This window comes from Triticum aestivum, chromosome 6D (genome assembly GCF_018294505.1).
Source record: "Triticum aestivum cultivar Chinese Spring chromosome 6D, IWGSC CS RefSeq v2.1, whole genome shotgun sequence".
Taxonomy (NCBI): Eukaryota; Viridiplantae; Streptophyta; class Magnoliopsida; order Poales; family Poaceae; genus Triticum; species Triticum aestivum.
In genome coordinates this window covers 493,690,573-493,761,319 of record NC_057811.1, presented here as the reverse complement: position 1 = coordinate 493,761,319, position 70,747 = coordinate 493,690,573, and the positions used below count along the sequence as shown (strand labels likewise).

The following is a 70,747-nucleotide window of genomic DNA, read 5'->3' as shown; positions in this document are numbered from 1 at the left end:
ACGCTTCTCACTTTCACTATAAGATCATCAAATCTTGGACTTGTGTCAAAAACCATAGCCTCTTCCCCTTCATCGTCATTTCCATTCATAAATGTCGTCTTGTCCAAATAATGAACATTTATGAGCTTATGCATCTAACAATAATGAAAACAATATAGTCATCCATATATGTCATCCAACCAATTTAACCAATTCAACTGGACAAATAAACTAAATTATCCACAAATTGGACAAATAACTAATATTCATAGTCAATTTAACCTTAACATTAACCCTAACCCTAACCCTAAGCATAGCCATAACTATAACCCTAACACTAACCCCTAATTTAACCACTATAACCCTAAGCCTAACCCTAACAATAATTGTAGGAACGAAGTATGTCTACCAGAGGGGGGGTGAATGGTAGTTTTAAATTTTCTTTTGAAACTTCAAAACTTCGAACACTTAGCAGCGGAAATAAACTAGAGCGAAGGAAAACAAGCAACAAGATATATCATGCATATCGAAGGAAATGAGCAGGGAAGGAATACATAACCAAAATGCTCGGAGGAGACGAGGGATTTGTTCGACCAGTTTGTTCTTCTGCAAAAGAACTATGTCTGGTTGGAGGGGCTATGACTTAACACCGAAGATAAACTCTCTTCACCCTATTCTCGTCGACAATTGGTTCGTCAACCAATGTCGATTACTCGTGGTGGATACTTGAGGAGATCTCCAAACCTTCACAGACTTCTTCTTCGAGAACCACAATTACTCTTGGTCTCTGAGGAAATTGACACCTATCCGTCTAGAGAGTCTGCAGCTCTCAAGAGTAACAGGCGGAGCGTACTAAACTTAGATTCCAGTGATGCTCAACCACTATCTAATTCTTCGGCTCTAGGGGTTTTCTCTCGATTGGATTTTAAACTCAAATCACTCTTGGAGAGGGGGTTGCTCACACAGTCTTCTCTCACATCAAACAGAGCAGCCACCGACAAAAGCCGGTGCGGGGTGGCTATTTATAGCCGCAGCCTTCCCATAAGGGAAATGACCGAAATGGACATGGGTTCCAGCCAATGGTGAAATGCCACGACTCCAACGGTCGGAAAAACGAGCAACGGTAATATTACTTGTGGACCAAGTAATACTAACTCTTCGGTCCGAGGCAAATCTCTTGCAAAACAGAAGATCACAGTCTCTTGTTGGCAAGTATCCGCTCGGAGCACAAAGAGATTTCTCTCACAGCTTTCATAGGAATGGGTTAAGCATCAGAGAATCAAAGCTTCGAAAACTGTACCCCTCTTAATAGTACGGGTGTCCTATGACTCAAGATAACCAAAGAAAAGCAACGAAACAAATGCTACATCTTCGCTCCGTCTTCAGTTCTTCAGTAGCCTTCATATCCTTCGGACACGCACCGAACAGATTGCTTTTCGACAGTAATTTTGAGTGGTCACTCTTCTCAGCATAATCTTCGATAATAATCAACGTCACAGGACAGGTGATTATCCTTCGGAGTTGTAAGCAAACTCCTCGATACTTCAGGGACTTTTTACTCTGTGTGCACTAGCAAACACATTAGTCCCACAACTATTTATGTCAACAATCTTCAAAACTATAAGGGAGCATTATTGCACCAACAATCTCCCCCTTTTTGAACGATTGTTGACAAAATAGATAGACATCGAGGTGAAGGTAAATATTATGAAATATGAGAACTGACAAGTGTTACTTTGCTTGAAGATGAAATATACTCCCCCTAGATGTATGCAGGGTTATGAAGGATAGTTCAAGGTAATATCCTGCAGAAGTAATTCATTCGGGGAAATTTCATCCATTCACTGATTTACACTGAGAGAAGATATCCATCGAGAAAATCATTTCAGTGTTAATCAGATATGACATCTGATAATAAGTCCACCTGCAAAATAGATACTTCGAGAGAATATAGTGCAGCAGGGGGTTATTAACATTATATCGCAGATGTCATAGAGTTTTACAACGCATCATAAAGTGGAGAAACACCAGAAGTTTTGAGCAACCGTGAAGAAACTGAAAAACAGGTAAACTCGATGTAATTCTCCCCCTTTCTGTCAACAAGTATCAAAAAGGTGAGGAATAACAGGAGTTCTCGAAGAAATATGCATTAGTCAGTGGCATCTCCAGCAGAGCTATCGGAGGTATCATCGTCGTCAGAGCTTTCTGGAGCCACATTTTCTTCGGGATTGGCCTGAGAATCTCCTCGGGTGACTGGAACTTGAGGTTGTGCTAAAGTCGAAGGAACAGTAGCAGATTCATTCGGAAGAATGGGCTTCCATGACTTGTCAGCAGCAGGCTTTTCAGGCGGTGAGGTTGCTTCAGATTCATCAAGAATACGCCTAAGCTTTAGTCGAAGGGTATCAGTAAGTGGTTCATGAGAGGGAAGTGAAAATGAGCAATCTTGAAGATCCTCAGCAGTGAACCCTTTGTCCAGATAGTCATACAGCTCCGAAAGGTTTGCATTGCTCAATTGCTTGTTAGAGAAAAACTTCCGAAGCAGCTTCCAGGGTCTCTTCTTGTTTTTGTCATGATCAGATGCACAAGACGTGTGCGATTGTTAATAGCATTCAGTTGAGAGGCAAGCAGTTCTTTTTCACACCGGTCCTCAGCAATATGTTGTAGGAGAAGTTGTTGTGTCCGAAGACTAATTTCCAGCTGTGAAGGCGGTTGAATAGTCGACAGAAATGTATCGCACTGAGGCAGACGAGGACCATCAAACTTGTTATGATAATTGGACGGGCTAGAATCAGATGCTTTGCCCGAAGAGAAATCTTCCAGAGCTTGAATGGTGTCTCGAACTGGTGGGATAAAGCTCTTGTGTGCTACCTTGGCCAGATAGGTAGTCTTCAGAGAATGATCAATGACTTGTTGGATCCAAGGAGCAAAGAATTTCAGGCACATTGGGTGATGAGCAGAATCCTTCAGAATGCGGAGGAATAAGTCTTCGACATCGAAGACAAATCGATGAGAAATAGCATATATTGTGTTCCAAAGAACATCCGAGATTGATCCATCAGTATTCATACCGTCCAGAGGACAAATAGTATATGTGAGCAGATGATTCGAAGGTCAAATGCTCAGGCATCGGAGGCCCATCATAATCCTTAATCTTCTCAGGGTCCATAGTGCACTTGAATTCTTCATCGGATATGGCATCGATAGAGTGCACGCGAATTTCCCGATCACCATGCTCAAAGCGAGGGAATTTGAAGTGCCAGACAAAATCAGTGGCGGAGCACTTGACGCGTTTTCCTTCGGTCATCCACTCCATGATCCAAGTAGCGGTGTTTGATTCATCTCCTGTGATATACAAGGTTGCATAGAACTGGAGAATGACTTCACGATTCCAGGGATGCTCGAAGGCAAACACTCTGGTCAGATAGGCATCATCAAGAACATCGAGCACTTTGCGAAAGCATTCCAGGCCTCTCATAGCAAGAATATCAGGGTACTCATGAGGGAAAATCTTTTTGCTCTCATAGAGTACACGAGTGTAGTAGATAGCCTGTTCTTTAGTCCAGAACCAAGGGGAATCAGAAGTCCGAGGACTATTATATGGACTGGACTGGAAGAACTTTGGATGCGTGTTCCGATTAAAAATGGGACCTCTTGCACCAGCACCAGCAGGAAAAATGGGAATACATTCTCGAGGATATGGCATCTTCAATTCTTCTTCGACTGTGAGATATTCATCGCCATATACCACAGAAGGAGGTTCACGTTCAGAAATGGTTCTGCCAGCAGATGGTTCAGCCACATCTTGATGATCGATGGTTTTCTCAGACACGGGCTGAGGAATCACAGCAGGAGGAGAAGGGCTTCTAACAGGTGGTGTAGCAATTCTTTCAGGAGGAGGGGTTGGAACCCTTTCGGCAGGAGGGGTTGGAACCCTAACAGGAGTAGGAGCCCTTGGGGGTGTTGCAACTCTTTCAGAAGAAACAATCGGGTCTTGGACACTAGTTGCTTCAGGTTGATGCTTGGGCAGACTGACATTTTGTTCGACGCTAGGGCTAGCAGTCGTCTCAGATGGTTCAGCCGATGGCACTGCTGTATTGTCAGGTACAGACTGTTGAATTTCACCTTCTTCAGAAACAGGAGCGGGATCGCGAGGAATATTTGCCTCAGGCACTGATTCAGTTGGCCGAGGAGAATTAACTGGTGAGGGATTTGTAGCAGATTCATCATGAACAGGTGGAGGAGCATTTTCCTTCAGCGAGACATTTGCTTGTGGCATAGTAACAGGAGATTTTGGTTTCGGGGCCAAAGAATTTTTGATGGCGGCCTTCTTCTGAATCTTGAGCTTTTTGCAAGTAACTTGATCAATATGGTATGGCCCTTGACCAAATCAGTGTATCCAGTCATTTTTTGCTTGATGATCCAAGCAAGTTTTTCGAACGAAAGTCTCCAGCTGTGCATGAAGATCCAATCGCCTACTGCACAGAAGAGACAAAGAGACTTCATAGAGTCCAGCATAGAATTCTCAATTTCAGAGATAACAAATTTTGATCGAGCACCATCCAGCTGTTTCTTCAATTCTTCGAGCTGATTGTTGATAAAGGAGATATCAATCGAATCATTTCGCAGATCTTCAACAATTAATTGTTGACGCTTGAGTTCTGATCTCCGAGGGAATAGGCAAATCTTCCACATTCCCATCGAAAGGATTTTCAAAGAATCGATCTAACTGCTCCATGATGAAATTGATGTCAAACACATGTAGACTAGGGTCTGGGATTTCCTTCGGAGTAGGAACAGGATCAGCAGCAACAGAGGTTGAGGGAGCAACTTGCTCGGCAACACCAGGAATTTCTTCGCCCGGCTTGAGTGAACACAGAGGAGGAACCACCACGTGTTGCTTCATCGTAACTGTAGTGGCAGGAGTCTTGCAAGCTTTCTTGAGAGGTAATTTGACTTGAGGGGCTCGGAGATCAGGCAAGACCGTGGAGGTTGTGATATTTATTGCTCACTGACTTGAGCTTGAAGTTCCTCGTGAGTCAGAGGAGGATCATCTTGATCGGAACTGTCTTCTTCATCGGAGCGGCGCCTTTTGTTTATTCTTTTCTGTTTCCGAGATGAAGAGGACACATTGGGATCATGAACCCTTTTTGATCGACCTTCAGCCTTTCGCTTTTCTAAGTCTCCCTTCAACAAACGAACATTTTCTTCTTCCTTGGACTGCTTCTTAGCAGCCTGCCTATCTTGCGCGCCTCTCATCGGCCTTTTGGTGTTTGATAACTTCCTGAGGAAAATCCGAGGGTTTTATCGTAGATGTGGGATGAGGATTCTCAGGTGGAGGAGGGCAAACAGCTTCTGCGCCTTGAGGAACGAGGGGAATTTCACGAACATCTCCCAAAGGAGGATGGAACGCAAACAGCTTTGCATAATGGGGATGGAGCTCCTGATAGTTAAACCACTTTGTGACCCAGTGACGTCGAATCCGTTGATGTCGCCACGCCTTCTGAGTCTTGGTTTCATTTGGCTTGGTGTCATACTCACTGTGGGAAATCATCTCAGCAGCATTTTCGATCGGTTTTCGATCGGCCACCTTTTCTTCTCTTGGGAGGATCAGGATTGTTTTGGCTCGGCTCACCATCACGTTTTCTCTTCGAAGGCCCTACCGTTGGGGCCTGTGCATTAGGAGCTTTGGATTCATCTGCAGTGCCTAGACCAAGATCATCACCGGCGGCATGAACTGTTGGATGAGCTGAGTCTGCCATTGACTGCATATACCTGTAAACAAGAAAACCAACGCGAGGAAAAACAAACTTGCGTTATAAATGCACACAGCGTCTTTTGCAAGAGAGCGAGTTTTCCATCGGAAGGGGATCTGTGAATGGGAGAGATGCGAGGAACAACTACAAACCGCATCCGTAATGGTTACTAAACCTAATAGATCTAAAAATACAGCGGTAATTCATCCGAAATACTACTGCGGTAGAACTCGAACCGAGTGGATGGAGGGTTGAGTTCGAGCTGCGCATACCCTAGCTTGGTGACATGCAGCGACTATGGCGATGCGGTGAAAGAGATGAGCCGCGGCGGCGTTGGGTGACTCCGGCGTCCACTCTCCGGCAGCGAAGCGGCGGAGTAGGCGACGGCGTCGAGGCACTCAGCGGCAAGTGGTATGGAGAAACTATTCGGGAGGAGCGAGCAGGAAGAGGAGATGATGGCGTCGATGGGGACGAGACGGGGTTAATATAGGAGAAGGGCGGATCAGATCGGACGGCTGAGACAGCCAGACGGTTCCCATTCAACGGCTAGCGATGGGGACCAGTTGAGCAAATGCACGTGGCAACCGTCAAAAGAAAGTGGTCCTTATCTAGGCGGGAAAACCTAAAATTTTGGACGGCATAAGCCAAAGTAGACAAAGTTTGGTCCGATCTTTTTCCGTGAACAAGGACATCAGGAAAACGATTGAGACCAGATCAAGTTGTGCATTTAGAACGAGAAACGAAAGAAAATAGTAATGAAGAGAATCACTCAAAGCACATTAAAAAAACAAGTTCGAGGAAAAATATGTGGTGGCGTTACCCACTGTATAAGAACTGTATGACCCCGAGCGTCGCACAATTATCATGGCACCCGGTTAGTCTAGTTCTTTGTTAATATATTCACTCTTCGAAAGAAAATTTCACTTTGTTGAAATTTCAGACTCGTAGAGTGTTGTGCACCCATCCCTTCAAAGATGTGGAAGTGATGGCCTGGGTGCCGAGTCCAGTCTACTGCACGTTTGCGGAATCCAGGATATTTAGCTCACACCGTAACGCATAGAATCTTTTCTCATCGAGAGGCTTGGTGAAAATATCTGCAAGATTATCTTCGGTCTTGACGTGCTCAATAATAATATCCTCTCAAGCAACATGATCACGAAGGAAATGATGTCTGATCTGAATGTGCTTGGTGCGAGAATGCTGAACTGGATTCTTCGCAATTTTGATCGCACTCTCATTATCACATAGGAGAGGGATATTCTTGAGCTTGATTCCATAATCCTTCAGTGTCTGCTTCATCCACAATAACTGAGTACAGCAAGCACCAGCAGCAATATATTCAGCCTCAGCCATAGATAATGAAACACAGTTTTGCTTCCTTGAAGACCAGCATACCAAGGATCTACCGAGGAAATGGCATGTCCCCGAAGTAGATTTCCTGTCAACACGGTCACCTGCATAATCTGAGTCTGAATAGCCAATGAGATCAAACTGTGCTCCCTTAGGATACCATAAACCTAAGGTGGGGGTGTGAGCCAAATATCTCAGAATACGCTTAACCGCTTTGTGATGCGATTCCTTCGGTGCAGCTTGGAAACGAGCACACAAGCATACACTCAACATGATATCAAGTCTGGATGCACATAAGTAAAGCAAAGATCCAATCATCGAGCGATAAGTTTTCTGATCATAATCTTTACCAAACACATCGGAGTCCAGTTGACCATTTGTGGGCATTGGAGTCTTGTAGCCCTTCTGATTCCAGTCTTGCATTTTGAACTTCTTCAGGCAATCGCGAAGATATTTCTCCTGAGAAATGAATATGCCATTTGCCTGTTGACGAATCTATAGTCCGAGGAAAAACTTGAGTTCCCCCATCATGGACATCTGATATTTTTCGGACATCATTCGTCCAAACTCCATCCTGCAAGCATTGTTAGTACAACCAAATATGATATCATCCACATATATTTGACACACGAATAATACACCATCAACAGCGCGTGTGAATAGAGTGGAATCAGTGGATCCTGCCTTGAACCCATTGTCGATCAAGAACTTCTTTAAGGTGTCATACCAAGCACGAGGGGCTTGTTTGAGACCATAAAGAGCTTTCTTCAACCTGAAAACTTTGTTAGGAAACTGAGGGTTTTCAAAGCCAGGTGGCTGCTTAACATAAACTTCCTCATCAATAACACTATTGAGGAAAGCACTTTTCACATCCATCTGATAGAGCTTGATATTGTTGTAGTTTGCATAACCGAGCAAAATATGGATTGCCTCAAGGCGTGCAATAGGAGCATATGTTTCGCCAAAGTCAATACCTTCTACCTGTGTGTACCCTTGGGCAACGAGTCGAGCTTTATTCCTTACCACAATACCATCTTCATCCTGCTTGTTGCGGAAGATCCACTTGGTGCCGATGATATTGTGTTTCTTGGGATTGGGTCGATCCACCAATTCCCACACATCATTAAGCTTGAATTGCACCAACTCTTCTTGCATGGCATTCATCCAATCTGGATCATTCATGGCCTCCTCGTATTTTCTAGGTTCTGAAAGAGATACGAAGGAGAAACTGCCACAATAGTTAGCTAAACGAGTGCGAGAACGAGTTGTTGGTCGATGACCTGGATTTTCAAGATCTTCAAGGATAAGTGCTGGATCAACTCGATTTGCCACCCGTGGATGAACATTTCCATTTTCATCAGATTCTTCATTTTCCTCGGGTTCTTCATCAGCATTGGCATTTCGTTCGCCATCTGCATTTTGTGTCGGAGGAGTACTTGTAGTAGAATTCTCTTGAGGAGCTCTTCATCCAAACACAGGTGCGTCATCATCGGAGGAGTCATGAGCATTTCCTTCGACTGGTCTGACATCTCCGATTGCCATCTGACGAATTGCTTCCGATATGGATGGTTCATCTATCACATTAGGCAGGTACTCCTTTTGAGAGCCGTTAGATTCATCGAACCGCACATTTACCATTTCCATAACTTTCCCATGGTGAGAGTTATAGACCCGATAAGTATGCGAATTCGAGCCATAACCAAGAAGAAAACCTTCATGTGCTTTTGGTGAAAACTTAGAACTGTGATTCATATCACGAATATAGCATGGTGCACCAAAAACACGCATATAAGAAACATTCGGTTTCTTGCCAGTGATAAGCTCATAAGAAGTTTTCTTCAAGAACTTGTGAAGATAAACACAATTGATAACATGGCAAGCAGTATTGATGGCTTCAGCCCAAAAGCGAATGGGAGTTTTGTACTCACTGAGCATTGTTCGAGCCATTTCGATGAGAGTTCTATTCTTTCGTTCAACAACTCCATTCTGTTGGGGAGTATAAGCAGCAGAGAACTCATGAGTAATGCCATGTTCATCAAAAAAATCCTCAATATTAGTATTCTTGAACTCAGTGCCGTTATCACTCCAGACATGCTTTATGCGCACATCATATTCATTCTGGGCCTTCTTGGCGAATCTTTTGAAGATGTCTTGGGTACAAGTTTTGTCTTCGAGAAAGAATACCCAAGTATACCGAGAGAAATCATCAACAATAACCAGACCATAATGACTGCCACCAAAGCTGGAATAATTTTGTGGCCCAAATATATCCATATGAAGAATTTCCAGAGGCCTTGTAGTAGTCATGACAGTTTTTGATGAGTGATGCTTCTTTGCCAATTTTCCTGCTTCACAAGCACCACATAGACGATCCTTGTCGAATTTTACTTCGGGAATGCCACGCAGATGATTTTTCCTCACCAGAGTCTGCAAATTTCTCATACCTGCATGACCAAGTCTGCGATGCCACAGCCAACCCCCAGTTGCTTTAGCTAGCTAGCAAGTTTGGACTGTGGGACCTTTAGAGAAATCCACAATATAAAGATCACCTTTTCTAATTCCCTCGAAGACGAAGGAATTATCAGAGGCCATAAACACAATGCACTTGGAGATGGAAAATAGTACAAGCATGCCAAGATCAAACAGTTTACCAACGGACATAAGATTGAATCCAAGAGACTGAACAAGTAGAACATCATCGATGCTCTTGTCTTTGGCTATAGCAATTTTACCTAGTCCCAATATCTTTCCTTTGTTGTTGTCGCCGAAAGTAATATACTTCTGAGAAGATGCAGTAAGGTTGGGGTCGAAAAACTACGACTTGTCTCCGGTCATATGACTAGTGCATCCACTATCCATGATCCATTCAGTACACCCGGAGACATAGTCCTGAAAGAAAATTATTTTTTCTTAACCACCCACATCTTTGCAGGCGGCTTCGAAACATATGAGCGAGCAGGATATGAATTCTTTCGAAAAACATGTGAGTTGTTTCTAGTACGAAATAATCAAATGAGTAGGCATTGAAATCTCTTCCAGATGAATGAGAATAATGATTAGACGAGGTATGTATGTAATCATTCTGTCGAAGCTTTTCACGAGCATATCGAGCATTTTCTTCCTGCATGGTTAGAAGAGTTTTCATAGGTAATGCCTCGATGGCTTTCTTTTCCACCCAGATGGACTTCTTGGGAGATCCATTCCTGCAGTTAGGTCCAACAGAGCGAGTAATAACCTCACCACATTGGTTTTTGAACAACTTATAGTTGTCCAGAGAGTCATCATAAGAATATTCAGGAATGGGACAGTTGTATCCCGACATCAATGCAGGTTCGAGCGTTTTGCTCTTAGCAGGCACCCACACAGTGCGAGGATATTGATCGGGTTGTGCCGTTCTCATTTAGTTTCCTTTCGAAACCAACTCCTTCCTTCCTGGGATTTTTGTGAAGAATGGATTTCTTCAGGACATCACATAGCGTTTGATGTCCCTTGAGGGATTTGAGTAGTCCTGTCCGAAGTAGATCCTTTAACCTGTCATTTTCATCAGAGACAGATCCATTTTCCTCGACCGAGGGGTTAGCACTCACAGAAGATTCAGCATTGTTTTCTGCATTGCTACGTTCAAGACATTTCAAGCAAGGAGGGATGAAAACATCAGATTTCTCTTTGAGTTGTTGGGTGAGAAGAGAATTCTCTTTTATCAAACCCTCATGAGCTTCTCTCAGCGATAGGAGTTCATGTTTCCTTTTCAGATATTCATTGGTTAATCTCTCATGATCAGCCGAGAGAAATTCATGACGATCTGCGAGTTCAATCAACCGAGTCTCAAGAGTGGAATACTCTTCAGGCAATGATTGATTTTTCTCCATCTCCTCAACCAACAACCCTTCAGATTTTCTGAGAGTTTTCTCAAGTTTTTCAAGCGAGTTCTGTTGCTTCTTGGCAATTTTAATGAGCTTAGCTCGATCATCTTCATCAGAAGAAAACTGATCACTGGAGTGAATCGTGTTGTTCCTGGAAGATACCTTTTCTTTCGAAGCCTTGGCCATGAAGCAGAAAGCAAGAGTTTCGTCGTCACTTGAGTTTTCCTTGAAGGTTTTTGATGTAGGTCTTGCAGCACATGCTATGCCAGCCATCCCAGAGTCAGAATCTTCCTCGGAATCCTCAGTTTCTTCAGATTCAGATGATTCTTCCTTGTCAGAGTCCATTTCCTTCCCGATATACTCCTCGGCCTTGCGAGAAGTGCGTTTTCGGTTCGAAGAAGATTTCGATGGATTCTTCGAGGACCTTGAGGAGGACCTGGAGGAAGAGCTCTCCTTTTTATTGAAGGACTTCTTGGATTTCTTCTCGTCGTCGGAGTCGTAGTACTTGCTCTTCACTTTTCCTTTTGACGGAGGAGGAGTGTCGTAGCGTCCACTAGCTCGAATTTCAGCTTCCCAGAGCAGACAGTCAGAAATGAAGTGTCCCGGTTTCTTGCACTTGAAGCAGGTGTATTCTCCACTTGGTTTAGACTTTGAACTGTTCGAGCTGCTTGAACCTTTCTTCTAGAACTGATTTTTCTGTCGGAAACGCTGAAAACGCTTGGTGATGAGAGTGAGGTCTTTGCTAATTCTTTCAGGGTCATCAGAGTCTTCTTCGCCAATTTCTTCGGGAGAAGATTCAGCAGCAGCATTTAAAGCATGATTCTTCTTGTTTGAGCCATACAGATCTCTCTTTTCTTCTTCCTGTTCCTCATGAGTGTTGAGCCTTTCCATGATATCAGCAGAGTCGAGGGTTTTGAAGTCAGGGCATTCGCGGATCATGAGAACAAGAGTATCGAAGGAACTGTCAAGAGAACGAAGCAATTTCTTCACCACTTCATGATTAGTGATATCCTTTGCACCCAGTCCTTGCAGTTCATTCGCTATGTCACTGAGATGATCAAAATTTTACTGACATGATTCATTCCCAATCCTTCGGAACCGATTGAATTTGGCACGGAGGGTGTCGACGCGAGCTTCTTTCTGTGAGGAGACACCTTCGTTGATTTTCTCAAGGATGTCCCATAGATCTTTAGCAGTTTCACACCGGCGGTAGCGAAGGAATTGAGTCCGAGAGAGATGGCCACCGATTTCATCCTTAGCCTGCGCATCCAACTGAATGAGCCTCCTTTCTTGATTGTTGGGAACATGGGCAATCTCAAAGTTGAGTCCATTTGAGACCACGTTCCACATTTCTTCATCGATAGCTCGGAGGCGGATCTTCGTCTTCTCCTTCCACAAGGGATAATCCGTCCCATCGAAGATGGGGATCTTCAGACGCGACTTGTAGCTAACTGAAGACATACTTAAACTCCAAGGTTGTTAGACCAAAATGAGCAGAGACAGGGAGTACCTGCTCTGATGCCAATTGTAGGAATGAAGTATGTCTACCAGAGGGGGGAGGGTGAATGGTAGTTTAAATTTTCTTTCGAAAATTCAAAACTCCAAACACTTAGCAGCGGAAATAAACTAGAGCGAAGGAAAACAAGCAACAAGATATATCATGCATATCGAAGGAAATGAGCAGGGAAGGAATACATAACCAAAATGCTCGGAGGAGACGAGGGATTTGTTCGACCAGTTTGTTCTTCTGCAAAAGAACTACGTCTGGTTGGAGGGGCTATGACTTAACACCGAAGATAAACTCTCTTCACCCTATTCTCCTCGACAATTGGTTCGTCAACCAATGTCGATTACTCGTGGTGGATACTTGAGGCGATCTCCAAACCTTCATAGACTTCTTCTTCGAGAACCACAATTACTCTTGGTCTCTGAGGAAATTGACACCTATCCGTCTAGAGAGTCTGCAGCTATCAAGAGTAACAGGCGGAGCGTACTAAACTTAGATTCCAGTGATGCTCAACCACTATCTAATTCTTCGGCTCTAGGGGTTTTCTCTCGATTGGATTTTAAACTCAAATCACTCTTGGAGAGGGGGTTGCTCACACAGTCTTCTCTCAAATCAAACAGAGCAGCCACCGACAAAAGCCGGTGCGGGGTGGCTATTTATAGCCGCAGCCTTCCCATAAGGGAAATGGCCGAAATGGACATGGGTTCCAGCCAATGGTGAAATGCCACGACTCCAACGGTCGGAAAAACGAGCAACGGTAATATTACTTGCGGACCAAGTAATACTAACTCTTTGGTCCGAGGCAAATCTCTTGCAACACAGAAGATCACAGTCTCTTGTTGGCAAGTATCCACTCGGAGCACAAAGAGATTTCTCTCACAGCTTTCATAGGAATGGGTTAAGCATCAGAGAATCAAAGCTTCGAACACTGTACCCCTCTTAATAGTACGGTTGTCCTATGACTCAAGATAACCAAAGAAAAGCAACGAAACAAATGCTACGTCTTCGCTCCGTCTTCAGTTCTTCAGTAGCCTTCATATCCTTCGGACACGCACCGAACAGATTGCTTTTCGACAGCAATTTTGAGGGGTCACTCTTCTCAGCATAATCTTCGGTGATAATCAACGTCACAGGACAGGTGATTATCCTTCGGAGTTGTAAGCAAACTCCTCGATACTTCAGGGACGTTTTACTCTGTGTGCACTAGCAAACACATTAGTCCCACAACTATTTATGTCAACAATCTTCAAAACTATAAGGGAGCATTATTGCACCAACAATAACCCCTAACATACCCCTAACCCTAGCCATAAATGAGCCATAAATGCATCATAAATGAGCCATAAATGCGTCATAAATGCACACAACAAGATCAACACTTAGGGTTTGCAGTAAATTGACCAAATCCACACAAAACAAAGATATCAACCAATCAAAATGAGGGGAAATGAGAGAGGTACCTTAGGTGATGAAAATGCTCCGGATCCACCAGTGAAATCTCAAGGAAATGGAGGGGATCAAGGGGGTGTTTGTGAGGGGGAGAGAGAGGGAAGAGGAGCTGACCACGGGGAAAGAGATGAATGGGGAAGAAGAGTGGTGGTGGGGCCCACAAAGTAGCCACTTATCCACCCCCCAGGACCCTACCGCCAGGGGTGATGGCTGTAGGCCTCTGTATCCTACCGCCAGGACCTCTCGCGGTACGCCCTTTTCCACGTCAGCAGTGGCTGACGGCCGTCAGTCGCCGTCTAGGTACCTACCGCCAGGGGGTGTGGCGGTAGGACGTGCAACCTTACCGCCACATCCCCTGGCGGTAGGAAAAGGGTTAGATCCCGAAATTTTTCCACCGGAGGGTCAGATCCTGAATTTGTATGCAAAAAGGGTCAAAACACGAAATTCGGCCCCCCCCCTCTGCTTCCAGCATGCCTCCTCCAAAGCATAAAGCTGCGACAATTGCTCCTTGGTAAGATATCGATGCATCCACTCCCCCGAGAGAGCACCGGGTAGCCTCGATCGTCCTACTCTTTAAGTTCACAGAGTAAGTTATCCTTGCTCTAACGAAAATCATCTGGAAGTTGGATCCCCAGCCTGTCATAGATTTCCTGAACTCCCTCGTCGCAGCCTCCAATCGTGTACACACCTCCATAAACAGGTCTTGATTCTCCACTCGCTGTAGAGAGGACCATAAACGAAGCGTCCCGGTACATCTGTAGATAACCTGCATAAGGGAAGTACTTATATCATTAAAAACCTTATCACTTCTACATAGCCAAAGCGACCAAATCACGGCAAGCGCTCCCACCCTGAGAAGAATTCTAAACCTGTGATCAATCTCATGTAACCGGTTGCCAAATATATTAGCAACACTACACGGAGGATACAAGCCAGAAGCTATCTGGATGACTGACCATATAGAATGAGCCAATTTATAGTGGAAGAACAAATGTTTTATTGTCTCATAATGCAGACAAAATACACATTGCGTACTTCCATGCCAATTCCTCTTAATAAGGTTATCTTTAGTAAGAATGACTCCGCGACGAAGATATCATGCAAAGATTTTATTCTTGAGAGGTATCTTCATCTTCCAGATCTTCTTATTATTATCAACTGGCACATCTGACTCGATCAAAGCTCTATACATAGACTCCACTGAGAACTGGCCTTTCTCATGTAGGTTCCAACGAAAGACATCGGACCCTTGTGACAACTGTACCGTGGTTAACCGTTGGAGCAGTATGTTCCACGATTGGAGTCTAGGTCCAATTAAATCCCTTTTGAACGTCACATTTGGCGGAAATGATTCCAAAACCTTGGCAATAGTATCGCCCTTGTGATGCACAATATTGTACAAAGCTGGATATTGTTCCCGGAGAGTAGCATTACCTAGGCACTTATCCTTCCAGAATCTAATTTTTGAGCCATCCTTAATTGAGAAGGAACCATAGTGGAAGAAATATTTCTTCGTTGCCATTAGTCTGGCCCAAAAATGAGAGTCCCCAGGCTTCCAGTATACTTGGGATACCGCCTTAGAACTCACATATTTTCTCCTTAGGAGGGTTTGCCATACACCATCTTCCGTCAACAACTTAAACAACCATTTGCCGAGGAGGGCCCTATTCTTAACCTCAAGGTCATGAATGCCCAAACCGCCTTGGTCCTTGGGACGGCAAACCACACTCCATTTAGCCAGCCGATATTTTTTTTCTCTCGCTATATCCTTGCCAAAAGAATCTCGATCAGAAGTAATCCAATCTATGTAATACTCCTTTCGGCAATTGGAAGAAGGAAATCATATATAGTACCATGTTACTTAGTACTGAATTTATGAGGACCAACCTTCCACCCAGAGATAACAATTTACCTTTCCAACTGCTAAGTATTTTTTGTAGTCTCTCCTCGACGTGTTTCCATTCAGCATTTGTGAGTCTCCGATAATGTATCGGTATCCCCAAATAAGTGATCAGAAACTGGCCCAATCCTCATCCGAATAGCTTAGCATACAGATGGGACTCGTCTTGAGCCTCGCCAAAACAAAACAATTCAGTTTTATGAAAATTGGTCTTAAACCCCGAGAGTTGCTCGAATGCTGATAAAACTAATTTCAGATTTCTTGCTTTCTCGAGGTCATGATCCATAAAGAGAATCGTATCGTCAGCATATTGGAGGATAAATAGGCCACCATCCACTAGATGATTCACTACCCCATCAATTTGGCCATCAACCTTAGCACGCTCAATCATGACAGCTAACATATCAGCCACTATATTGAATAGCATGGGCGATATTGAGTCACCTTGTCGCAATCCTTTCTTCGTTTGGAAATAGTTGCCAACGTCATCATTGCCTTTAATGGAAACACTACCTCCAGTCACGAAACTATGGATCATTGCGCGCCACTCTGCAGAAAAACATTTCATTCTGAGAGTCTGTTGAACAAAAGACCACTTGACTTTGTCATAAGCCTTTTCAAAGTCGATTTTAAGAACCACCCCTTCATTTTTTTGGATGCAATTCATGAACTGTTTCACGAAGGACAACAACCCCATCTAGGATGTTTCTGCCTTGCATGAAAGTAGTTTGAGAAGGACAAACCACATGTTCAGCAACCGAATTTAGCCTAATCGTCGCTACATTAGTGAATATTTTAAAACTAACATTAAGGAGGCAAATTGGATGATACTGTCGTATCCTTTCAGCCTCATTAACCTTAGGTAATAAAATAATTTCACCGAAGTTTAAGCGAAACAACTCTAGTTGGCCAACGTGAAGGCATCCAAACAAGAGTAGGAAATCTTGTTTGATGACCTCCCAAAAATTATGTAGAACTCAGCGGGAAAACCATCAGCACCCGGTGCTTTGTTATGTTCCATTAGGAAAACCACCTTTCTAACTTCCTCCTCGGAAAATGGAGATGTTAGAAGGCTATTTTTCGCATCAGAAACCTGGGGGATGTCATCTGTTCGAGACTCATCCATCGAGAAGTTTCCTTCCTCAGGGGTTCCGAACATATTTTTATAATAACTAGTGATATAAGACTTAAGTTGCTCATGCCCTTCAATCGTGCCCTCCTCCTGTTGCAGGGAATGAATAAGTTTCTTCCGATGTCTACCATAGGCGACACCATGGAAAAATCTCGTATTCGAATCACCTTTTAGGATAAACTGAGAGTTTGAATGTTGGTACCACTTGAGTTCCTCCTCGCGCAGCATGTGAGCTAACTGGGCATTTGATTGACTCTTAATCTCTATTTCGATGTCAGAGAGAGGTCTAATCTCTGCCAGAGCTTCTAAATCATCAATAATAGATGAAAGACGAAGCTTCTCCTTTTTTAGGATACCCGCAGTGTGCCTAGACCATCCACAAAGGAACTTACGTAATGCACGCGTTTTGTTGTTCCATATGTGTATTGGGGTAAGCCCGGCAACTGGTTTATCCCACACCTCCTTGACCATTTCATGGAATCCATCCCGATGCAACCAACCCAGTTCAAACTTGAACCTGCGTCGGTGCTGTGATCGAGGTAATCCATTGGTTAAGAGAATGGGTGCATGGTCTGAAATAGTCTCTATACGAGGAAGAGCGCGAACAGAAAGCATTGGGAATTTGCATTCCCAGTTGGTATCCATTAAAACGTGGTCTAGTTTCTCATATGTCGGCTCCGGAAGACTATTCGCCCAGGTGAACTGTCTTCCAATCATGGAAACCTCTCGCAAATCCCGACTGTCAATGACAGCGTTGAAAAAGGAAAGGCCAATGATTATCAAACCTACCTCGGCTTTTCTCATTTGGAAATCGTAGCAAGTTAAAATCCCCACCAATAAGAATGGGGTAGGGATTATCTTTCGCCAGATTAACCTGTTCACGGAGAAAAACGGCCTTGAGCTCATCCTGGGCTGCCCCATACACGACGGCGAGGGTCCATGTGAAGTTGTCAGCTTTGTTTCGAATATGGAGTTTAATATGAAACTCTCCATCCGAACTAGCCAGAACATCCAAAGTCCCTGTGTTAATGCCAAGTAAAATGCCCCCAGAACGACCTCGAGGTGGCCTTGAAATCCAATTATAGTCTATCCCGCCAGACAGGCGGTCAAGCAGACTTGCTGAGAAATCACGTCTCCCCATTTCAGATAAAGCCAGAAAGTCTAAATTGTACTCCCTATTACATTCCGCTATGAATAGATGTTTAGCCAAGTCACCAAGACCTCTACTATTAAAGAACATGCCATTCATGAGGAAACAATAGGAGATTTAGAAAATTTCATCCTCTTAGAGGGTTTACGACCTTTTTTCGAACGGTCAGACTTGGATTTACGACCGGAAGTTGTAAGCTCAATCAATGAACTAAGCCCGGGTTCCTCCAAGCCCACGTCTGAAACCTCCCCTACTACATGAGCGAGTAGCTGACCATCTGATGTGGCATGCAGCTCCTCCTCATCTAGATGAGAGCTAAAATATTTGCTAGAAACTCGTGGAGTGACCTTTAATCGATCATATTCCAAATGTCTCAATGTGTTTGCGGAAACAGAAATATCATTCTCATTACTTCCTAGACTAACACCCACATTATTCAACTTAGCAACGATGGATGTAGTAGAAAAAGGATAAAAACGATTTGGATGATGACAAGGTACTTTGGTTGTCGAGGTTCTGTACAGCTTTACGCCGCATAGCCTTGGCCAAAGAGTTTCGTCAGTGTCCGTCGTTCCATCGTCAGCCACCGCATGGCGGGCACTGCGACGTGTGGGCGTCACCCCCGATGAAGAAAGTCGTGTAGGAACATCCGCCGGAGGAGGGGATGAGGGTGTAGTAGCAACCCCCTCCCCGGCAGTCACAACCACCGGTACACTCAACGCCACCGCCGAAGATGGCGTGTCTGGAGGCGGGACCACGGGTGGTGCGTGCATGGGTGAGACGTACACGTTCGGCTTCATTGAAATTGTTGAGCAGCCGCGGACGCGTCCGGCTCCGATGGAGATCGAATAACAGTTGAATGTGCAGTACTGCATGGCTGCACACCCGAGGCCAGCCCTTTGTTTCCTAGCACACTCGAAACATGCATGCACAGCTCCAACTGAGATGCGTGCTGGGTTGGCCCTACCCGAGCCGCTGGATGCCAGGGGCGGCGCTAGGGGTATGCTTGGGTCTTCATGTGAATACCCATGATTTTTACAAAACAGTGTTGATTTTGGCAAAACAGTGACTATTTTCGAAAAACAACAATGATTTTGGCAAAATGAATACACATGAATACCCGGTTGCAAATTTCTGAAGCCGCCACTGCTGGATGCCCGCTAAATAAAGGCACTACAGGGCGCCCCCTGAAACTCCGGCTGCCTGCACCGGCTTGGAGACAGCCGGTTGCGACGGCGCCATCCGTGTCGACGGCGGGGGCTGCTGCGCCAGCTCAGCAGATGGAGAGTCCGGGCATCCCGCCGAGCCGCCGGTGACCTGCACCAACTGGAGGGCAGCGGGTGACGACGTTGCAGTCCGAGAAGGCGACGAAGGCTACGACACAACCACAGCCCGTGGCGTAGAAGGCGAGGCAAACTCCTGCACTAAAATCACTGAACCACGTCCTGTCACACCTCCAGAGCCAACACTCGACAGTACACGTCGTTGAACTTGAGTCTCATGAATTTTATTCGCCGGAGCAGAACTAGAAGACGGGTAGTTGGAAGGGTTCCCGGTGTGCTCTGAGGTGTCCATCACATCATCCTTCTCCTTGGTGCCGCTCTCATTGTCAGCATCATCACCCTTGCGTCTCCAAATAAATGGGACAAAGTCAGGGTCCGGAATGTATCCAGCCGGCTCCTTCCTGAACGTGAATGCATAGCCCTTGAGCTTAACCAGCACATCTGTTGCAACAAAAGGCCCCGCGTCATCCTTGTCCTTAGACAAAATCTGAGAGTTGGTCATAGCCACGAGAATCCGAACTACACCCCGGCGTCGCAGGCTAATGAGATCCACATCTAAGGTCTTGCCCATCAAAGTACCAACGGCCCATAGACCCCAAAAATGACGCACCGTATGAGGAACACCCTCGACATGGAGCCAAATCTGTTGAAGCTCGAGCTTATGTGGGACCTCCTGCGACCTCCATGCGGTGACAGTCATCTGGGCATTAACCGACGGCACGTTCATCTGAATTCCGTCAACCCTGTCCAAGTCCTCGAAAGAAGGAAAGCTAACAAGGTAAGCATCAGACCCGTGTTGAATAGCCTCCCACTTCCACTGATCATGTACCGGACATCTCCTAGCAATCTGACTCTCGACAACGCTCGCCGGTACCATCAACCCACTCACATGAACACGGGCGATCGGTGTCTGTGTCGGCGCCAAATGATCCTTCACCACACTATGTGGCAGCAGGGCAAAGTAAGTCTCCTCAACACGAACTCCCGGGACAAAATCATTGGGCTTGGGGAGTTTCAGAACCGGGCACTGCAACGTTGGATAAGCGATTTTGTCACAAATATAACAATAATGCTGCACTGTGCAATCCTTTGCGGCATGCTTATACACCGCACACTTCCAGCGTCGGACCCCTTTCATAGCCTTGTTCTTAGGCACTGTAGGATTCACTTGCACATCAGACACGGGAACTCCCAGAGAAGGCACATCGACAGTAGTAGGCCCCTGTGGCACCTGAGTGTTCTGCTGCTGCACAAATTGCTGATATTGCCCCTGCTGAAAAGACTGCACATGTTGTTGTTGTATAGGTTGATGCGGTATATGTTGCTGAACCTGCATGTGTTGAGCCGGTGGGTGAAAACCATGTTGCAAAGCTCCCCCAGCAAACTGTTGTTGATGCAGCTTCTTCTTCTTCTTCTTACGTTTCTGGACTGGTTGTGCCACAATCCCTCCTGGATGGAACTGTGAAGGAACGGACATCCCGGCCGGCGAAGTCCTATACGTAGAGCCTGGCGCACCGGCGACGGCCGGACCGTATGGCGGGGCGTAGTGCCTGGCCTGGCCATAGCTAGGGGGTTGGTTCCCACCGTAGTTGTAGACCGGCGCCGGTCCTCGCTGGAGAAGAGGTGAACTGGAGAAGCCCGGCGTCTGAGCCGGAGGGCGCGAGGGAGTGGAAGTCACCCCCATGACTGGAGCTGGATGAGGGTTCGTCCCTCCCGAGACGGAGGCACCACGCACCGAAGGAGGCACGCCCGCCATGGGGCGCTGATGCGCCGCCGCGACGGGCAACCCCGACGCCGGGAGATTGTACTGGAGCCGTATGCGTCGGCGAGGGGAGTGAGATCTTGGCGGCGACGATGGAATCACGCGAGACAGCAGACAAGGACGACGGCGCTGAAGTCGAAGGCCTGGAGTTGATTGATCGCTCGTGCGTAGGGTTATTCCAGAGAGCCCACATACGTCTTCGAAGAAAAGCCCAAGAAAACTCCAGGCCTGGATCCAACGTTGCATGCATGGGCCCGATCCCCGAGGACGCAATTGTAGTTTGAACGTCCGTAGAAATCGGGGAGCTCCTAACCAGCGCTTTAGGCCTCGGCCCACCAACCGAGTCAACAAAGTAGACGTGAAGAAGAAAAAGGAAAAAAAAACAATTGTAACTGAAAATATGGGATGTCTAGGATTCGAACCCTGCAGCACATCAATTGATTACCTTGTTAGCTGCACCAGGACTTGATGCTTTGACCACTGCACCGAACTAGTTCTTTTATACACTCCTAGAAAAACTGTCGTGGTTACCATTTCCTTTAGTAAAACCAATACGTATAAATTATTTTTTAGAAAGAAAAAGAAACTTTGAAAATGAGATCATCGATTTTTAGAAAATTTCATAGGTTTATCTAAAAAGTTCAATGATTTTGAAAAAAGTCCATCCATTTTGAAAAAAAGTTCATGGGTTTTGAAAAAAGAGTTCATCGGTTTTGAAAAAAGTTCATCGAATTGAAAAAATGTTCATCGATTTTGAAAAGAGTTCATCAATTTTGAAAAGAGTTCATTGATTCTGAACAAGAGTGCATTGAATTGAAAAAGTTCATTGGTTTTGAAAAAGAGTTCATCGGTTTTGAAAAGAGTTCATCAATTCGAAAAATAGTTCATTGATTTTGAACAAGATTTTATCAATTTGAAAAAACGTTCATCGGTTTTGAAAAAGAGTTCATCGGTTTTGAAAAAAGTTGCTCAATTTTAAAATAGTTCATTGATTTTGAAAAAGGAGTTCATCTATTTTGAAAAGATTTCGTTGATTTTGAAAATAAGTTCATTGATTTTGAAAAACAGTTCACAAATTTGAAAAGGTTCATCGAATTTTGATAAAAAAAAAGTTCACGCATTTAACAAAGAAAAATAAAAATAAAAAATGAACAAAACCGTTCCAACAAAGGAGAAAAAGGAAAAAGGAAAAATAAAGAAGAAAACAATGAAGAAGATGTGCATGAACACATCCGATGTGGTTGGAAGGTTGGTTATTGCTGCTTACATACAACGAAGAAGTGTTGGGTTCGAGTTCCGGGAGCTCCTAACCGGCGCCCTAAGCGCCGGTTCAGGCAGCTGGCGCTCACACTCCGCACCCCATGGGCCGGCCCACCGCACACAGTGAAGGAAAAAAAAAAAGGTCTCGCGTAAATAACACACAAAAAGAGCGGATACAGCGACTCGAACTCACGCTTTACGGCTACAACACGAGAACCGTTTTGCTAACCACTACAACCTGTGAACACCAGCGACTACAAGGAACACGAGCTATTTAAGACCAACGCGTCAGCGCTATTTATTAGATTTGCGAATTATTTGAAAACAATTTGGAAAAGTTATTTTTTTTATAAAAAAGAATTCATCAGATTTTGAATTTGTTTAAGAATTTTAAAAAATAGTTCATCAATTTTGAAAAAGGCTCATCGAATTTGAAAAAGAGTTCGTCGATTTTGGAAAAGTTTGTCAAATTTTAAAAAAGTTCATCAAATTTGAAAAATTGTTCATCGATTTTCAAAAAAAAGTTCATCCATTTTGCAAAAATTCATTAAATTTGAGAAAAATCATAGAATTTAAAAAAAATGTAGTTTTTGTTTTTTGTTCGTGATTTCAAAACGTGTTCATAGTTTTCAAATTTATTCACTTTTTCAAATTTTCTTCACAATTTTAAATTTTTCAGTGTACATGAAAAATGTTCAATGGGTATTGAAATGGTTTTTCAGTGCATATCACAAAATTGTTCACTGTGTAGTTCAAAATTGTTCAGATTATATTACAAAAATGTTCAATGTATAAAATTTGTTCATCTTATATCAAAAACATGTTCAGTGTATATTTGAAAATCTCTCGTCGTATATAAATTTTTGTTCATGTTCTCAATATTTGTTCACGTTTTAAAAAGGTCATGGAATTTTATTTTTTTAATGTATTTTTCGTTTTTTGTTCGTGATTTCAAAACGTGTTCATAGTTTTCAAATTTATTCACTTTTTCAAATGTTTGTTCATCGATTTTTCAAAACGTGAAAAAATGAAAAAGTCCATCGATTTTTGTTCGTGATTTCAAAACATGATTTTTTAATGTACATCGATTTTGAAAAAGTCCATCGATTTTTCTAAAAAGTTCATTGATTTAGAAACAACAATTTTGAAAAAAGTTCAACAATTTTGAAAAAATGAAAAAGAGTTCATCAAATTGAAAAAAAGTTCATCGATTTTGAAAAAGAGTTCATTGGTTTTGAAAAAGAGTTCATCCATTTTGAAAAGAGTCCATCAATTTTGAAAAGAGTTCATCGCTTTTGAAAAAGAGTTCATGGATTTTGAAAAGAGTTCATTAGTATTGAAAAAGATTTCATCGATTTTGAAAAGAGTTCATCGATTTTGAAAAGAGTTCACCGATTTTGAAAAAAAGTTCATCGATTTGAATTTTTTTTGTCAATTTTGAAAAAAGGTTCATTGGTTTTGAAAAAGAGTTCATCCGTTTTGAAAAGAGTTCATCGATTTTGAAAATAGTTCATCGCTTTTGAAAAAATGTTCATGGATTTTGAAAAGAGTTCATCGGTTTTGAAAAAGATTTCATCAATTTTGAAAAGAGTTCATCGAATTTGAAAAGAGTTCACTGATTTTGAAAAAAAAATCATTGATTTGGAAAAAAATTGATTTTGAAAAAGAATTCAGTGATTTTAAAAACAGTTCATGAATTTGAAAAGGTTCATCGGATTTTGATAAAAAAAAGGTTCACGCATTTAACAAAGAAAATGACTAAGGAAAAAAATGTACAAAATCGCTCCAACATAGGAGAAAAGGGAACAGGAAAAAGGAAAAGAAGGAAAAATTAAAAAAGAAGAAGAAGAAAAGTAGAAAGAAGATGTATTAGAACACACCTGGACTGGTTGGCCTGTTGGTTACAGTAGCTTGCTTAGAGTGAAGACGTTTTGGGTTCGATTACCACCCATGCGCATCTTTTTTTGCGGGATAAACTGAGAAAAGTATGCGCCCGTTAACGAAAACAACTAAAACGGACGCAGCGGGCGCCGTTTAGGATTTGCCTAGAAATCGCTCCTGACTGCGTCTCCGGCTCAGTTTCAGATCTCGACGATCGGCAATGTCATGCTTCCAATGCTAGTTTGATGCATTGAACTGATGCATTTTCAGCACTGTTCAAGAAGGCGCTCGCCTAGGCGCGCATAAGCACTGGGCGTTTGCATAACGCCTCGCTTTGGCCCTAGGCGCTCAAAAAAGCAGCCGGCGAGGTTCTCCGGCGAGAAAGCAGCCTCTCCGGCGAGGAATCATGTTTCTCAGGCGAGAAATCAATCTCCCCGGCGAGGATTCGACCTCCCCTGCGAGGATTCATCCTCCCCGACGACAAATAGATACACGACGGGGCAATGTGTTGAGCCAGGCACCGCGCGCCCAAGGCGCGTTTCCTAACTAGTGGATTACATTGCCTGCTCAACCATGCCATGCTACGGGTGTTCAACTAGTTTGACTAATAAGCCGAGCTTTCTGCGACCCTGTGAGATATGGATTACATTGCCTACTCAACCATGCCATGCACAGAACAAAGTGCTGGTAAAAATCTGACATAGTAGCCCAAGTATGTTGTTATAACCCTTGCTGTATCTAATTCCTAGAGAGATAGAAAGTGTAGTACATAGCTATTGGTAGTATGTACTTCCTCCATCCAGTTCCGTGACAAGTAATTCGGGACGAACGAAGTAAATCTAGGAAGCCATGTGTGGAGTTTGCCATATGCCACCAACAGCACAACAAAAGAAATTAGTTTTGCAATACTAGAACAAAAACTCTACAGCAAGTGATGATGCTTCTAAAGGGTTGCAGCAAGACATTATTTCAAAAAAAACAATCAAGGGTTTGCGTCGGCTAACATTTGACCATCTAGTCCCTTGAGCAAAGAAATATACTTTCTTTATTTGCCAAAAGTAAAATAAGATAGATCTAGACAAACGGCAAGGTACTACTACTTAGAGAGACAAAATTTAGAACAGATTTGCATCAACTTGGTCCCAAACCAGAACAAACAATCCACACACTACCTGCAATATGTTGGCCAAAATGAAATAGGAGTTCAGGCAGGCAGATTAAGCATCAATCAAATGTTCAGCATCGATCGGACAATTGACTTATAGGAGGAGTATAAAGGTTCTAGATGGAATAAAATATGGCGACACAGGTTACTAATAGACGGTGGTTTTTCATCAGATGGGTCATGCATGTGCTTAATTTATGTCAAGCAACCGCACTTCCTCTTGGAGTTCACTGTCGCAGCTGTAATCGCCGTAGATCCGGTCCTCCTCCAGATTATCCAAATACAAGGTTATGTAATAGCTGTGAGACATGACGTCATCACTGGTGTCTCCTTCGCCGCGGAACATCTCCTCAAACTCTCTGTCACGCCCCAGGAAACTCTCCTTCGTCGGGTGCACGATGGTCCTCCCTCCGGACTCACAGTAAAGGCAACGGACTTGCTCTGCCATGCATACACATGCAACGGACTTTACTATATAGTTCTGGATCGTATAAAAACTGATGACAGAGTGCAAAGCTATTTAAAATATTTATACTAAACTTTAATACTTATTTATAAAATAGTTATGTCAAAACACAAATAATGAATCATGATGATTTTAAATTTATTTTGCAACATTATATATTTCAATATATATTATCTTAAAACATAATTGACCAAAATCCAAATGTAATAAGAACTGACAAATAGCATGCTTCTTGAATAATTTGTGACACTTCCATAAATATACTGCATATGTGTTTTGCATGTTCTTAAATATACTAGTAGACAACTGAACAATATTAGTAGAGACTCTAATGGTGAACGGTATAAGAAATATCATGATACTGATCTATAATTAGCATCAAAGCAAATACAAAAATCTAGAGTATATAGAAGGGTTGAGAATCCTCCAGTCGAAGGATGTCTTATTAGGATGTAAGGAAATTGTGCCCCAAGTGCAAGAGTTTGTAATAAGAAATAAGTTTCCAACGAGAACTAAGTATCAATCCAAGGAAGTAAAATTTCCTAAACCAATAATTAATTCTGCAATATTAACAAAACTTAATTTGTGCCTCCCAACAATTCAGCATGGGTGTCAACATTACGAGCTTTGCTAGTTGTACACGATATTAATTGATAAAGTGGCACTAAATATTTTTGTAATAAATAACAACTTGAAAGTACATATCCATATTACCCTAGTTGGTTTTGATGATTTATGAAAAAATCATTGAGTTGACTAATGTTCAGTTACTTGGAATATTCTGGCATAATTAAGGATGTCCTTTATCAACTCGAATTTAGGAAAAGGTCTGCATTAGGCAAACCACTAAGATTCTACAGTTATTTTTTAGGCACATTAACATCCTTTGTGCTTGGAAACACTCTAATCATTTTTTAGGCCTGTCTATTTTTCCAATGGATTGTTAAAAATTTCAACAAATATAGAAAAGGTAAGTTATCAAATGGGAGAAATTTAAGCGATGGAGGAGAGTTTAATCATTTTGCAGTGAAGCAGTGCGAAAAGTTTGCCGTGCCAATCCCTTGTGACAATGAGACGCTGGAAATTAATATGTGAGAAGATGTGAACAAATTTCAGTTCGCTGAAAACTCGATGAGCATTCATGTTATACGAGATTGCAAAAATTAACGCATATATTCATAACAAGAGAAGAGAAAATATGATACTTGAACTAAGTCTTGCAAGTACATAATACGTATCGTGAGAGAACCTGGAAGTTCCAAACTTGGAGAAGGGTCATGTAGAGCCTTACTCAGCAATTACATTAAAATATACTGGGAAGAAAAACATAGGAAAATACAACCAAATTTGTTGAAGGAAACACCTTGATATTTATAAGTGATGGACGTAAATTTGCACTCAGAGTGATAAACACTTGTTCCTCTATGAAAAGTTATCTTTAGCACAAAAATAGAACCTGATTAGTTCTTACTTGAAGTCTAACAAAAAAAATTGAAAGTCACTCCCCTTTTAAATGTCAAAGATTGTTCAAAAGAAAATTTCAAGCAGGGCCACTAGAACAGAGTACCAAATAGCAAAACAACCATTATTGAAATCATAGTTATTTATCTATCTTCCGTCCATAACACTACTATCAAAGTTAAGCGAGAACATGTGGAAGGTTCTGTTTTCGCTTTCTCCGATGCCTTTATCAGACAATAAGAACATCGCTAATGCTCTAATAAAGCATCTCTAGCTAATTTATTGATAGTACTATGCAAAGCAATGGACATAATTTGGGACACAAATTACTACTCCCTCCATCTCAAAATAAGTGTCTCGACTTTATACTAACTTTAGTACAAAGTTGTACTAAATTTGAGACACTTATTTTGGGATGGAGGGGGTACCAAATTGCTATGGTTTCTTACAGATACTAGGTCTCCAGGTCTCCTTGGACGGCATGAGGCGGTATTGAAACTCCCTCTTCTGAAAAGCATAAAACCTGCAAAAAAAATTCCTCATAGAAGAAACTAGAAAATCTGATCAGGATGAACATTTGTGTCACATCACCCCTCACAATGGTTCTCAACACGTCCATTTATCACCGTCCCCATGTCGAATATGTTGTGAAATCACTAGATCCTACAATGAGAATTCTAAGTTCTTCGGAGCTCCAACTATGAGTGATGCTAGTAGAGTTCTTCCCGTGTGAGAAAGTTGGCTTGTTCAATTAGGAGATTATGGTGAACCTAGGAGGACCGAAAGGAACTAATGTGAAAATATACTCATTATTTACATTCTTGACTATACGATGTGAACATTTTTCAATTAGTAGTGTGAAACATGAAGAAATAATCATCTCGCTAGTCGTCGGAAATTGTTCCTTTTTAAGCTAGATTTGACAAAACACACTTACAAATTGCTACAAAAATAATATGCCTAATAACATGCCAAAGGTTTTAGTATCGAGCTTGATGGACTGGAAAACATTCGAGCTAAAAGTATAAGTAGCTATCTTGAAAAACATAGTTTTGTAGATCATGAACGTGTGCTTCATTAATTTGAGAGAATAATGTATGTTGATTTTAGGAATTTACGATGAGCTTGATGAAGTCATGATTTCAAGATAAATAAGCAAGTCCATATGATCCTTAAGAATCCTATATAGCTACTTTGGTTGTTCTAGGAGTTATGTGCCATATGGACTGCATCCATTTTTGTTTGCATATGACTGGATCCAACGCACAATGAATGTGTTGATTGAATGGTGAACGAAGCTTGTCTAACATGTAGGGATGTAGAAGAGGCGAGGTTGTTGTTGATGAGTGAGTTAATCACCTCGGTGCAGAGAGTAGCAGCTGTAGCATCGTAAAGATAGATCGATGTTGCCACATTGATGCCAGCACTAGAGGGTGCCGCTTGGTCGTTGGGAAGGCGAAGAATACAGTGGAGCCATCAACCATGGTCAGTGGAAGTGTCACCAAATTGGAGATCGCATGGCAGTTGTCTCCTAGCAAGGTCATGGGTGATGAGAAGGAAACACATGTCACCGTCCATGGATCTCACAGAAAATGTATGTGACGTTGAAGAAGGCCACAAGCTGAATACGCAAAGAACCATATTGCAAGGATAAATTGCAGAAAAACACTTCACAAGACTAATAAAGTGGATGCACCATTATCTATTTCATGCAAAATACCATTTCTCTACATTTCTTCAGGTAAGCATTCTGGTATGCTCATGTATTCGATCAAGGGCCAACCTCTCGAAGACTACAAAATTCACATCCATGTAGTATTTTACGAGAACTCATGTAAACCTTAAGAAGCATAGTTTTTCAATTCACAACACAAACTGAATCAGATCTTATCATATACTCCCGCAATTAGTCACTGAAACTGAACATTCCTGCAAGGTTAGTCTTCAAACGGGTACATGTGAAACATTAGGCAATGCTTCAGTTCATAGAGAAGGAGAATGATTGAACTACAAACATAGTTAGTGATGAGGAGAGGGTCTACATAGCTTAAGCTTTGATTTTTGATCGAGACCAAGAGGCGAGCTGCGGGGAGCACGGAGAGGTACTGTCGACTGCAGCGCCACTATGTGGTTTCATAAGGGGCGAGGAGAGAGGGGGCAGTGGAAGGCGGTGGACGCCGTCGCCGATGGACAACGAGATGAGGGTGATGGCAGACGACATCGCTAGCGGGCCGTGAGATGGAGTACAAGGCGATGGAGCAGCAACCACCGCCACACACACTTCTCCAGCTTCCTCTTCGCCTCCCCAACTGCCAAGCTCTTCGTTGTACGATGCATCGCCGCCTTCTCCTCCCAATCCACTTTGGGACGTCTATATCTGGGTGACATCCGCCACCGCTATCGCCTCCATTAGGGCTCGCGGGCCATGTTGTGATAGAGGAGCGGAAGGGAAAGTGACGATTTATGTTGCCATCGTTACGACGGATAGGAAATCGATCACAGGTGATTGATTCATTGGCAAGAAGGCCCATTTAAACAATGGATCTTAGATTTTGTTACGGGAGTAGCGGCCCATCCGGTGTAGCGCGATCTTCACATCAATGAAAGCCAGGTGGGACTAAATCCTTAAATGAAGATCCAACGGTCAAGCCAGGCGAGACTAAATCCTTAAATGAAGATCCAACGGTCAAGAACACCCACAAGTCCAGATCCGACGGTAAAATATGTTGATGGCCTGGGAGGGCTCTATTTAGTGCGCAATTTAAATGTCTCTAACTGCCGCTAGTGGAGGTGATGTGACACCAGCATATATAGTGGGTTCTCCCAATTACACTTAGTGACTGGTATGATGAGAGAAAGGATACACCAAACGTGCTCGGGCCAAAGGGCATGCGGCATGCACGAGTGAATGATCCATTGAAATATGGCACGTGGCCTTGCAGGAGTGAAACTTGCTTTTACCGTTGTAATTTTTGATTTCTTGGCGGACAAGCGGACATTTTGTTGACTGTTAAGTTGGAAACCAAGTCGGTTTAGATGGTTGTGGCGAAGTGAAAGCATGTGGGCTCTTCTGTATATAAGACTTGCAGGTCACCGTCAAAGACTCACATAAATAAGTTAGGGTTCCGGGTTGTCTCGCTTGCGCATTGCGCCACCATCATAGTGCACTCCATCCTAACATCGGCGTGCACCGATGAGGAGGTCTTCGGAATCTCTCGTCCTTGATACTGCTCCGGGGAGAAAAAAAAAATATGAATTAGCCTTTTGAGAAGCGCTACACACAACAGCCCAAATTCGTCACCACGAACAGGATCGTGTTCCTTCCAAGTCAGGCGGGTCTCCAATGTCGCCCGGCCGATTGGTCTTCCCAGCATTGTAGTTAACAAATCCTTTTTATGGACCAGCCATGACTAGTACTATGCTAGAGCCATGTATGCTAGTAATTGTTTGTCATTATTTATTTATTTAGTAGAATTAGGGCATGGCTAATGCATAGCCTTACGGTAAAGGAGTGTGTGTCACGTAGAATCGGATGTCATGGAAAGTAGGTTTGGATAGGGAAGCGGGGATCCTCTGCGAGAGGCATCATTGTACATGCCCTTAACCTCTTGTGTGATACTAGGTGCTGGCACGTGGGCTCCCACTCTAGTCCAGTTCGGTCTAAGGGAGAGGGGAAATGGATATGGATGCCAGGCTGGAGGGAAGGGACGGTGGAGGTGAAGCGGAGGAGGTGACACGTGCGCAACATGTCAGCACAGCAGCAGCATACTCTATCCCATCACATCATGCAGTGCAGTGCAGTGCAGGGGAAGGAAGGAAGGAAGGAAGCACGAGAGAGTGTGATGTGGGCCCCACGCTCCACTCCACTCAGTTCCCACTTCCACCACCACCAGCGGTTCCCCCCTCTACTTTCCTCCTCCATCCCACCAAAGCAATCACGATCACAATCGGAAGCAGTCCCGACCGATCGACCGATCCAGCAGCGAGGCGAGGCGAGGCGAGGCTCCTGCTCTTCTTCCCTCCCCATCTTCCAAAGATTTATTTTTGCTCTACAGCAGCAGCCAGGCAGGCGCTAATAACTCTTCATGTATAACCACACCACACAATTACTATCGCCTTTGGTTTCATGCACCAATTGTTTGCTCATACACTACATATTTGTCTGATTGGATTGGATCATTGATTCTCTCCAGTTTTACTCCCATGCCTATTTTTTATTTTTCAAGTCCATTTTTTGCAGTTCCAGTCCACGGCCGGCCGGCATGGGGTCACGGAGGGGAAGGCCGCAGCAGCAGCAGTATCCTCCTCCTGCCAGAGGAGGTGGGCGCGGCCCAATCCCTCAACAGCAAGGGGGAGGACGCGGCACCCAGGGATTCACCGCCGCACCGCCGCAGCACCCAAGACACGATGCGGCCGCAGGCAGAGGCAGGGGCCGTGCTGCCCGTGGCGACGGCCCCTCCTCCCCTGCCCCTGCCGCCGCAGGGCCGTTGGGCCGCCTGCCTCCCGAGCTGCGCCAAGCAATGGAAGACCCTTCGCCGCCACCCGCCCAGCCAGTGCCCGTGCCCGCGCAGGCCGAGGCTGCTGCCGCAACGGGCCAGGCGGCGATCCCGGCGTCGAGCAAGGCGATCCGGTTCCCCCTCCGCCCAGGCAAGGGCAGCGCCGGCACCAGGTGCCTGGTCAAGGCCAACCATTTCATCGCCCAGCTGCCGGACAAGGACCTCCACCACTACCATGTTCGTCTCTTGCTCTTGATTTCTTTTATTTATTATCCTTGCGACTTGTGATCTAGGTACTTTTCTTTTTGTTACTGTCTTGCCAAAATTACTTAACTGAATTCCAACCGCAGGTGTCCATCACCCCGGAGGTCACGTCGCGCGTCGTCAACCGGGCGGTGATCCACGAGCTGGTGAACCTGCACAGGGCGGCCTACCTCGGCGGGAGGCTGCCGGCGTACGACGGCAGGAAGAGCCTCTACACGGCGGGCCCGTTGCCGTTCGCTTCCAAGGAGTTTCAGATCACTCTGCTTGACGACGACGATGGATCCGGCGCCCAGAGGTCAGCCATTTCGCACTCCATATTTATTCAGACCTGAACAAATATGCTCAGTGTTTCTGAACTTAACTTTCTTCTTCCATTTGATTCAGGCGACAGAGGAATTTCAAGGTGGTCATCAAGTTCGCCGCACGAGCCGACCTCCATCGCCTCGGGATGTTTCTGGCCGGGAGGCACGCGGAAGCTCCTCAGGAGGCGTTGCAGGTCCTTGACATTGTGCTGCGGGAGCTGCCCTCTGCAAGGTAGCAATGACGCACACACGCTAGTGATATTCTACAGAGGCCCTTTGGAAAATGGAGGAAGATAACTGTTCAAATTGGTTCTTCTGACAGATATGCGCCGTTTGGACGATCCTTCTTTTCGCCGGACCTGGGCAGGAGGCAGCCCCTCGGCGACGGATTAGAGAGCTGGCGCGGGTTTTACCAGAGCATCCGGCCTACTCAGATGGGCCTGTCACTCAATATTGGTAAAACAATCTCACCTTCATATCGTATTATGTTCTGCATGATTTTGTTACTTTGGATTTATTTATTTTCCCTTTCATGCTTTTGCAGATATGTCAGCGACAGCTTTCATTGAGCCATTGCCTGTGATAGATTATGCCGCGCAGCTGCTGCGTTCTGACATCCATTCGAGGCCCCTCTCAGACGCCGAACGTGTTAAGGTCTCCCCGCGAAACTAACTTGTCCTTTTAAGAGCAGATAAAATGTGGGTTTCTTGAGCTGAAATTTGCTCAGTGCCTACTGTTCCAAAACTTATTTCTGTGCTCTTTGTTGATACCATAGATCAAGAAGGCACTGAGAGGAGTAAAGGTGGAAGTTACTCATCGTGGCAACATGCGAAGGAAGTACCGAATATCTGGTCTGACAACCCAGGCAACTCGAGAGCTAACGTATGCAAGTTTTTTATGATATTTTTAGAAAGCATTTACCAAATGAACCCTGCTTGCTATATTCCCTGAGAATGATCCGTTGTTTCTTCATGCCGCAGTTTTCCTGTTGATGAAGGGGGTACAGTAAAGTCAGTCGTACAATACTTTCAGGAGACATATGGCTTTGCCATCCAGCACACGTACCTGCCTTGCCTCCAAGTTGGCAATCAGCAGCGTCCAAATTACTTGCCTATGGAGGTAAGCCAAGTGCCCAAAGCAATTAAATGTTCGAACCATTTTCATTTGGATATGTTCTGACCAGAGTTGAGCTTGTTCAGGTCTGCAAAATAGTGGAGGGACAGAGGTACTCCAAGAGACTAAATCAGAATCAGATAAGAGCTCTCTTGGATGAGACATGTCAGTACCCGCGTGATCGGGAGCGTGATATAACCCAGGCATGAAATTTCTTGTTTTTCATGTCTGATGTGTTTCTACAGATAATTGTTTGTGCAACTTCAGTATATAACTCTTGCCCCTCTTTTTTTGTTCTGTTTTTCGGAAACACAGATGGTCAAACACAATGCTTATCAGGAGGATCCTTATGCGAAAGAGTTCGGCATTAAGATTAGCGACCGTCTGGCATCAGTAGATGCACGGATTTTGCCGGCCCCACGGGTAGGTCGTCCCACTTACTGTGAATTTTACTCGCTATTTCGCCGCCGTACCCTTGGTCATCTCCCAGCAGTGCAGTTGCGCTAAGCGAATGGGGCATCCTTTGCCTGTAAACTTTTGACTTTACAGACATGCTTTATGCCGCCTTTTCTCTTGATGCAGCTTAAGTACAACGAGACTGGTAGAGAAAAGGATTGTTTACCCAGAGTTGGTCAGTGGAATATGATGAACAAGGTAATCACATAAATATTCTTCTGTTCACAAAGTTCTCTCATCTTTTGTTTCGGGAGCAAAGGCTATCTTTTTATTTATTTATTTGCTGACTCAACTCTAAAGTAGCCTCATCTCTGGTATATGGAAATAACCGAAAGGGAGGGAACCAAAAGGGGAGCCAACTGAAGATTGAAACAAATAACTTGCTAGTTAGACTTTGTGCCCAACCAACAAATAGCAAAGGTTGAATAAACAACTCTTAGCCAAGTTGTTTGCAAGCAACTTGCTTCAGAAACACTGAAGCAGCACTGTGCATGTCAACAGCTCCTATGAACGACAGGCCTTTGCGCCCTGCATTTTTTTTTATGTTGGCAAGCTTCGTAATACGCAGCTTTCCAGCTAGAAAGTTTGACCTTAGCAGCTCCTGGTTTCGATCTACCTGTATCTTACTTTTGCTTCATCTTAGCCCTACAAAAAAACGGAAGTCAGAAGACTCTGCATGCATGCCGTATCTGTTGAATTGCACAATACAAAACAAATGAGTATTGAAAAAAAATAGTGTTCTGTAACTGACAATCTGAAGTTTCTGCCCAACATCAGTCAGTCGGTGTCAGATTTTTTTCCCCTGAAAGTCGATTGGTTTTCAGCACTGACCAAGTTTCGTTAACCAAATAGACGTATATATTTGTTTATTCTCCATAGAGAAAAGTATATTTTTGGTCCCTCAAGTTCCCCATCTTGGTCCCTCAAGATTTTTTGGTATATATTTGGTCCTTCAAGTCTCAAAACCAGATAAGTTTGGTCCAAAACCAGATTTTGAGCACGTTGACTGGGGTTTGACCAGGTTTGACCGGTGAACAGTAAATTCAAAAAACTAGGAAACAAATTCAAAAAAAACTGAAATTTTGTGACAAAAACCATGCTTGTGAAAACCAACATGCTTTTGAATTTACAGTTCATCATTCAAACATGGTCAACATGGTCAAACGTTGTCAAACCCGGTCAACGTGCTTAAAATCTGATTTTGGACCAAACTTATCTGGTTTTGAGACTTGAAGGACCAAATGTATACCAAAAAATCTTGAGGGATCAAGTCTATACTTTTGGGGAGCTTGAGGGACCAAAAACATACTTTTCTCTTCTCCATAAATATCTAATGTCCCTTTTCATTTTTCATAACCAGAAAATGGTCAATGGTGGCAAAGTCAGAAGCTGGATGTGCGTCAATTTCGCCCGTAACGTGCCGGACAAGCTTGCTCGTGATTTCTGCCATCAACTTGCTCAGATGTGCCAAGACTCGGGAATGGCAAGTATTCTTGGCATGCTTCCTGCAAAATTAATGCGCATATCAGCATGAAGGAACCACACCAAGATCCATAGATATAAAAGCATCAACATGAATCGTAGGCTTTGTGCTTTGAGTCTTCATCTAGTCTTCTTCAGCAGTAACAGTATCATGCATCATCATGATAGGACTTCGCTCTGGAGCCTGTTCTTCCACCCATGAGTGCACGCCCGGATCAAGTGGAGCGAGCTCTCAAAGCTCGGTACCATGAGGCAATGAACATTCTTGGACCCCAGCGCCGGGAGCTTGATCTGCTTATTGGAATCCTTCCTGATAACAACGGCTCGCTTTATGGTATCTGACAAATGCAACCTTCCTAAGTTAATTGTTCATGATGTTCGTTGTTACAGTTACTTGTTTCTTTATCTGATGCTAGGTGATCTGAAGCGCGTGTGCGAAATAGATCTTGGAATAGTTTCGCAATGCTGTTGCACGAAGCAGGTGTTCAAATTGAACAAGCAAATTTATGCAAACATTGCACTGAAGATAAATGTCAAGGTTAGTGTGCCCTGATGCTGCTTTTCTTCACAATTTACATCTTTGTTCCATGTTCCTTGACCTTTTTTCGCTTTGTAAGGTCGGGGGCAGGAACACTGTCCTGGTGGATGCATTGTCGAGGCGTATTCCTCTGGTCACCGACAGACCTACGATCATATTTGGTGCTGATGTGACCCATCCTCATCCTGGCGAGGACAGCAGTCCCTCGATCGCTGCTGTAAGTTGAAAAATATTTAGTACCTGACTACCTGTTCTCAAGTCTTTGACTATTATTTTTTTGGCAAGAGGTGTTTGGTACTCTGTTAATCAGTCACTGCACGCTGTCTTGTAGGTTGTAGCCTCCCAAGATTGGCCTGAGGTTACGAGGTACGCGGGGTTAGTTTCTGCTCAGGCGCACCGGCAAGAGCTGATAGAGGATTTGTACAAGGTCCGGCAAGATCCCCAGAAAGGACCAGTCAGTAGTGGCATGATTAGGTACACTGCTCGTCTATTTTTAAATAGTTATAACTTATGAACATCCTAGCAATTCATTACACTACAAAAAAATGCAGGGAGCTACTTATATCCTTTAAGAAATCGACCGGTGAGAAGCCCCAGCGGATAATATTTTACAGGTTTGTGCATGCCCAATCAGAGAACACCAGGTCATGTGCTGTCTGCTTTCACTGATGCCCTGTCTTATATACTTTTATCAGGGATGGCGTTAGCGAGGGCCAGTTTTACCAAGTTCTGCTGTTTGAACTCAATGCGATCCGAAAAGTAAGTACCTACTTCATCCATCCAGTTCTTTATTTATCCGTATTCAGATGTTTCCATTAGATTCTGATCTCATTGTGTGTGACTCAGGCCTGTGCCTCCCTGGAGGCAAACTACCAACCACAGGTGACTTTCATCGTGGTTCAGAAACGCCATCACACGAGACTATTTGCGCACAATCACAATGATAAGAACTCGATGGACAGGAGTGGGAACATACTCCCAGGTACGTAGATTTTACAAACAACTCATACCACACATTGCTACCATGGTTTCACCCATGTACTCTGCTGTTGCTGCTGCTGCCTGCTGACTGGTCTGAAATGGGCTTCCTTCCCAAATGCTCTACATCTGAAGGTACCGTTGTGGACACGAAGATCTGTCATCCGACTGAATTCGACTTTTACTTGTGCAGCCATGCTGGCATCAAGGTAATCACCAGACAGAATTTGCTTGCATCTCATCTTGTGATCTAAGGGTCCAACAGACAATCTATATAATATCCTCTTGTCTCTAGGGCACCAGCCGTCCCGCTCATTATCACGTCTTGTGGGACGAGAACAACTTTACAGCTGATGGGTTGCAGACTCTCACCAACAACCTCTGCTACACGTTAGTCCCCTCTCTGTCTTAATTTTTTTTTAGAAAATTCATTTCTAACTTGAACCACTTCTGCAGCTACGCGAGGTGCACTCGTTCGGTGTCGATTGGTAAGTTACCTTCTTCCAGGGATCACTGTCAAAGTTCTACTGCCTTGTTTCGGTGAAAAATACTTCTACTGCTTTGTCTCCTTTCTGAAGTCATATTTTCCTGAACTGTTCCATTGCAGTTCCACCTGCATACTATGCTCATCTGGCCGCCTTCCGTGCCCGTTTCTACATGGAGCCAGAGAGCTCCGACAGCGGCTCTATGGCAAGTGGGCCCGGTGGGCGTGGACCGACGTCCGGCTCGTCGGCGTCACGCGGTACTCGGGCCCCCGGCGGCGCAGCTGTCAAGCCCCTTCCAGCTCTGAAGGACAATGTGAAGAACGTCATGTTCTACTGCTGAAGCCCGTGAAGGCGGAGCTTAAAATGCTCCTTAAGTCGGCGGGTCGCCCCTTGTCATTGTAATTATGTGAAGAAAGTAGTAATAATCCGCCGGCCGCTGTCTCGTGCGCCGTACTATGCTGGCCTATGTTTGCTGAAGTACCATCTATGCGTGTGCTTTGTTATGTTGTAAATGTTGAACCTCGAGTACTTTTAAGGGTCTGGAGCTTGAAATCTCGTTTCTGAAGCTCTGCTGGTGTTACTTGCTTTATGTTGTCTTATCACTGTATAAGTTATCAGTATTTTGCTTGCTTTTGCATGACGCAGAAGCAGTTAACTGCTGTTGCTTCACTCACTATCATAATGAGTGCAGGGCTCACATTTCTCCTTTTCTTCACACTTTGCATTACTCTCATAATCATCATGATTAGTTCCAGTTTCATTGGAACTTTCCAAATCAATGGCACACACACAGGAACACAGGGCACATTTCTGGTTTATGGTGTTTGGTCTTCACTTCAGGCTGCATCCTGGGAGAAGTTGGACGTCGGGAGCACCGGGCCGAGTAAGCTGGTCGCGATCCTGCAAACACAATATTCAGAGATTCATCAGTTTTATACCAGTGTGACCTGATATGCTTCTTTTGTTGTTTTGCAGCTTGATGATTGGTGGCAATTCTCACCTCTGAATCCTCGTCTGCGGCCTTCTGAAGAGTCGAAACAACAAACGGTCAGGTCAGTCAGTTGCTTCCCTGCTATCGCCTCAGTAAATTTCGTAACAGCGGGCACACTTGCCTTTCTCTTGGCCTCGGTGCAATCCTAGCAGGCGCCGTGCTTCCCGCCGTAGGCCGTGCGGGTTGTTCGCCTACCTTAGGGACAGTCTTGACCTGAAAACAGCAGTAACAGATGACATCAGTGAAATTGGTTTGGGTTCTGTTATGTTGGTGTCACCTACCTTATGTTTTTCTCAACTTACCAGCTGCCTGAACTGAAGGTTGTAGAACATCTGTAGGTAGAGCTGTTTGGCCTGCCTCTCTTCCTTGTTCAGAGTCCTCCAGAAGCCGTACATCGACCCCATGTTCAGAACTTTAGTCGCGTAAATCTGCCACGTGTAACTAAAATCACAGACAAGACATTATTAAATTATTTTGTGAAGAAGAAGCATAGTTATCCATAAGTATTCTAGGATGATGATTCTACGGACCACTCATAGATGCGCTGGAGTCCGGCAGTGGACATCTTGTTCCAGTAGGTGGGGTCCTCCTTGCATTTCTGAAAGAAGGCTGCTATCTTGTCGCTTGCCTCCTTGCCGTTGAGCGGGTTGATGTGGAAACCCGAAACCTCATTGACGATGATTTCCGCTGGTCCTCCTTGATTTGTTGCAAAGGTTGGCAGCCCGCAGTTCATCGCCTCGATGACCGTTAGTCCAAATGCCTCATAGAGTGCAGGCTGAAAGACACGGTTCAGTCACATAGTCAGTGCTTGAGTTTCATGCTTAACTGTATTTGAGTTTTTTTTTACCTGAACGAAGGCCCCCCTGGTATCTGCAATGCAACGGTACAGCTCGCCGTTGCGCACGCGCTCGGTCTGTGCTTTGATCCAGCGGATCTGTCCCTTGAGCTGGTACTTGTCCATCAAGCTGTGCATCTTGTTGATCTCCTCGATCTCTTCTCTGTCGTTTGACTGTGAAGGTTCCAGGAGCCCCCCAACGATGACCAGGTTGACAAGGTCCCTGAGCTTCCTGTTCTCACCATACCATTCGACCAGCCCGGTAATGTTCTTCACCTTGTCGAGCCTTGCCATCGAGAAGATGATTGGCTTGCTTCTGTCCCCTAGGTACCCTCTGGTTGAATCATATCACAGTCCAGAGTTATTAGCAGTTAATGTTGTCAACAGTAAATTAAAAAGCCTTATATATATATATATTACTTACAAGTGCTCATCATTGTCCTCCTTGCTGTAGAGTAGCTCCTCGATTTGGGGGTGCAAGTCTGTCAGCCGAGCCTGCTTTTGTGTGAATGGAAAGTAAACGGATTGATCAGCGCCAGGGGCGGCGATGTTGAACTTGGGATCGAAGACGTTGACGCCTGTGGCGTAGCGACACAGCCCTGGCATTGTGAAGGCGTAGTGGCTCTCATACTGCCCAGGTTTGTCTTTGCTGCATTTTGTCAGGGAATCCTGGGATGAGTTGCACGACATTGCTGAGAGACTGATTTTAGTTTACGGAGTGACTGACCTTCCGGCTATTTCTTGGTAGGTGCTAGCGATGATGAAGTCGCTAGTGTTCATGGCGATCATGTCGGCAGTGAACTGGCAGGAGAAATGGTACTTGTGATCCATTTCTCTCCACTTGACATCCGAATCGTCGTACTTTGTCTTCTCAAGAGCATGTGCAATTGTTCCCTGTTGGTTTTGATGTCAGATTTGTTTGGTGACAGAGGAACAACATTTTTCAGGATTTCATCTCGATAGCTCATTTTCACCTGGGTGACCCCGAGTTTGCTCGACAAGAGGGATGCTACTAGATTGCCATCGGTGTAATTGCCGATGACCATGTCTGGCTTCCCCTCAAGTATGTCAAGAATCTTGACAGAAGAATCCTGAAACCACCATGATAAAGGTTTGTTATCAGTGTCACATTCAGTTCTTTCACAAGGTGTTGCCAATACCTAGGAAAATTCCTAGCTGACATACCTGGGCATATCTCTCCAGGTAAGGGTAAATGTCAAACCGGGAGACCCACTGGCGAAGATCTTTCCCATCATCAGTCTTGAATGGCACGCGGAGGATGCTCGAGTGCTTCGTGTGCTCGACCGGTTCAAGCTCAACGTTGCACTTGGTTCCCTTTGCGTCCGGTATGAGTCTTGTTAACTGCAAGATGTTCGAGCAGCTGTCAAAAGCTTCCTCCTTGCAGCGTGAGGTCATGGTAGTTTAATGAAGGCGATCGAAGCTTACCACAAGAATCTTCGGGGTAACATTCAGGCCCTGCCGCTTGATTCTTTGCAACAATTCCTCTTCAAGAGCTCTAACTTGGTCCAGGATGTAAACTACCTGTCAAGGAAAGATTGAAATGTTGGCTTCTGTTTCAAGCATTGATACCTGTGGATTCAGGGTTATATCTTCCATTGTGGGATAATGATCCCTGTACCTGACCGCCGGTATCCGGCAACCCAAGGACCTTCTCTTGACCAAAGTAACCGTGGATGGAGAAGATCACGATGCTGAACACCGACGGCACCCTGCTGAAGAACTTCTCCATGTTGATCGGATCCGGCGCCTGGAGCACTTCGGAGAGGAAGTTGAGTGTTTCTCTGCATGTTTCGGCAGTGTCACCCCACCCCTTCTCCAATCCCCACTCCTGAAACCTGCAACAGCCAGCAAACACATCTTTGATAAGTAAATACTAACATGCATGTCCTGCTGCTTTCTATGTTTATAGCTGTCTGATTACAACAAAGTGTTCTGATATTTACTTTTGTTCAAAATTCTGGTAAGGTGTGCTCTTCTCCAGGCCTGCGACGAAGACCTCTGCAAGAAGCAATGCTGTCTGAAGCTTGTCGGCGGTGTCGATGGTGTCGCTGATCATCAGTTTCTGCAAGAAAGTGAGGAGAGGCCGAGCTCATTCTACCGTCGACACTGACCATGCCGAATGGAACGATCAATCAACATGCATGCTTAGTTGTTGCTTACCTCGCCGCGGTAGTTCAGATTTAGCAGGTAGTCCAGCAGCGGCTTCATGCTCTCCGGCTTGCCGCTCAGCTTTGACGACATGAACCGGGAGACGAACTGCATCCCGTTGCCGATGGACGACGGCAGCGTCAGATGAGGCGTGGAGAGGTCCAGCGCGCCGAAATCGACCTCCAGCGAGTTGTCGTCGCGCGCCCTGAAGAAACAACAACAGCAGCCAATCAAGCCTGGGTTCATCAGGTTTCTTTCTTGTAGTATGTATAGATGAATTGATGATGCAGTACCATTTTTCGTCGTAGAGGGTCTCCTTGCACTTGAGGTAAGCGGATGGCGTGATCTCCTCGACGGAGAGGTCCCCGGAGTGCACCCTGATGAACTCCCAGACGCCGGGGTTGGTCCGGACGGCGAAGGCGACGAGGGGAGGGAGCACGACGGCCTCCTGCGTGGAGCAGATGACGTAGCCGAGGAAGCCCTCGGCGAGCCTGGCCTTCTCGGGCTTGTCGTCGCCCGCCGACGCCTCCAGCTCCTCCATCAGCTGCTGGTTCCTCATCAGCCTCCTGCCCTTGGAGACATACCTGCAGAGCAAGGAAGGATCCGTCATACATTTCAGAGAAAGAAAGAAAGAAAGGAGTGTTTGTGTTGTGGACTTGTGGTACCTACCTTTGGAAGCACCTCTTCATCTGGTAGCGGCTCTGGCGCAGCGCCTCGGGCATCATGTCGGCGACGCTGTCGGACCTCCTGAGGGGCATGTAGGAGGAGGAGGAGGAGGAGGCCATGGCTGAGCTGAGGTGGAGATGGAGGCCTGGATGGTTTAGCTTGGTGGTGGTGTTATGTGATGGCAAGGCAAGTTTATAGACAAGGGGAGGAAGATGGAAGCAAGTTAACTAATTATGCTCTCCTCTGTCTCTGTCTCTGTCTGTCCCTTTCAGAGGAGAGGAGGAAGATGAAAGGCAAGAGAGGAAGGAGAGGAAGCAAAGGAAAGAAGAGTGATGGGTGGCACTTTAAGCAAGGCATTTATTTTGTTCCTCTTGTTAATCAATTTGTTTATATGTTAGATAAGATTCGATTAATCGTTGGTGCAAAAACATTCAGTTTAATTCATGCCCGCCTGTAAATGCAAAACTGAACTGCATGTCAGAAGATGATAATTTTCATGCTCAGTTAAATCTTGTCTGGGTGTAAAATTAAGATGGAAGGAGAATATTTGTTGGCTCTGAGGTTTGCTTTGGCGTGGTGGCATAGATAACTAAGCTAGCTAGGTTACCTTTTACCTAGCCTAGCCTTTTGGGTTTCTACCTTTACATGCAGAAGAGTCTTGTATTCTATGCACCCGTGCACTGAAAAAGTTCACCATCTGAAGAGTCCTGAAAATATTTCCTTCAAAACCTTCAAAAATGTCTACAAACTCCTGGAAACAGATTAATTAGCATCGTTTGTAAAAAAAAAAACGCATGTTATCCCTCATTCCCGTAAGTATGAATGTAAGATGTTTATCAAGCAATTTTATTCCCTCTTCCAGTAATTAACTACTCTCATTGTTTATGAATATAAGATGTTTTGGATATTTCAATATGAACTAAAATGAGTGAAAATAAAATAAAAAATGTGTGTATAGATTTGATTCTCAAAGAAATTAGAACATCTTATATTTGTGAACGGACGGGGTTGAAAATATAGTAGCGGAAACAATAATTTATAACAGCCTCGCTTCAGAAATTTGACCGCTTTCCAGATATGACTGCGTGTTATACCTGAAATAAAATGAAAAACACATGTGGTTTGTTTGCACCACATGTGAACTTTCAACTGTTGACAAAATTAAAAGGTGAATTACCCTTGCATGATTCTGAACTGAATTTTATATATATATATATATATATATATATATATATATATATATATATATATATATATATTTCGGTATATAATGCAAAGTGGTCCATGAGGAAAATTTCATACAGTATGTTTTAGGAAGCCAATTTTTCAACGGTCAGAATTATGCTTTATCCGAGTGAAAGTTGCTGGTAACAAATGCAGAAAGAATAAGAAGAGATCTGTCGTCGATGGGCCAGAGCAGCAAAAGAAAATAATCAAGCCCAGACAAACAAACAAGACCCAAATGAATGGCCCACTAGCAGGCACCAGGTCAGTTTATCAAGCAAAGCCTACAAAGCCATGATATAACATCAAGCAGGCATCAGCTCTTTTCTTGTTTTTCTCAAAAAAAAATCAGCTCTTTTCTTGTTAACAAAAAGCTCCTGCTAAAGAAATGATGAGTGTGCGTACCTCAAGTGCAGCGCAGGGACGACTGACCGATCAACAGCGGGAAACCGAAGCAGCAAACAAGCCTAGACCTGAAAGAAACACGCAGGCAAAAGGGTTCAAAGGAGGAAGCGTCTCAATAACCCACCAAGCAAGCTCGGACACGTGCCTCATGGCCCACGACAGCAACAATGAACTTTTTTTTTTCGAGAAAACTTTGCATCCATTTCTCAACTGCCAAGGTAGCATAGAGGACACTGAAAGTATAAATTGTATCCAAGTCCGTACACCATCTAGCGACGACTACGATCATTGGAACGAGCGAGCCCAAGGCACGTCGCAGTCATCGTCCCCTTCCTCACAGCAGCAAATCTTGTTCGTGCTAAGTCCCCATAGGACCATCCCACCAGAGCAGCAACCGCCGTCGATGAAGAGAAACGTAAATCGGAAGGATCCAACCCGTGAACACACAAATGTAGACAAGATTTAAGCGGATCCACCGAAGACAAACGTCGACCGAATCCCACGAGATCTGTCGGAGACACACCTCCACGCCCTCCGACGAGGCTACACGCACCGTCGAGACGAAGGCTGGTCGCAGAGAATATTACTCCATCTTTAAGGAGCCGTCATGGCGTCACCGCCCCGCCTTTCTAAGCAGTACATGAACAAACACCTGACAACAGAATTGAAGCCCTTCTGTCGGCACGGATCGAGATCCACCACGCCTCCATTGTCTAGGGCCATATCAGACGGGGTAGACTTGCGCTTTCAAGTCGCTAGAGCACAACCGCCAAGGGGTACACCGTACACGTGCGTAGCGACAATGAAACTTATGCTTGTGTGTTACATAAATATATAAGTTCTTTTTGAGATTTCAACATGGCCTACGTAAGGAGCAAAATGAGTGACTCTATACTCTAAAATATGTACATATACATCCGTATGTAGTGCATATTTTTTTTTTGAAACAAGGCAAAATATTTATCATTTTCATTGATTAAGAAGAAAAAAGTTGTCCGGTTAATTAGAGGAAAACCGGACGAAAACTAAAGTACAAACCCCATATGGGGCACACACACGAACGACCTGGCCACAAACAAGATAATGACACAACCAACGACACAGCCGTCGAGAGGTAGCATCGAACAACAAAGCAACGCCAAATAGTCGACCGAATGTGACTGTTGCAATTAGCACAGGACCAATAACCAGAGTTTGTGTTGAATTTGTTAGTTTGTTTGATTCAATCCCTTCATCCTCTTGTTTCTGGTTAGGAAAGTAGCGTGCTCTGTGTTGATCATGTCGGAGATGATAACCATGCCTAGCTTGGCAGGATGTTAAAGCACCATCTATCAAATTCCCAGCGTTCTGCAGAAGAGAAGAAGAGAAAAAAATGTTAAAGATAGGGCTCAGTACTGTTTCTTCTTCCAAACTTAGGTTCCCTGCTACAGAATTTATTAAGGTTTCAAGGGAAAATGCCTAAAACTAAAAGGAGAAAAGGACGGTGTATTACCCATTGATAGGAATATCCACTGGCAGGTATCTTACTCCATGTTAGATCTAGAGGAGTTTCCCCGTTGTTATTTGTCAAATCCAAGCGTACTGTCTTGTTCATTAATAGAGAGCAAAAGCTGTCAAAAACCCGAAGTTGTACTGCTAAATGTAGGGCGGTGTTGCCATCCTTGTCTTGCATATTCAAAATCCATGCCAGCGATGGAGTACAGCAAGCATGCCTAATGAAATAGCCTCTTTTCCATTCAGCAGCAACATGAATGAATGTTCTACCTTTTGAATCACGCAGTCCAGCGGTTTCAGGATACTCGGTAATCATAGTCTTGATGGTTGAATACAGACCTGATGCGGCAGCGATATGAATGGGAAATGATCCTTCATGGTCTGGTTGATACAACTGATATGGGTCAGCATGTACCAAGGGTTTTATAGGGACACCTGAATGCCACTTCTGGAAAACCCATGGAAATGTACGGCTGAAGGTCCAGCGAAATGCACCTCCAACCCCAGTAAGTGATGCAGCAATGTGGAGAGGCGTACTCCCCATTTGATCTGCTTGCTTTGCAAGGTCCTTCTTCCAGTTCAGCAGCATTTCTGTCATCACTGCAAATGGATTCATTATGTCAAACCAAGCAGCAAGTGGAGAAGGAAAACCAAATTAAGTAACAATATAAATAAGTGATAAATTTCTCAACAACAAAAATGATAAAATAATAAAATACGACATAGGGAAACTAAGTTTTACATGCTAGTAATGGAAAGACGACCGTAGATACTTGGCATTAGTGTTGTGGAACACTGCTTTCAAACTTGTAAGGATGTCTGACAAGGGGACCGGAGATACTGATTCTTTGTAAGATAGTGGCGGACATGCTGTCCACCTTGAAATCAAGAGCTAATCCGATACGCCAACATATTTGGCATGTCATTTGGGGTGGTGTATAGAAATATATTGTCCGTCTCTCCCTATCATTTCGGACTTCTTGATGAACTAGCTGATGCAGGAATTCAATATCGCGTCCTTTATTTTTATGTTTTGTACTACGTGCATTCTTGATATCTCGACTAGCTCTTGACATTGTTTCGTTGCAGATGCATCAAAAAATATAAAGACTCATTATCTATAGCGCACAGCGGTGTTTTGTTTTATGGGATGTCCACGAACGTCTATGTTTTGTTTTCTCTCTATAAAATACCGTTTTGGTGCCGGCTATACTGGCTTAATAATATAAAAGAGTTCACATGGACTTTTATACCGTGAACTCTTTATATGCCAATAACTAAAATTGTAAAAGTATTTTCTATTATTATTTCAATGGTATGAATTGCCTTTTCTATCTGGAGCTGATTTTTGAAACTAAGAATTATGCACTATATATGTATGCTTAGATGACCAGTGAATACAGTACATATCTAGAAGACGCATGTACTCCCTCTGTAGCACAATACCACAATACAATACTTGCTACAAGTATTGTGGTACAGAGGGGGTCGTACGTGCGTACCTTCGCCTCGGAGAACTCCAGCATGCAGTGCATTTTGGCCATTTGGACCGGAGTAGGACAGCATCCCGGCGGCGCTCTTCGCATAGAGCGTCTCTGCAATGGTCTTATCTTCAAACAAGACTGCAAGGTATAGAGGTGAGGCGCCGTCCCTGGGGATGCTGGCCAATTCCGGGTCCTCCTCCATTAGCTGCTTGACTATGCCATCGCTCCTGATGCGGACAGCCTCATGCAGAGCCGTCTCACCGAGCTTGTTTTCCATTTCAAGCAATTCCTTGGCTCTGCCAACACATTTAGCAAAACCTATGAGGCGATAGATCATATGGGGGCTCCCGGCCCGTGCGGCGCAGTGCAGAGGCGTGTCTCTATTGTTGTTCCGCACAAATAGGAGGTCTTTGGCCTTGCCGAAGATGAAGTCGGCGCTCTTCAAGAAGTTAGTACTGTCACCGTAGGAGGCCACTGCATGGAGTGCGGTGTCCCCCTCAACGGTGACCCCCTCGAGAAGCGACGGCTCCCTGAGACACGCTTCTTCCAGCTCCTTCCTAGAACCAGCGCATGCCAACGCTAGCAGCATGGGATTCATGGCGGCCCGGAGAGGCACCGCCGTGGAGGCCTGCTGGTTGCTTGGGTTCATTGCCGCCATGGTGACGAATCTTTGCTTGATCCTTGAGTGGGTCACAGCTACCTCTTGGTCTTGGTACGTACCATCAAGCTTGGCGTGCGTGTGTATATATAGCCAATAGGCCGGCCGCTCATCTGATTACACTCTCCTTTGGCCGAGTCTTCTCAACAATAATCATGCATGCACATGATGCAACAACCACGAAAATGTGACTTCAGCTACTAACCACTTTTTTTTTACTACTAAATCTTCTAATTATTGGTACTTGTATATTTACATAACGAAAGATGACAAAACTGGAAAGCTACAAAGGAGAAGAAAGGTAGCTATTCCAAGAGCGCTACCAAACCGCGTCTACAGCCGAGCCGAGCATGTGTACGTACATTTAGTACGACCGTAATCGTTCGTGGTCAAGCTAACGAAAGGTTCAGCAAAAGTACTAAACCAGAAATGATAACAAACTGCATGTGTAACATTATTGGTATGCATGTCCAGTCACATAACACAACGACGTAACAAGTCACCAAACGACTAGATGGTATTATCTTAGGACGATGATTGTGCACATGCAGGAAGCGAGCCGGTTTGTTCATGGTGGCAGGGCTGGAAAAGGTGTCAAAGTTAGTAAGTAATGTTTCGGACTAGCAACTATTGTCAATTTTGGAATTGGTCAGTTATTATTTATCTTATCAGAAAGGCGCATTTTATTAAGCCGGGGAAAACCAAAAGGCGGTATATATGAAAGATTATTTGCAAAAGCCAAAAAGAAACCGTCAACTGCTTTCTGAGCCCATGTCCTCTCTTGCAAGGAAAAAGAACATCTCGAACCACAAGGGACAAGTCTTGAAAATTGTGGGTGTCTTGCTCCTTCCACACGTTCCATAATACATGCATGATGGTATCTCGCTACGACACATCTAGGGTTTATATGTTCATATCATCCACAATAATCCTCAAGCTTAAAGTATTTGTGAGGATGGAAAGCCAACTCGACACAATGCCCTGACCTCCCAAACGAAAAGACCACATAAAAGGTGTTCATTGCTTTGAAACTATGTTTTTATTTTTGTTTTGAAACTATATATGTTAAGCATAGCCTACATGTACATGCCTTCATGGGATCATCCCCTGATAGCAACCCAGTAAACATCTTACACGCTGGCTCAACTTTTGCCTCCTGGATGAAGGACCGCCAAACCAGCAAACTTAAGCTGATACGCTGATATTGATAGGTATTTTTCTTTTCTTTTTGATAATGATGTTGATGCGTATACTTCAGTGTAGACGAGAAGTTCCAATATATTGAGTGAATGAAGATGGACATTGCTGAAGCGAAATTCAAAGTCAGTAGGGTGAGTAGGCGACACGAAAACCCCGTTGAATGACTTCAAATGAACTGTGAGGGGCTGAGGGCGGCAAGAAACACGATGTAACCAGCTTCAGGCCCCAATAGGTGTAAGAAGCCCTACTCGCATGGGATTACAATAGTGGTTGGAGAGACTAATCTGCACGAGATATATACTGCATATGGTGAAGGGTTTGCTGCGCTAGGCTCTCGGTCAGAGTTTTCTTCTTCCCCGTTGCCTCCAGCTATTTAAACATGCTCCTTGTCCTAGACCTATAGGCTAAATTTTCTCCCAGTTAGGCTCGCCCATAGTTTGTGTTAAATATTTCGTTACAAGCGGGTTAAAGCTATAAGTATGAATATCCACAAATTCTGTAATTACACAGCTCTCGATACGATTAAAAACTTACTAGAACATAATGGCAGGTGTTGCCGCGCCCATCCCCAAACAGTAAATAACGAATGGTACATGGATTTTGTAACTAGGAGTACGTCAAAACATTAAGCTTGTTTAAGATGACATTTGTGATGCTTCTTCCTAAATAGTTGTTTTGTTTCTCCCTCCATAATTGATAGTTGGATGTATATCATTTTACATTATGTATGAATTTTTGTTAACACTGATCTATTTTTTTAGTATTAATATAGATAAACATCATGCATACCTCCATATATCTTCAGTTTTGTTTTCTTATTCATCAGTTTTAAGCTAAGATGCATGGTTACCTAGCCAATTTTGGGTTTCTACCTTTACAGGCAGAGTTCTTGCATTCTATTACTATTTCCCTTGCTACCAATTATCTTGCTATTAAACGACCTATTACAACATTTGCAGTGAAACCTTGCCGAAAATTACTTGCCAATTCCTTCTGCTCCTCATTAGGTTCGACACTCTTACTTGTCGAAAAGGCTGCGATAGATCCCTTATTCTTGTGGGTCATCACCAGAATATTTTTAAGCCCAGAATAAAGGAAAACAGTATGAACGTGAGCATCGATGTGACGTGAGCATAGCTGTATGAACGTGCGCGTCGAAGAGACATCTAGGTGCTTTTATAATTTTAGTGCATTAATCTCAGTTTAAACTCATGTCTTTTCTCATTATCAAATGAAATGAGAAAATGTCTTATGTGTAGTAGTAGATGATCAAATTTATTATAAATACTCCCCGCAAAAGTTATTTGAAAAATTGCTTAATTTTACACATCACATTTGCTTCTCAGATTTTATTTACTACACTTGTGAGTGTAACGGTAGCTCCAGCTTGAAGAATCTTTTCCATATTAAAATTACTAAAAAATTCCATGCGATTAGCAATGTCACAATCCAGATTAAATGATTTTGCATTGAGATAAGAGTCTTCATAGGTTTTATGCCTAGTGGACGTTAGAACAATCAACAATTTACCTTTTGTGTCTAGTGTTGATCTTTAATTGACATGGAAAAAGGCGCTTTTTTATTCGTGTTTGCATATAAGAGGGCCTCTTTGATATTTTGCGCTAGGCCCCCTGACACACTAGGACTGGCCCTGGGAGTTTCCATCCAGAGGTAGAGGTATGCATAGGGGGCTGTTGCCCCCCCCCCCCACCCCACACACACACACACAATTTGGAAAGATTTTGAATTTCATATGATTTCTTACCGCCACTTTTTCATATGATTTCCATAGATCATGGTGTTGTACTAGAAGCATTCCACGTGAATGCCCCGAGCCCCCACAAGCACATCCGTCATACGATTCGAACCGTCATTGATCCGACTACCATCGCGTCAACCACATCTTAGGCTTGCTGTTTCTCACTTTAAAAGGAGCCAGCGCCGACACGTATGGACCGGAGGGGAGGGAGGGGGGGGGGGGCAGACAACACAAGTGGCCGATAAAAGAACCGACCCATCCACTGGCTGCCAAGGCGGACCCACGCGCCCTTCGCAGCCTCGATTGAGGAGAGAGCCCCATTTTGTGGCAGCTTAGTAACTATGGAGACTCATTGAAACAATTATGAAAAGAATTTAGAAAATATCCATATGAAATGGATTTTATTGTGTGATGGGTACACGTTTTTTACTCCTATATATGGTTCCTTTCTTGTTGGTCAAATTATATGGTTTCGAATCTCACAAATTAGTACTTCTTCCGTAAACTAATATAAGAGCGTTCAGTTCACTACTTTAGTGATCTAAATACTCTTATATTAGTTTATAGAGGGAGTACAAGATTTATGAGAGCCTAGTGAACGAAGAAATTCTCTAAAACACGAGGATCGAATGTGGTTCATCGGTTTGACATCGGGTGTCAACGATAAAAAAAACTCTATATAACGCCTCAGATTTTGTTTTTCGAGTCGAAGCTGGCGGTAAGTAAGCTGAGAAAAGCCCGAGAACGGGCCGCGACGGGCCAGCGGCGCGGTGAAAGAAGGAGGCCCACGCAAGCGAACGGCCCGGTGGCCCGCCAACGGTTACTTAGCAGGTCGGTTTCCTCTCTCCCCCTTCCCGTTCGTTCCGCAGAAATTCAAAATCCAAATCCCACCCCCACCCCCACCTCCCCTCGCCGGCGGCGACCGACCGACCGACCGATCGATCCATGGCGCCGGCCGACGTCAAGGACGCGTCCCCTCCTCCCCGCCCCCCGCCTCCCCCCGCCGGGCCGGCGCTCCCCGGCGGCGCGGAGGAGTACGTGCGCGGCTCCATCGAGGCCGCCCTCGGCCTCCCCGTGCCGGACCGCTCTATCCGCGCCAAGCTCGCGGCCTACGAGGACCTGCGCCGCCGCCTCCAGGACCGCGTCTTCGCGCTCGAGGAGGACCTCCACGCCGCCGCCCGCCGCATCGACCTCCTCAAGGTCCGTCCGCCTCTTCCCCCTTTCCCCGTCCGTTCCGTTCCGCATCGGCGGTTACCTGCTCGCTCGCTGGCTGTTCGACGGAATGCCTGACGGATCGGAACGGCCCCCGTGCGTGCGTGCGTGCAGAACGAGTCGGCGATGAACGCGGAGGGGATCCGGCGCTGCGTGGAGGAGAAGGAGGCCGTGGCGGCCGCGCGCGATCAGCTCGCCGCCCACGCCGCCAGGCTCGAGAAGGAGTGCGGGCTCTACGAGCGCGACCTCGAGCGCGCCATGGAGTCCTGCGACGAGCTCGCCAGGGAGAGCGACGACCTGCGCAACCGCCTCCGTGACGCCCCCGACGTCAGTAACACCACCACACCCCGTCTCCTTGTTCCCCTTCCCTTTCCTCGCTCATATTATCAGTCGATTTCATTCATGGTTGATGAGTCCTGTCATCGACTGATTGCTATACTCTGGATATGATTGCTTGTCTGCTTCTGCTCTTGTGTGCTCTGCCATTGGGAAAGGAAAATTGGTTAGTTGAGTCAGTTGATGAATTGTATCATCCTCAGCTTTTAATCACTTCATGCATAGTTCAGTTTGACAACTGGTCTTGTTACATGGTTTGTTTTTGGTCTGGCAACTGTGGTAGAGCTCCATCACCATCAATCAGGTGAGGTGATTTGGTGTTGGATCAACTCTAGAGCTCTGTCACCATCATTGAACACTCTGCTTGCTTGCATGATACTCCTATATGCTACCGCGGTGGCTGCTTTGTAATTACTAGTGCAGTGCTGCTGTTTAACCAACCTGACTGACCCTCCAACATTCATCTTACTTACTCACGCGCAGCTTACTGAACAAGTCCAAGCGCTGCAGAGGGACAAGGAGATACTCAAGACCAACCTGAACAAAGCAGAGGAGGAGGTACGATACATACTGAACCTCTCTTGTACTTGCAACACCCATGTTCTGCACCTGTGACTTTTATCGCCTTCTCAGTGGATGTCAATAGATTTGTGCGAAACTAGCGTGGTTCTGACGGTTAGAAGTTTCTTGCGTGTTTCCATTCAAGGTTAAGTTGCTGTTTGAGGAGAACAGAGCCCTCGACGAAGCAAACAAGAGGCTGCTGTGCTTGCTGGAGAAGGAGCAGAAGCATCGGTCCGAAAGAAAGCACTCCGCCAGTAATTCCACCAAGGTAAAAAACACCAACCAACCAACCATAAAGCTCACACAAGTGTGTACCACTGATTTAATTTAATTTAGTACACGCACACACACAGGCAGTAGAACTGTTAGTTGAAACCATGAATTACCTACCCTAGTGTCAGTGTCAGTCTGGTTACCTTGACTATATTAACAATGCCGTCCTTTGTGTTGCAGCAGAAACGCAAGTCGTCGAGCCTGAAGGACACGAGCCCGGTCAGCCTGGCCATCGATTTCAACAGTGCGGACGCGTCGAGGCAGCCCCTGTTGCCCTTGCAGCCAAACTCTCCGGACTGCAGGGTGCATAAGAAGTGAAGCTGGCCGTCCCGGCATTCTCCTCTGGATGGCTTAAACTGAAGTGAACTGAACAACTACCCCTTAGCTAGGCATCGTCGCTTGCTGCTTGCCTGATCGATCTGACTAACTTGCTGGGTTAATTTGGTTGGTTCTTGTCGGTAGAACCTCCTCGGTCATATGTAGTTCTTCTTCCGCTTGTGTTGGCAGCTGCCTGTGTCTATCATATCATGATCCTTTCATGACAAAATTAGTAGTATTATCTTAGTAGTTTTGTGTCTGGTGATGGGCGTGTAAGGCTCTGATTCGACGCTTATTGTGGCCAGTTCGTCGTGCCTCTATTATCACTTCTCTGTTCCCTGGCTGTCAATACCGCGGCGTTTTTTACAGGAAGGGTAAACTTGTGTCAGGCAGATGTATCGTGCCTGGTTAGACATCCTGAAGACGTATGTTATCCATCTCAGCGAACGCGTTTGACCTGCTTATATGCCATGAAATCGGTTTGATTTTTGCATCAGATTGCTGGTGACAGCTTCTCATAGTATGTATGCACAAGTCTTTCTTTGACATGTAAGATTTCCGAGGCTCCCAAGTGACTTGCTGCAAGTGTGATTAGTTTCTATGTGATGCCGCCATTCACAATGAAACTGCAAAACGGATGGTGTATGGGCAACAAGATTTTAGAGACTTTGGTATTGGTAGTTCAGAAATCATATCTCTGAATGAGCTAAAAAAAGAGCATGAACCAAATTACGCAGTGCTATATACATATAGTACTCCCGTCATTCACAGATATAAGATGTTTGGATAGTTTAATATAGAATATACAGATAAGCAACAATTATGTTGCTGCTTAGTCCATTCCCTTGCCCCACTTGTACTTGTGCCCCAATCCAGTGGACTAAATATATTTCGTCTTATTCCACTCTCTTTGTTGGAATATAAGGCAGTACAAAGTAGTAGAAGGAAACAAAGAACGTAGGATGTATACTGGACAACACAAGATGGTAGGATGATCATGGATGGTATGTGCTCCTTTCCTATCTTCTCCGGCTTGGGCGCCGAATCATTATCGTTGGCACTTACAGCTGAGGGGGTGCCGGGCTCCGACATTGATCGTGGGGGGCATCCAGCACCACACCTGTAGGGAGATGCAGCTGCAAGAAGAAGATGCGAGCAGCAAACCTGCATGGCCCCACCAACCTGTCCAAGTTCATCGGGAAGAAGCAACCTGAGAAACGATGAGACGACGATGCCTTGTGCAAGCCGTGTGAATTAGTACAACTATTTGTGTTTGGCAAGAAATTCAGACCATCCTAACTCAGCCCAACAAACGGGTGAGAACGTTAAGAAGCATCAGTGCTACCTATCATGGGCCTGTTGAACTAGCCACATTTATGGTGGTTCTATGCGATTTACTCCTGGTTCAACTCTTCGGCGATGTTCATGTTGGTATCATCTCCCTTCCACGTCGGCAAAATCACCTTCAAAATCCAGGACGTCAACAGGTGATTTAACTATAAAGTTGATTAATCTATTTTTGAGCATTTTACCAAATGGCAACCAACGTAGGTACGTAAATACTACAAGGGTACTTTGCTTATGGGTAAATAAACAATTTTCCTTATGGGATCGCTAGTTATTTCGGTGGCCTTTCTCTCTCTCCTTTGCGCAACGGTGCTCATGTAGGTTATGGCTCCACGGCTGAAAAGCGGCTGCTGTCAGGTAGCGGCAATAGATTAGAGGATGAAAATCAGAAAATTGACCAATTCTTTCCTCCATTTCAAAGAAAAGATCGACTGAGCTATATTCAATGATTGATAATTTTTCCAATTTTTAAATAGATTCTCAGATTGTCTCAATTGATGGTTGAAACCAAAAGGATGATACAACTTTTTTTTTTCTGTTGATGTACCACCTTGATCCTTTCGATTGATAAATATTTTATTCAGTGAGTATTGTCAAGATGGACCGGATAGTGTGCTAATCCGAGGAAGAGAGTTTAAAAAATATCCATGATGCTAAAACCATATATTAGAGTGTTCGAAGCACAAAAGGCATTAATTTGCCTAAAAAGGAAAGTGCAGGATCTTTTAGTGGTATGCCAAATGCAGACATTGGCCTAAGTTGGAGCTTGATAAAGGAGAACTCTAATTATGCCTCAATATTCCAAGCAACTCTGAACTTTATTCATCTCAATGATTTTATCATAAATCATCAAAACCAACTAGGGTAATATGAAATGTACATTCAAGTTATTATCTAGAGTCAATTACTCCGGTGGTGTTAGAACTTGACGCAAACGGTCACTTTAGTGCTACAACTTGTGGAATACATCGAAGTGGTGTAAAAACTTGGCTTGGACGTGCAAATACGGTGCTAATCGCGTTTGTATATGTCCACGACGCTGGCGAGGCATGCTAGCGTGGCGTGGGCCCGTTTGTCAGTGACCCAACAATGAAGACAAGGCGTGCGGCATGCTTTTTTGCATGGAAACCTTTTATTTTTTTCATATAGAAAAGCTGCTGACAAGCGGGTCCCAGCTATCTGCAGCACAAATTTTAATTGAATGAAATTAAAGGTATGCTCAGGTTTCCAACCAGAGCAACCTCAAGTTCCCTGCTCGTGAAGTTAGCCAGCCAACCCATTCACCGTTCATGTACATTAAGGAAACACAGCCTATATTTTTGCCAAAAAAAAGGAAACACAAGCTATATATCCTCAGTTGAATAAGAAAAAAGAAGAAAATATAGTAAACAAGATGCAGCCGCAGAGACTCGAACCCTGAGCGTACCGTTAGCTTTTTTAAAATTTTCAAAATGTTGGTTTTTTCCAAAATTTTATTAAAAAATAGAATTATGAATTTTAAATAATATACATATAAATAAAATAAATAACGTTAAGTAAATGCTCATGTAGTTTCATAAAATGTTCACCTATTATATAAAAGTGTCCAGTCTTTAAAAGAATTGATTTGTTTTAAAAGTGCTCATGCGATTTTAACAAAGGTTTTTTATTGAGATGTTTTCTAATAAAGTTTGTGTGTTTTCAAAAAAAGAATTTATATAACTAAAAATATAAATATATGTACGAAGACTATTGTTCCTCAAATGAATACATAATTAAAATTATATGTATGTTATTTATAGTTATAATTAATTTTTATTACAAACTGCAAAAAATAAAAATAAAATAGTAACATATTAAAAATAGGCCACACTAACTGACAAACTGTTGTCAGTTTTGGCCCATGAGCACGTTCTGGTATAGACGTAAATTGTAGCATTGTCTAAAGAAAACGTTAAGAGTAACAAACCTTTGCAAATTTGTGTTGTTTAATTAAAGAATATTCACCTAAAAATATTAAAGAATATAAGGTTGCATATCCTCTTCAGACAACGAGCATGATTTTTGTTAGGTGGTTCGCAGCGGACATGTTAATTGGATGTCACTGGTTTGAAACCTAAGCGCACCTTTTTTCTGTTCAATTATTATTTTTGCTGCTGACAGCTAGGACCTGCCTCTCAGGGTCTTTTTGGTGAAAAAAAATATAAAAGACAAGGGGGTTTCTAGGACAAAGGAAAAAAACCACACGCCTTGTCTTCATTGTTTGGTCACGGACAACGGGTCCTACGCCATGCTGGCAGGCCTCGTCAGTGTTGCGGATGTATACAAACATGATTAGCACCGTATTTGCACGTCCGAGCCAAGTTTTTGCACCACTTCAATGTATGCCACAAGTTCTAGCACTAAAGTGACCGTTTACGCCAAGTGCTAGCATCACCGGTGTAATTGACTCTATTATTTATTATGAGATCAGTTATGGTTTTCCTGTTGTGAGACGGTGAGGCGTTTGACCGCCGAGCCCTACCCAACACTCGTAATCTATCCATGTCGCCGCCGCCAGGGAGCGTCGCTAGCGGCGGACAGGGATGTCCGAATGGGGGGGGGGGAGGCTGTTGTAGAGGCATTGGAAGGTTCATGTGGATGCCGACGGGGATGTGTGCTCGAGCGACGGCCTTCGTGATACGGTGCGTGACAATGGCATTGGTGAAGTCGGCACTGGCCGGAGGGATCCAGCATGGAGATCCTCATCGGTTGTCCGACAGGCTGGATTATCGGAGAAGAGGGCGTCGGTGCATGATACTGGAAGGCGAGAATCTTGACATCATACCCACACCTGTTGTATAGTGGCATGGATGATTTTTTAGGTTTTCTTTATGGTGTTTTAGTTTGGTTTGGGGCAGTGAAGCGGCGGTGCTGCCCCGTGGTAGGAATAATGTACTCCTCACTATATCCCATTCCGTTGTTTTTTTTGCTGGTTGAGGGCATGTGGAGTTGACTCTCAATTAGTCTCCTAGGGTATGATCGGTTTGAGGTTTTTGGCGGATCCGTCTGGATTCAGCTAGGTTTTTTGGTCTACATGGTATTCAGAGTTTCTACAGGCCCATATCGGCGTATTTTTCTCCAGGTTGATAATTTGTTTCACAGACCAGGACCGTCGGCATCTCTTGGTCTGCATTGATGACTTCCCGATCGCTGCTTCTACATGCTCCTGGGTTCAAATTTTTTGGTCCGACGAGGCGGCGGCCTATAGGAGTAATTGAGCTATGGTCACGTCGCGCCATGCCGTGGATGTAGGAGGAAGAAGACTTTGGCACCCTCAAATTTTGAATGTATTTATGTATTTTGTATGGGTGTGTTTGTAAGGACCTATGCTACTTAGGCCTTGTTCGTTTCAACTATGATCTTATTCGAATCACCTAGGGATTCACTTTAGTGGCAAAGCTGATTCACAGTTATATAAGATCATGTTTGTTTCAGCTTTGATTCGCCACCAAAGTACACTTTGAAGTGCTTCAACAAATTGCACGAAAAATGACCCAAATGCAGATTCAGCTTCACTCGCAAAGCTGATTTGAAATAGCTGTTTGTTTCAGATTAAAGATTCAGTTTCAGTGGCAAAGTTGTCTTCACTTGTAAAGCTTTCGAAATAACTGTTTGTTTCAGATTCCAGATTTAGCTTCACTGACAAAGCTGAATCTGGTTCCTGAAGCTCAAACAAACATGGCCTTAATATATGACCTTATTCTTTTCACAAAAGAGTTATTATTTATTTCAAGATAAAAAATATGACTTTATAAATTAATATCTTGTACAATCAACAAAGCTATTAAGGTTGACACCATTGCTAGAGTTACTGGGGCACAAATAAATTTTTGTTAGTATTGCAGAATTTATCATTGGTCTAGGAAATTTGTACCTCCTTGGATCGATTCTCCAGTTCTCATTTGTAACTTCTTGGTACAAACTCATGCACTCAGGGGCCCAACTAACTTACATCATAACAAGGCTGGTACAAACTCATGCTAGAAGATTCCGGAGCCCTTCCATATACTCTAGATTTTTCTATTTGCATAGAAGTCTATGTCTAATTGAAGATTTCTATCAGGATAATTCTTATCCCTTTTATAGTCTCAACTAATATATTTAAGAATAGTCAAAACACATATACACTATATTTATGCAAGTGTCACAAATTATTTGAAGAAGCATATGATTTGTCATTTTCTCTCACATTTGGATTTGGTTCATTTATATTTGAAGATATAATACACTATATAACTTCAAAATAGATTTAAAATTATAATGATTCATTAGCAATGTTTGTGATTTAACATAAATAATGTGTAAAAAGTATTAAAGTTCAGCATAAATAATTTATAAACAAGCATTAAAGTCCAGTATGAATAATTTGATATTGTCATTTGTACTCGACAGAACCTCGTCTGACTGACCTTTTAAGAGTGTGCTGAGAGTTTCAACTTGCGTTGCCAGCACTCCAGCCCTAAATCTGATCTCGGTCTTAGCACGTCTTAGCTGACCCGCTTGGTACTTAATCCGAGTAAACGTGTGGAGAACGCTGTTAGGCCCCTGTATGGCGGCATGTGGATTCATGGCGGGCTGTAGGCCTTCGAGAACGACGCGGAGGCGTTGGACAGCAAGAGCCAACCAGCTAAATCCTTCCAGAACGATTAGCTTCTCACATATCCACGGCCTTGCTCTCACTAGGGAGTGGAGGTGCTGGTACATGTTGGGCCACTAGTAGGAAAAGGGGCTTTTACCCCGGTTGGTAAGGGCCTTTTGTCCCGGTTTTCGAACCGGGACTAAAGGGTCGTTACTAAAGCCCTAACCCTTTAGTCCCGGTTCTTACACGAACCGGGACAGAAGGTCCTCCACGTGGCCGCTGCTGCCAGCCCAGGCAGGGGGGCCTTTGGTCCCGGTTGGTGCCACCAACCGGGACCAATAGGCAGGGCCTTTTGTCCCGGTTGGTGTCACCAACCGGGACCAATAGGCATCCACGCGTCAGCATTTCAGGGGCTGGGGTTTTTGTTTTTTTGAAAGGGGGGGGGGGTTGGGGGGTTTTGGGGGGTTAATTTAGGTGTTTCATATATTGTGTTAGCTAGCTAATTAATAGAGAGAAGTGTCCTCTCTTATCTCCGTGCTTGGTCGACGCTACGTACTATATACGTATGGAGAGGACTAGACACGCTAGCTAGTAAGCAAATGAAGGAAACAGAAGATCGTCATGAACATATGCATACAGAGAGAAGTGATATCGACCACCTCTCCTTCTCCGAGAGATTGGTCGAACAACAAGTTCTCGTATATCTATCTGACACTACCGGCTACATATATACAATAATTATCTCTTACAATATAATCTCCTAATTAAATTGTAAGAACACAGGGTCCACATAGTATTCTCCGTTTTCAGCGATCACGTGGGTCAAGGAAGAATGCCGCCAATTCCTCTTGAATTGCTCGCATACGATCTTCTGCTAGGAGTTCATCCCGCATCCGAAACATCTAATTTGAAGAAGGGGGTCAATACATATATATATGAATAAATGAAACTCGACACAAATGATGGTAATAAAATAAAATTGTGAATATTATTGCTTACGCACTTCATATTGTTCGTCAGAGTAGCCCCGCTCACAGGTCGTGTGGCGGATAGACTCGCAAACGTAGTATCCACAGAAATCATTCCCTTGTTCCTGCCACAACCACTTTACAAGAAATAGAGGTCAATCTAACTGATAAGCAAGCATGCTAAATGGTATTGATGAAACTAGCGCTTGAATCACTAGGAGATGTGCGGAACATGCTACTATAGTACTTACTTTCGGGTGTCTAAATTGCAGCTTCTTCGGCAGTCCCGGAGCTTTTGTGGTGAATTTTCTCCAAACCCTGCCAGACAAAGAAAACAATTACTTGATATCAGGAAATGAACAAAGTTGCTGATATGGTGGATAATGATCGATTTAACTTACTTCTCGAGCATTTGAGTCATGTCCGCATAGTCCTGGGGATCTTTTCGTCTCGAGTCTAAGACGGTTACTACTCCCTGCTCAAGCTTAATCTCTAGGAGAATATAGTGGAAGCTGCGCATGCATGCATAAGTCATCAATTACATTACCATAACCTGGACTAATAAGGGAAACCGAATATGCACAAGACAGTAACACTCACTTGAAGTTGTAAGGAAAGAGTATTATATCTTTGTTTTGATTTAATACCAACGATCGTAGCAAGTTGGCCTCGGCTTCTTTGGCATGTTTTTCAACCGTATATGCATCTATGAGATTTGTGTTAATGAACCCAATATCACCGATTTGTCTTTTCTTCAATTCGGCGATCTTCAATCTGCATAATATAGTGAGGATAATTATAAATACATGCAATGAAAGAGCTGACCTATATAGAGAGACTTAATGACAGAAGTAGTACTACTTACAGACAGTAGCAAGTGATCGTTGATTTATCGAGGGCCTTTTGATTGAAAAACTGGAAGAACTCCTCAAATGGAACATTCAGCAGTTCAATTCCAACGAGGTCATGCTCCGGTTTAACTCTCAGCGTCAAAGTATTCATCCCATCAGACTCTCTGCAGGTTTTCATGTACCAATCATGTAATCTTCGCATCATCGTTGTTAGAGATCTTTCATCTTTGACGAGAGGCTTCCCGTAATGGTATTTGTGTTCGTCCACCTCCATGATTTCATAATGTACATCGTCGGGCAGGTAATCTCCAAGATTGCTATAACCGGCCACCATCCTCGGATCATTAGCGACGATGTCTTTAGACACCTTGAGCGGGGGGCACGATTGGTTCGCTTGTTCGCCGAGCTGGGCAATTTTTTTCCCAGCTCGTCGTTCTTTTAACCTTTGATCACTGACAGTACTTCCCGACCGCTCCGCTTCGACAAATGTCTTTGCAATAATGCGCTCATAGTTGCCTTTCGGCGGAGACTTTGGTGGTTTTGTCAGGGCATCCAGAGTGCGCTTCGCTTTCACCGGATCTACCTTCTCCTCCGGAGGTGGATGTTTCTTTGCTTTCACCCCTTCAAAGAAGTTCTTCACTTCGGCTCGCACGATCTTCGCGTTCTCCTCCTCGGTCCTCTCGTATGGTAACTTCTCTGGAGTCTTCAGAGAAGGACCGAATCTGTATTGCCTCCCGCCTCTGGCAGCTGTACTGCTAGACGCCGCAGAGCAGACGGAGCGGTTGCGGCTGTCTTCTTTCCTTGCTTACGAGGCGGAGGAGAAGGACTACGACGCGCCGGAGCGGCGGCGGGTCTCTTCCGCCCTTGCTGACGAGGCGGAGAAGGAGGAGGCTGGCTGCTCTGGCACGCCGGCGCAGGCGGAGAAGGAGGCGGAGTGCCGCCACGTGCCGGAGAAGGAGGCTGAGTGCCCTGATCACTCGCCGGAGGAGGAGGCGGAGTGCCGCCACGCGCCGGAGAAGGAGGCTGAGTGCCCTGATCACTCGCCGGAGGAGGAGGCGGCGGCGGAGTGCCCTTACTCGCCGGAGGCGTCCAGTTCGGAAGGTTAATGAGCTCCTTCCGCCATAGGCACGGAGTCTTCAGAGCTAAACCCAGCCGAGTCTCCCCTTCACCGGTAGGGTGGTCAAGCTGGAGGTCCTCAAATCCCTCCGTTATTTCATCCACCATCACCCTAGCATATCCTTCTGGAATCGGCCGACAGTGGTAGGTTGCGCCGGGTTCAGGAGGTAAAACAGAGCCAACAGCCGCCTTGACTTTGAAGTTCTGCCATTCCGCCATAAGGTGGCAATGTTGAGACTCCGTGATAGCATCCACGGGGTAGCTAGCAGGAGCCGTCAAGACATGCTCCGGCTGAAGCAGCTCGGTGGAAGCCACGCTGCTTCTCCGCTGAGATGGCGGGGTAGCTTCGGGGGTAGTTTCGGCATGTCGATTGCCGTCTCGTTCCTCTAGCGCTTGAACCCTTTCGTGCAGCTTCTGAATTTGGGTCTGCTCCATTTTTTTCCTCCTCTCCTGGCTTTTGTAACCGCCTGCGTCCGGAAAACCAGCCTTCCACGGAACGGAGCCTGGCGTGCCTCGTGTCCGTCCAGGGTGCTCAGGATTCCCGAGGGCCATTGTGAGCTCGTCGTTCTCTCTGTCTGGAACGAAAGTCCCTTCCCGCGCTGCATCGATATATTGCTGAATCTTCTTGACTTTGATTCTCAAAAGCTCGTTCGTCCAAATGCACCTCCCTGATACAGGGTCCAAGGTTCCGCCAGCCCCGAAGAACCAAGTCCGGCAACGGTCTGTCCAGTTCATTGTCTGTGGTTCGATCCCTTTTTCAAGCAGATCATTCTCAGCCTTGGCCCACTTAGGCCGGGCTTTGAGGTAGCCACCTGACCCCGTGCGATGGTTAAGCTTCTTCTTGTTTGTCGCTGACATCTTCTTACTCTTTTCCGATGTCTTGTGGGCCACAAATGCGGGCCAGTGATCTCTGATCTTCTCATACTGGCCGATGAATTCTGGTGTCTCTTCTTTGTCGACAAACATTTTCAGCTCATTCTTCCACCTCCTGAATAGGTCTGCCATCTTCTTAAGAGCATGATACTTGATTAATTGCTCTTTAACTAGCTTCTCCGGATCCTCCTCTGGCGGTAGGGTGAAATTTGCCTTCAGCTCAGTCCAAAGATCATCTTTCTGCATATCATTGACATAAGACACCTCAGGGTCTTCCTTCTTAGGCTTATACCATTGCTGGATGCTGATGGGGATCTTGTCCCTAACTAGAACCCCGCACTGAGTAGCAAATGCATCCTTTGTCCGGATGGGTTCAATCGGCTGGCCGTCGCGCGCGATTGCTGTGATCTCAAACCTTTCATCCGAGCGCAACTTTCTCTTCGGGCCTCGTCTCTTTACCGAAGTTGTGCTCGATCCGGAGGGCTAGAAAAAAGAAGAAAGACGAGTGTTAATTAATATGTGTACATACCAAAACAATGAATGCATCAATTAGCTAGTCAGCACAGGCTTAACTAATATATTTACCTGGCCGGACTCTGTTCGGTCACCGGAGCCGTCACCACGGGCTCCTTCTTGCACCAGCATTGGGTCACCGGAGCCATCATAATCATGTCTTTCCTCCTCCACTCTTCGATCACCGTAGCCTGCTTCTTCACCCTGTTCTTCCAGACCATCATTGTCATTAAGATACGACAAGATATCACCTCCGGCTAAGATTATGTCCCCCAACACCTCTTCTGCTTGCTCGTCTCGTCCGTGCTCCATTGTTTCTGCAAATATTACAACATGGCAATTATTACACAAACATGACAGCAGGTGGATATATTAGTGCAAACGTAGACCTAGCTTATTCCGGGTTTGGGGTGGCCTCGGCAACGCTTCAAGGGTAGGGGCGCGGCGGGAGGGGGTAGGAGACCGACATCGTTTTCTTCTAGGGTTTGGGTGTCCTCGAGAGTTTTGGTCGAGCGAGAGGGCCGGGGGGGGGTGCTCCCGTGGTATAAGTTATCACGGTCGAGAGGGGGTATAAATATCGACCGTCCATCATGTCGAAGTTATCTGGGAGGGAGTTATATATATCGACAACGACGACATACATACATGGGAAAATAATGTTATCGGGGAGGGGGTATATCGACCCCCCCCACGTGTTGAAGTTATCGGGAGGGGGTTATATCGATAACGACGACATACGTACATGGGAAAATAATATTATCGGGGAGGGGGTATATCGACCCCCCCTCGTGTTGAAGTTATCGGGAGAGGGGTATATCGACGACGACAGACCCGATAAAACATAAGAAAACGAAGAAGAAATAAAAAGAGAAGAAGAAGAAAGGAATAAGGAGAAGATCGAAGAAAAAATAAGAAAAAGAAGAAAAAAAGAGGAGAAGAAGAAAGGAATAGAGGAGAGAAGAAGAAAAAATAGAGAATTTTTTCTTCTTCTCTTCTATTCCTTTCTTCTTCTCCTCTTCTTTTTCTTCTTTTTTCCTCTTCTTATTTATTTCTCCTCTTCTTCCTTTCCTCTTCTTCTCCTTTCTTCCTCTTCTTATTTTCCTTTTTCCTCTCCTTCTTTTTCTTCTTCTTCCTTTCCTAGCTAGATATATAAAACTTTTCTAAAAATGTAACTTTTGCATATATAAAACTTTTCCATGGATCATCATTTCTCATATATATCCATCTATAGCCACATACATATATAAATGGAAAAAAATGCTATGAACAAAAATATATATATACTTGGTAAATATTCTATGAACATCGTTTCTCATATATATCAATGCATACATCCATGGATCATCATTGCTCATATATCCATAGTCATATATAAAAACTTTCTGTATATGAACAAAAAAACATTTTTTGACATATTTAGCACATTCTAAATTTTCCTAACTCTTTTACAACCACAAAAATTACTCCAACTTCATGACAGTACCCACACTCCATTTCACCAAAAACCTTCTGATCCATAGTTCAAAATTTTCAAATTTCATTCAAATGAAATTTGAACCAGATTCAAATTCCTTGCTGAAAACCTATTCTAAACCAATCCAAAAATTCTGAAATTTTGCCTTCACCTTTGTCTTGCATCAGTACCTCACCACAAAAAATATCATAAATTCTAAAAATGCCCAAAGCCATCTAGCATTTGATCAAACACCCTCTATATGCACTGTTCATATCTGTAAAAAAATTCAGAAATTTCAGAAAATTGGACGGCGTCTTGCTGCTGCTCCACTCCTTCTCCTCTCCTCTCATTCTCCTCTCCTTCTGCTCTTCAATGCGTCGGGGCCGGCGGCGACCATGGAGCAGGGGCGGCAGAGAGCAAGGGGCACTCGGGCGCAAGAGCGGCGCTCGATCGGGACCATGGGAAAGGGGGGGCCTCACTTCGAGGGGGGCGGCGATGGCAGGAGTCCGGCGACGAGGACGGCGGGCTCGGGGCGGCACGCGGTGACGGGGACGGCGGTCTCGGGACGGCAGGCGGCGACAGGGATGTGGAGGGGCGGGCTCGGGGAGGCACGCGACGACGGGGACGACGAGGACGGCGGGCTCGGGTAGGCGACGACGTAGATGATGAGGTCGAGGAGCCTGACGGCGCGCGGGGGGGGGGGGGGGGTGGGGAGGCAACTGGCGATGAAAACTGAAAATTTTCACAAGTGTTTGACATATAGTCCAAGCATTAGTCTCGGTTCGTGGCACCAACCGGGACCAAAGGGGGCATTGGTCCCGGTTCGTGCCACCAACCGGGACCAATGGCCTTGCACAGCGGCGTGGTGGTGGGAGTTTAGTCCCACCTCGCTAGCTGAGAGAGAGCCGCACCTGTTTATAAGGTGCGGTGCGCCTGAGCTGTCGAGCTCCTCTCTAAAGCAGGCTTACGGGCCTAACCTCTCTGTACATGCCTGTGGGCCTACCGGGCCTTCAGCGGGCCTGAATCCTGGCCCATGGATGGGTTTCCAGTCGTATTCAGGCCGTGGTGGCCCAGTAGGTGGCATAATTTTTATTTTTTTCCCTGTTTTTTTGTTTTCTTTTTTGCTTTATTTATTTTGTTTTGTTTCTACTTACAACAAAAAACTTATTTATTTTATTTTATTTTGTTTCCAATTACTTATTTATTTTACTTTATGATAATTCTTTTTGCTATTAAAGTTTCTAACAAAAAAGTTCTTTATGAAAATTATTTTTGCTTTCAATGATTTTGAACAGAAAATACTTCGATAATTTTAGTTGCATCAATTTTATATAATTTTAGTTTCAATAATACTAGAGGTTGCTTATAATGTTTTGAACAGAAAATACTTTGATAGTTTTAGTTTCATAAATTTTATTTATGTTATTAAAGTTTATTTTATTTTGTTTCTACTTATATATTTTATTAAATTTTATATTATTTTGTTTCTAATTACTTACTTATTTTATTTTTTAATTTTCATGCACCATTTTTCATGCATTTACTGATTATTTTGAGCTATAAGACCCTAAAATTGAAAAACATTTCAAATGAACTTTGAAAAGGTTGAAAGTTGGCATGGTATCATCATTTCATCCACATAGCATGTGCAAGAAAGTTGAGAGGGTTACGGCAAAAACTGGATGCACTTCATGTACAAAACGAACAATCTCTTTCGAAGTATCAGGATTTCATACGGAAACTCGTCTGTTACAAAGGAATTTCATTTTTTAAAACTTATTTGAACTCCTGACTTTTTGTGTGTTCAAAATGCACCATTCAAAGCCACATCTCATCAATTTTCAACCATTTCTGACTTCATTTGTTATTTTTCATGCATTTACTAATTATTTTGAGCTATAAGACCCTAAAATTGAAAAGCATTTCAAATGAACTCTGAAAAGGTTGAAAGTTGGCATGGTATCATCATTTCATCCACATAGCATGTGCAAGAAAGTTGAGAGGGTTACGGCAAAAACTAGATGCACTTCGTGTACAAAACGGACAATGGTATCATACTCGTCTGTTACAAAGTTGGCATGGTATCATCATAATAGTTGCGGGAGAAAGTCTTCACTTTTTCTTCGCTTGTGTCATTTGCTTATTGCGCCGTAACCATGGATAATCTTCATCGTTTATCAGGATGCTTGGGTCAGCCTTGACTTTGAAGGGAGGAATTTCATGAAACTTTTCATAATCTTCAGACATGTCTGTCTTGCCCTCCACTCCCACAATGTCCCTTTTTCCTGAAAGAACTATGTGGCGCTTTGGCTCATCGTATGATGTATTCGCTTCCTTATCTTTTCTTTTTCTCGGTCTGGTAGACATGTCCTTCACATAGATAACCTGTGCCACATCATTGGCTAGGACGAACGGTTCGTCAGTGTACCCAAGATTGTTCAGATCCACTGTTGTCATTCCGTACTGTGGGTCTACCTGTACCCCGCCTCCTGACAGATTGACCCATTTGCACTTAAACAAAGGGACCTTAAAATCATGTCCGTAGTCAAGTTCCCATATGTCCATTATGTAACCATAATATGTGTCCTTTCCCCTCTCGGTTGCTGCATCAAAGCGGACACCGCTGTTTTGGTTGGTGCTCTTTTGATCTTGGGCGATCGTGTAAAATGTATTCCCATTTATCTCGTATCCTTTGTAAGTCAATACAGTCGAAGATGGTCCCCTGGACAACGAGTACAACTCATCACAAACAGTGGTGTCACCTCTGAGACGTGTTTCCAACCAACTGCTGAAAGTCCTGATGTGTTCACATGTAATCCAGTCGTCACACTGCTCCGGGTGTTTGGAGCGCAGACTGTTCTTGTGTTCATCGACATACGGGGTCACCAAGGTAGAGTTCTGTAGAACTGTGTAGTGTGCTTGAGACCAAGAATATCCGTCCCTGCATATTATTGAGTCCCCTCCAAGCGTGCCTTTTCCAGTCAGTCTCCCCTCATACCGCGATTTAGGGAGACCTATCTTCTTAAGGCCAGGAATGAAGTCAACACAAAACCCAATGACATCCTCTGTTTGATGGCCCATGGAGATGCTTCCTTCTGGCCTAGCGCGGTTACGGACATATTTCTTTAGGACTCCCATGAACCTCTCAAAGGGGAACATATTGTGTAGAAATACGGGCCCCAGAATGACAATCTCGTCGACTAGATGAACTAGGACGTGCGTCATGATATTGAAGAAGGATGGTGGGAACACCAGCTCGAAACTGACAAGACATTGCGCCACATCACTCCTTAGCCTTGGTATGATTTCTGGATCGATCACCTTCTGAGAGATTGCATTGAGGAATGCACATAGCTTCACAATGGCTAATCGGACGTTTTCCGGTAGAAGCCCCCTCAATGCAACCGGAAGCAGTTGCGTCATAATCACGTGGCAGTCATGAGACTTTAGGTTCTGGAACTTTTTCTCTGGCATATTTATTATTCCCTTTATATTCGACGAGAAGCCAGTCGGGACCTTCATACTGAGCAGGCATTCAAAGAAGATTTCTTTCTCTTCTTTCGTAAGAGCGTAGCTGGCAGGACCTTCATACTGCTTCGGAGGCATGCCGTCTTTTTCGTGCAAACGTTGCAGGTCCTCCCGTGCCTCAGGTGTATCTTTTGTCTTCCCATACACGCCCAAGAAGCCTAGCAGGTTCACGCAAAGGTTCTTCGTCACGTGCATCACGTCGATTGAAGAGCGGACCTCTAGCTCTTTCCAGTAGGGTAGGTCCCAAAATATAGATTTCTTCTTCCACATGGGTGCGTGTCCCTCAGCGTCATTCGGAACAGCTAGTCCGCCGGGACCCTTTCCAAAGATTACGTGTAAATCATTGACCATAGCAAGTACGTGATCACCGGTACGCATGGCGGGCTTCTTCCGGTGATCTGCCTCGCCTTTGAAATGCTTGCCTTTCTTTCGACATTGATGGTTGGTCGGAAGAAATCGACGATGGCCCAGGTACACATTCTTCCTGCATTTGTCCAGGTATATACTTTCAGTGTCATCTAAACAGTGCGTGCATGCGTGGTATCCCTTGTTTGTCTGTCCTGAAAGGTTACTGAGAGCGGGCCAATCGTTGATGGTTACAAACAGCAACGCGTGCAGGTTAAATTCCTCCTGTTTGTGCTCATCCCACGTACGTACACCGTTTCCATTCCACAGCTGTAAAAGTTCTTCAACTAATGGCCTTAGGTACACATCAATGTCGTTGCCGGGTTGCTTAGGGCCTTGGATGAGAACTGGCATCATAATGAACTTCCGCTTCATGCACATCCAAGGAGGAAGGTTATACATACATAGAGTCACGGGCCAGGTGCTGTGATTGCTGCTCTGCTCCCCGAAAGGATTAATGCCATCCGCGCTTAAACCAAACCATACGTTCCTTGGGTCAGCTGCAAACTCAGCCCAGTACTTTCTCTCGATTTTTCTCCACTGCGACCCGTCAGCGGGTGCTCTCAACTTCCCGTCTTTCTTACGGTCCTCACTGTGCCATCGCATCAACTTGGCATGCTCTTCGTTTCTGAACAGACGTTTCAACCGTGGTATTATAGGAGCATACCACATCACCTTCGCAGGAACCCTCTTCCTGGGGGGCTCGCCGTCAACATCACCAGGGTCATCTCGTCTGATCTTATACCGCAATGCACCGCATACCGGGCATGCGTTCAGATCCTTGTACGCACCGCGGTAGAGGATGCAGTCATTAGGGCATGCATGTATCTTCTGCACCTCCAATCCTAGAGGGCATACGACCTTCTTTGCTGCGTATGTACTGTCGGGCAATTCGTTATCCTTTGGAAGCTTCTTCTTCAATATTTTCAATAGCTTCTCAAATCCTTTGTCAGGCACAGCATTCTCTGCCTTCCACTGCAGCAATTCCAGTACGGTACCGAGCTTTGTGTTGCCATCTTCGCAATTGGGGTACAACCCTTTTTTGTGATCCTCTAACATGCGATCGAACTTCAGCTTCTCCTTTTGACTTTCGCATTGCGTCCTTGCATCGACAATGACCCGGCGGAGATCATCATCATCGGGCACTGGTTCCTCTTGATCTTCAGCAGCTTCCCCCCTTGCAGCATCATTGGGCACATCGTCTGGTTCCTCTTGATCTTCAGCAGCTTCCCCCGTTGCAGCATCACCGTATTCAGGGGGCACATAGTTGTCATCGTCCTCTTCTTCTTCGCCGTCTTCCATCATAACCCCTATTTCTCCGTGCCTCGTCCAAACATTATAGTGTGGCATGAAACCCTTGTAAAGCAGGTGGGTGTGAAGGATTTTCCGGTCAGAGTAAGACTTCGTATTCCCACATATAGGGCATGGACAACACATAAAACCATTCTGCTTGTTTGCCTCAGCCACTTCGAGAAAATCATGCACGCCCTTAATGTACTCGGAGGTGTGTCTGTCACCGTACATCCATTGCCGGTTCATCTGCGTGCATTATATATAATTAAGTGTGTCAAAAACCATTACAGAACATCATGAATAGATAATTAAGTGACCAAATTAATAGAAGTTCATCATCACATTAAAACCAAAGTACATACATAGTTCTCATCTAACAACATATATATAGCTCTCCAGAGCATCTAATTAATTAAACCATACATTGAAACTATGTAAAACATTTCAATGCGAAAACAAATGCGATCATAATCGCAACCAAGGTAACAATTGATCCAACGGCATAATGATACCAAGCCTCGGTATGAATGGCATATTTTCTAATCTTTCTAATCTTCAAGCGCATTGCATCCATCTTGATCTTGTGATCATCGACGACATCCGCAACATGCAACTCCAATATCATCTTCTCCTCCTCAATTTTTTTTATTTTTTCCTTCAAGTAATTGTTTTCTTCTTCAACTAAATTTAACCTCTCGACAATAGGGTCGGTTAGAATTTCCGGTTCAACCACCTCC

The 70,747-nt window shown here is 44.4% G+C and overlaps 3 protein-coding genes and 1 long non-coding RNA gene across 8 annotated transcripts; 3 read left to right on the top strand and 1 right to left on the bottom strand.

Annotated features, from left to right (window-relative positions):
• The first annotated feature begins 31,197 nt into the window (after positions 1 to 31,197).
• Positions 31,198 to 38,040, top strand: LOC123146363 (protein argonaute 1C). Of its 4 annotated transcripts, none has more exons than XM_044566021.1 (23): positions 31,198 to 31,348; positions 31,602 to 32,094; positions 32,208 to 32,416; positions 32,506 to 32,655; positions 32,746 to 32,879; positions 32,968 to 33,077; positions 33,199 to 33,305; positions 33,404 to 33,542; positions 33,623 to 33,739; positions 33,852 to 33,959; positions 34,119 to 34,190; positions 35,353 to 35,475; positions 35,643 to 35,808; positions 35,891 to 36,012; positions 36,092 to 36,229; positions 36,344 to 36,486; positions 36,564 to 36,626; positions 36,708 to 36,771; positions 36,859 to 36,994; positions 37,126 to 37,199; positions 37,286 to 37,380; positions 37,447 to 37,478; positions 37,598 to 38,040. In XM_044566021.1, exons 2-23 carry the CDS (start codon positions 31,624 to 31,626, stop codon positions 37,813 to 37,815), a joined length of 2,991 nt encoding a protein of 996 aa, XP_044421956.1. In that variant the 5' UTR covers positions 31,198 to 31,348; positions 31,602 to 31,623; the 3' UTR covers positions 37,816 to 38,040. The 4 variants fall into 4 exon arrangements, with proteins under 4 accessions (XP_044421956.1, XP_044421953.1, XP_044421954.1 ...); XM_044566018.1 differs by having other exon boundaries at positions 31,201 to 31,358; XM_044566019.1 differs by having other exon boundaries at positions 31,221 to 31,448.
• Positions 38,041 to 38,186: 146 nt separating this feature from the next.
• LOC123146364 (sucrose synthase 7) lies at positions 38,187 to 42,342 on the bottom strand. Its single transcript, XM_044566023.1, has 16 exons — positions 42,140 to 42,342; positions 41,764 to 42,054; positions 41,483 to 41,675; positions 41,266 to 41,384; positions 40,941 to 41,157; positions 40,748 to 40,843; positions 40,487 to 40,663; positions 40,276 to 40,392; positions 40,029 to 40,195; positions 39,726 to 39,950; positions 39,314 to 39,635; positions 38,997 to 39,241; positions 38,769 to 38,907; positions 38,588 to 38,679; positions 38,476 to 38,499; positions 38,187 to 38,375 (listed from the first exon to the last, which is right to left on the bottom strand). Exons 1-16 carry the CDS (start codon positions 42,253 to 42,255, stop codon positions 38,312 to 38,314), a joined length of 2,604 nt encoding a protein of 867 aa, XP_044421958.1. The 5' UTR covers positions 42,256 to 42,342; the 3' UTR covers positions 38,187 to 38,311.
• LOC123146365 (uncharacterized) lies at positions 39,779 to 42,693 on the top strand. Its single transcript, XR_006472708.1, has 5 exons — positions 39,779 to 39,939; positions 40,050 to 40,117; positions 40,249 to 40,412; positions 40,505 to 41,188; positions 41,288 to 42,693. It is a non-coding gene; the product is annotated as an uncharacterized lncRNA (long non-coding RNA).
• An 8,538-nt stretch (positions 42,694 to 51,231) lies between these two features.
• LOC123142270 (leucine zipper putative tumor suppressor 2) lies at positions 51,232 to 53,397 on the top strand. 2 transcript variants are annotated; one of them, XM_044561256.1, is made up of 5 exons: positions 51,232 to 51,560; positions 51,687 to 51,899; positions 52,392 to 52,466; positions 52,615 to 52,737; positions 52,926 to 53,397. In XM_044561256.1, the coding sequence occupies exons 1-5, from the start codon at positions 51,306 to 51,308 to the stop codon at positions 53,058 to 53,060; spliced, it is 801 nt and encodes a 266-aa protein (XP_044417191.1). In that variant the 5' UTR covers positions 51,232 to 51,305; the 3' UTR covers positions 53,061 to 53,397. The 2 variants fall into 2 exon arrangements, with proteins under 2 accessions (XP_044417191.1, XP_044417190.1); XM_044561255.1 differs by having other exon boundaries at positions 51,234 to 51,560; positions 52,923 to 53,397.
• The last annotated feature ends 17,350 nt before the right edge of the window (positions 53,398 to 70,747 follow it).

Excerpts from the sequence above, each read along its gene's own strand:
- LOC123146364 (XM_044566023.1), bottom strand. The coding sequence starts at position 42,255 with ATGGCCTCCTCCTCCTCCTCCTCCTACATGCCCCTCAGGAGGTCCGAC. Across the intron at positions 41,385-41,482 it reads ATCTGAACTACCGCGGCGAG|AAACTGATGATCAGCGACAC; the intron begins GTAAGCAACAAC and ends ACTTTCTTGCAG. Across the intron at positions 40,196-40,275 it reads GCAAACTCGGGGTCACCCAG|GGAACAATTGCACATGCTCT; the intron begins GTGAAAATGAGC and ends CAAAACCAACAG.
- LOC123142270 (XM_044561255.1), top strand. The coding sequence starts at position 51,306 with ATGGCGCCGGCCGACGTCAAGGACGCGTCCCCTCCTCCCCGCCCCCCG. Across the intron at positions 51,561-51,686 it reads GCCGCATCGACCTCCTCAAG|AACGAGTCGGCGATGAACGC; the intron begins GTCCGTCCGCCT and ends GCGTGCGTGCAG. Across the intron at positions 52,738-52,922 it reads CCGCCAGTAATTCCACCAAG|CAGAAACGCAAGTCGTCGAG; the intron begins GTAAAAAACACC and ends TTTGTGTTGCAG.
- LOC123146363 (XM_044566018.1), top strand. The coding sequence starts at position 31,204 with ATGTGGGCCCCACGCTCCACTCCACTCAGTTCCCACTTCCACCACCAC. Across the intron at positions 31,359-31,601 it reads CAGCAGCGAGGCGAGGCGAG|TTCCAGTCCACGGCCGGCCG; the intron begins GCGAGGCTCCTG and ends CATTTTTTGCAG. Across the intron at positions 36,230-36,343 it reads GCAGTCCCTCGATCGCTGCT|GTTGTAGCCTCCCAAGATTG; the intron begins GTAAGTTGAAAA and ends GCTGTCTTGTAG.